A 51812-nucleotide genomic window follows, 5' to 3' on the forward strand; every position below is an offset into this window, starting at 1 on the left:
ATGCAAAGCCAATAAGCATAGTAAGAGTTTAATCTTCTGAGTGACTGGAGAAATATAAAGCACACCCAAAGTAGTATCATTTATATACCTGATAGAATGGCAAAATTAAGAATATACTAAACAATGGGAACTCACTCTGTTGGTGGGGACTAAATTGGAAACCAGTTCACTTACTTATTATCATCCAGTTTATGACCTAGCAATTTCACACCTAGATTCTCCGCAAAAGCTTTAGCACATATGCATGAGATCAGAATTTCATAGTGGCATTGTTTATATAGGCTATGCTCTGAAAGCAACCCACATGTGCACGGCCAGGAAAATCAATGAATAAATTGTGGAAAGGAGGAACAATAAAATATTATACAGCAGTGAACATGAAAGAACTATGGCTACTCCTGATAATATAGATTTTCTTAGTGATGGGTGAAGTAAAAAGTGAGTGGAAGAATATTACAAAGAATATGGTACTTTTTGGGTGGCGGGGACGGGTACCCTCCACACACAAAAACCAAGCAAGGTTAAGGATACTTGTATGTGGAAACAAAAGTTAGAAAATGTGAGAGATGATGATTTACACAGAATTCAGGATAAGTGAGAAAATATCTCTGACCAGGGAATTGGGGGTGGGAAGGGAATGGGATGGAAGGGATTTCCTGACAAAATGCCAAGGGTTCTTCTGGTAAAATTCTGCTTCACAAATTAGGTCGTGTGTTCCTCGTGTTTCATAACTTTATATTCTGCACTTTTCAAGTACTATACAAGTTTAAAAAAAACAAACAGTCAGGAACATACCTCAAGAGCCCTAACACCCGCAGGCCACAGCCCGCAAGGCACTCTGGGTCAGCAGTCTCGTGGTCAGTTGTCCGTGGGGGCGGAGACTGTGGGTATTCTACACGCACGCGCACAGCCACCAGCCAATCAGCGACGCCTTCGGGCGAGGCGGCGCTGGCTTTTTTCCCGCGGGAATTCTGAGTTGCCTCAGAGGAGCGTCGCGCTGGCCTAGCGGACAGGCACTTCAGGTGAGGGGCTGGGGCCGCGGAGGCTGGAGTGGCAGCGACACTGTCCAGAGACCTGTACCTGTGGTCTTTGGCCATTGGGGTTTTTTTCATGCGTGAAGAGGAAAGGATTTTTTCTAGCACCGGCCTCCGAGCCAGAGGCTTCTCTGGATCTGTGAGGTAAATCTTTGCGACTGGCTCTACTAGGGGCCTCTGACAGAAAAATGAAGTCAGTGAACCTCACTGAGCGCAGGGCCTGGATCAGGCGAGGGGCAGGTGGAAAGCCGCGGGATGAAAGGGGGTCTCACTGGTCGCGATGCCCTGGGCAAGTTTATATCCGGGGAGCAGGGTGGGCCTTTGTCTGTCTGCAAGTCTCTCCCTCGCGCCCGCCCTAAACCCGTCAGAAACTGGGTGAACTAAGGGCTTCTCTTCCATTGTCCTCGATGTCTGTGTTGTGAACGTCTTAGGCGGAATTGTTATTTCTCAAGGCACACATTGCAGAACGTTTTTATTTTATTTTTATTTTGCTGTAAACTTATTTTGGGGCATGATCACAGGATCGAACCTGTCAACAACTGCAGTTTCACTTTGTGACGGAAATGCACAAACTAGATTCTAGCCCGAATTTAGCCGGAATCTGACAAGGGCGGGACTGAAATTCAGATCGCATAGCCCTCAGATGCCAACTCTCCGTCACCTCACACCTGGAATCAGGGTCGATGCTGTCATTATCTTCTTTGTTAATTTGGGCCAACAAAATAAGTGAGGAGATTCCTCTTTATTTGATACAGCTAATTTTGAAATTTACCAGTTTACTTAAATGGTGTCTTTGGATTCAGAAGATTTGAGAGATTTATTTTTTTTTAAATCAGAAAACATTTAAATATGGTGCCCTCTGGAAGAAAATATAAAGGGAAATCTGGGAAGACATCAATGGAGGATCAGGTTGTAAGAGCCTATGACTTTGAGAAGGAAGATAAAAAAGATCTGAGTGGTTCAGAGGAGGATGTTACCGAAGGTACAGTATATCTAATGTTGTTGGGCAGTGACCCTGTCCTGTAGTTCATTCCTTCCGGATGCACTGCATTTTAGACTATAATAAAAATTTATTTGTAAAGCATTTTCATGTACTTCATGTTTCTCATTTGGAGTTTGAAAAGTTTACACAGCATCTCGTACCTTTACAGTCATTATTCTCCAGATGTCTGCTTCGTAAATAAATAAATGAGTTTTATATAGCATAAATATCTGTATTATATAAAAATAAATAAAAACCTGGCTTACTATGACATTAGCACAGGAAGGCTTGCAAAATTCCTGTAAAATGGTCCTAGATCCTGATTTAATTCTATCTAAACTGCAGAGCAAGTACTGTATTTATATGTCTGCTTTAAAAAGTTACGTTGGCTTCGGCTCAGGTCATGATCCTGGACTTCCAGGATCGAGTCCCGCATCGGGCTCCCAGCTCTTTGCGGAGTCTGCTTCTCCCTCTGACCTTCTCCTCTCTCATGCTCTCTCTCACTCATTCTCCCTCAAATAAATAAATAAAATCTTAAAAAAAAAAAAAAGTTACATTGGCAAAAAAACCTAAAAGCCTCCAAATTAAGATAGTACATCATTAAAAATTACCAAAATGGAATAGTTTGAAAAATATTTTTCTTTTTTATTGTCAATGTAGGGAAGACTCCAGTAATTGAGAAGCATGGGAAGAAAAGGACTTCTGCAGCAGTATTTGAAGATATGGGGTGATGTGCTCAAAATAATTTTTGTGTGTTACATAAGCTACTTTAAGAAAAGTCTGCTTTGGTTGTCCAATGAATATTGTATGTAAAACACATTGTGTGATATTTCAATCCTTAATTTAAAAATTTCTAATGTAATTTCACAGGGGTGAAGTACAAAACATGCTGGAAAGATTTGGAGGTATGTTTTAAGAGATATTTTTCTTTTAAGATAATTATTTTAAACCATATAACATATAACCTCTGTAATAGGAAATGTTAATCAATGGACTATAAGACTGTTAATCTAATGCTTGTCCTCATATATAAGATTTTCCCTAAGTATGTGTGATTCAACTATATAGATTTCCTTACCTAATCTCCAGTTGTCAATGCGAAGAGTAAGAATGGTATTAACAATGGTGAGGTAAGATGGTGTTTTTATTTAATATATGTGTGAATTTAATGGACTGTGCAATTTTAGGACAAAAATGGAAGGGGAAAGTCTCTACTCCTGTTTATATCAACTTCCACAAACTCACAAAGCAAGTGTTAAAAACACACATATCTGTATATATGTCAGCTTTTCATTTTCTCAATTTAGTTATTTTCTATGACATTGCTGTGTTCTTTTCTTAGGGGCAGTATAAACTGAACCCTTTAAAATACCTCTTTATTTTATTTTTTACTTTATTAAACTATGTCATTTAGAAAGGTAACCCTGCTAGGTAGTGAGAAATATATAATCAGATAAAAAGTTTATAAACCTTAAATGGTATATTTAATATTAGTTACATTAACTGTGTTAGGGGATAGTGTTCTTTTTTTTTAAAGATTTTATTTATTTGAGAGAGAGAGAGAGCATGCATGAGCCAGGGGAGGGGCCACAGGGTGAGGGAGAGAAAAGCAGACTCCCTGACGAGCAGGAAGCCCAACACAGTGTGGGCTAGATCCCAGGTCCTGGAGATTGACCTGAGCCAAAGGGGGACATTTAACCAACTGAGCATCCAGGTGCCCCAGGGAATAGTATTCTTAAAAAAGAGCCAATATTTGGTTCCTCTATATGGATTATGTACTCAGTCAAGTCATTTTTGAAAGCTTTGCTCTATTTGTGGTAGAAAAATGTTTGTTTTATAATCTGTCTTCTAAATTTATCATAGGTGTATACTGGAAATATGGAATATTTGTATAATAATACAGATCCATCATGATTACTGAAAAAAATAATTATTGGTGGTAGATTCATATGCAGGTATTTAGCAAAGCAGTTTTATAGGACAAAAATGTCTTATAAAAAGCTCCAGAAATCATTGTCATAAACCTGAAACTAATCTATAACATTGTGTGTCAACTATACTTCAGTAAGAAAAAAATTTTCTTTTAGTAAGTGCAGGGAAAAAAAAGGTTCCATAGAAGTATTTAAAAGGGTACTTGAAGCTTTGCGCAGTGGCAGTATCGTAGCCAATGAGGTTTATCCGAGGCGCGATTATTGCTAATTAAAAGGGTACTTGAGTGAATTTATCAAGATACTTACTTAAATTAAGGTTTTTCTATGCTTGGTTTTTATCTCTTTTGATAAAAATTGTATTTGAAAGTATCACAGATTGTATTTTAAAAAAAATGGTTTTCTTAACTGTTTTTATCCTTTTTGGATTCTTTTTAGATTTTTAAATTTATTTATTTGTATGAGAGAGAGAACAAAAGGGGAAGGGAAGATGGCAGAGAGAGAAACAGACTCCCCACTCAGTAGGGAGCTGTGATGCAGGACTCCATCCCAGGACCCTGTGATCATGACCTGAGCCCAAGGCAGACACTTACTTGACTGAGCCACCGCCCCTTTTTGGATTCTTTTAAAATAATTTTGTGTGTTTCATATGATGAGTTCTAGCAATAACTCATATAAATGAGTTCTTTTAGTTGGAGAATATTTTACCAATTTGGAAAAATTTAGCCTTTATTAGTGTTTTCTCCTAAGGAAGTTAAAGGTCTGTCTTTGAGACTCCCCTTTCTTTTTTCATGTTTAGTTTTTTTCAATCATCTCTAAATTAAAAAATTAGCTCTAGGAAAATCAAAATAGGGATACTAATTGCCGAAAGCTTTCTTAGGAAAAAAAAAAAACAAATAATTTTGGCTTTTTAATATTATACCTACTTTAAGATTTAATTTATTTTTTTTAAAGATTTTATTTATTTATTTATTTGTCAGAGAAAGAGAGAGATTGAGAGAGAGAGAGAGAGAGAGAGAGCACAAGCTGGGAGAGCAGCAGGCAGAGGGAGAAGCAGACTTCCTGATTAGCAAGGAGCCTCAATATAGGACTCAATCCCAGGATCATGACCTGAGCTGAAGGCAGAGGTTTAACCTACTGAGCCACCCAGGCGTCCCTAAGATTTATTTTTAAATGTCTTTCCAAAACTGTTGAACCACCTATATATCCCTATTTAATTTAAATATGTGGGAACAAAATAATTTTCAACATTAAGTTTTAATGAATGTTTATTTTCAATAAAGCTGACATTAACAAGGCTCTTCTTGCCAAGAGAAAAAGACTAGAATTGTATACCAAAGCTTCTCTCAAAACTAGTAACCAGAAAATTGAACATGTTTGGAAAACCCAGCAAGAGCAAAGGTAAGGTTGTTGGTTTTTTCACAGCCATGACATTGTATCATTTCTTAGTATTCGTTGCTGCAAATTATGAAAAATACTGTCATCTTCTATTTGCCAGGGTCTCTAGTAAAATATATACTTGGCTTGATTTTCCTTTAAGTCCTTTAGTTCTATAACCTTCTTCATAGACTTGAGATATATTTCTTAGAAATCAATGCAGGTTATCTTTTTCTCCATTTAAATAACAACTGAGTTTTTTAAAGGTTATTCGTATTCATTATAGAAATAAACCCACTGAATAAAAATTGTCATATAAATTATTAGCCTTATGAGAGTTACCTATTTAACAATGTAGAAAAAGATCCGTCTTATTGTAAATACTACATCTGCGTGTTTTAGCTGAATTGACTTCATTGTTCTTTTTTACAAAATCTTTCTTGTACCAAAATGGGGAAGAAATTAAGTGGAATATTTTTATTTGGAAATCTTACATGATAAACATAATAACTTCACTGAATCTATTTATCATATCAGAACCTATATTTGGTTGGCAAAAATAAAAAACTTCTTGGAAATGAAATGGACCTTTCTGGAAAAATTATGCATATAATAAAACTTCCATAGTTTTTAAGAACTGAATCATGTTGAGAGGGCTTTTCTCTTAGCTGGTTAGAAAGAGAAATACTTCCAAAATCATAATTTTACTTTTTGGTTTCATATTTGAAAATTTAGGATGCCATTATTTCCTTCTTTAGTATTTATAAAGTATGTCAAATTTTGTTTTGAATGTTTTGGTTTAAAATATGAAAAATTCACTATTATGTTTTACAGGCAGAAGCTTAACCAAGAATATTCTCAGCAATTTCTGACTTTGTTTCAGCAGTGGGATATAGATGTGCAGAAAGTTGAGGAACAAGAAGAAAAACTAGCTGTTAGTATCACACTTAATTTTATAATCAATTACAACCAGTGTCAAGTAGAAATGGAGAGCCTAGCTATGTGGTAGATCTATGATAGTCAGCTTGGTTCCATTACCCATGCTGGCTATGTGTTTTGTTCCTGCTAAATGGTAAGCCAGAGAATTACAGGCACATACCCTACTTACAAAAGCTGTTGGCCTTTGCTTCCAATATTGGTTGTGATCCTTACAGTTCCAAGTGACAGAAATTGTGAAAGTACAAAGGAAGGATTATTAGTTTATATAAAAGAAGTCCAGGGGTAGTTTAGCTAGTTTAGTTTCAGGCATAGCTGAATGGGTATAAGGAAGGACTGCCCTATATAGTGTCATTTGGGCTCTGTGTCCAGTCCTTAATAGGCGCTTTCAATATGGTAAGCAAGATAGCTTCTTGCAACTTAAACTTGCTATAAGCTTAGTAACTGGGATTTTATCAAAAACTGGCAGAAAGAAAAATCCTGTGGAGGAATATCACTGATCTAGTTTGGATCATTTGCCCATTCCTGAACCAGTCATTATGGTCAAACCATAGTTTACTCTTACTGGCCGGACTTGAATTTCATGCCCATCTCTATGGGAGGTGGAAGTGAGCCCCACCCATATATATGTAACTACATTAACTATCCTTTTATTTCATTCTTTAATTTATAAAATTATCACACATTTCTTATTTAAGAGCTCAGGTACTATTCATATTAAATGATTTTAGGGGTTGTTTGGTCAGCTCAGTTTTGGAAATGTTAATATGAAACATCCAAGGGGATGTGTTGAGTAGGCCATTGGTATAGGTGTCTGGAGTTCTGGAAAGAGATATGAATTGAACACACAAAGTTGGGAATTCTCAACATAAAGACAGCATTTAAGCCATGAGTTTGCACAAGATCACCAAGGGAGTAATTGTAAATGTAAAAGGAGGTCTAAGGACTGAGCTCTGGAGTAAGTACTTCAATGTTTAGAGTTCAAGAAGATGAGAGAGAACCAGTAAAAGAGACTGAGAATGAGTGGCCTGTAATAGGTGGGGGGTAAAATGACTCCAAGTGAAGTCAAGAAAGCCTTTTAAGAGGGAGAGAGGATTAGCTTTGTCATATGTTCCTTATGGGTGAAATAGGAGGGGATTTGGCAATGTGAAGGTTGTTGGTGTTCTTGAGCAGAATTATTTTGGTAGAAAAGGGAGTGCAAAAACTTGACTAGAATGCATGTAAGAGGGGCGCCTGGGTGGCTCAGTGGGTTAAACTTCTGCCTTCAGCTCAGGTCATGATCTCAGGGTCCTGCGATCAAGCCCTGTAGCAGGCTCTCTGCTTAGCAGGGAGCCTGCTCCCCCCACCTCCCCCTCTGCCTGCCTCTCTGCCTACTTGTGATCTATCAAATAAGCAAAAATCTTAAAAAAAAAAAAAAAAAGAATGCATGTAAGAGAGAATAGGAAAGAAAGAAACAGGGTTGTTGGCCTGAGTAGAAAAGGAATAGTGTGTGGTTTTAAGAATGGAGAAAGAGCAACATGTTTATGTGCAACAAGAATATTCTTGAGGGAAAAATAAAAAGTAATGGAAAGAGGAGGACAGTTGTTGAATTCTTAAGAATGGTTGGAACATGTGAAGAAATTGGTGGTAGCAGAGAACAGGGATAGTTCATCCTTAAAAACAAGGAAGAAGGTGGAGTAGATGAGCACAGGTGTAGGTGCATAGGTAGAAATACTGATGGATACTCAAAGTTCTCTTTGGATTATTCTATTTCTTTAGTGAAATAATTAAGGTCCTTGGATGATAGAAAACATGTTTCTTTTTGAGGTCAAATGAGAAGGTATAAAATATTTTCCTGAGTGGATCAGCAAATGGACTAGGGAAATATAATTTCCAAGCAGCACTAAGGATCAAATTTCGGCTTGTGATCACAGTGATCATAATTTAAAGTGAGGCGTGTCACCATAATTGTGGGGTTTTCTCCAGTCATGACCAGCGGCAGGGATGTAGGCAGAATAGCTGGAGCATTGAATTTTCGGGAATGGGGTTTACCCAAACAAGCATGACAATAAAAATTGGGCAGGATATATATACTCCTTTCATATGAAGGGAGTAATTATGATTGACCATATAATTTAAACTGGGAAGGAAGAAAGTGAGGACATAGGAATATGGATAGGGGACAGTGAAAACTAGGCATAGGATGAGTGGATTTTACGTATTGATAGAAATTATTGAGTTGTAGTACTAAGAGTGTACCAAGTACTAAGTACAAAGAGTACTTGGTAAGCAAGTAGTGGTTGGATAGTGGGCTATAGGAGAAACAGCATGAATAATGATTAGATCTGGATTCTGGAAACATACTCTGGAATTATCCTGGTATGACCAAACACTGGCTGTGAAACTGGAAAAATAATCTATGTGCCTCACTTTCCTTATCTATGAAAGGGGAGTAATAATACCCATCTCATGGAATTGTTTCAAGGATGAAATGAGTTCATACATAATATGTTAATTTAAAGAGTTCAGAGTGTTATCTAACAGAGTTAATATGACATTTTCTACTATTAGTACTATGTAGAAGTTGTAGTTATTGGCAGTGACAAAATCTAGGATATAAGCATGTACATGAATGGCTGAAGTAGGGTGGGGGACAAAAGCCATTGGTGGAACGTAGGAAGGAACTGAAACATCAGCATTATTGGAAGGTTCATTATGTGTTGATATGGAAAGCACCAAGAATTAAAACATATTTTGAGTATTGTTGGGTTGCCTGGGTGGCTCAATCAGGTAAGCGTCTGACTCTTCTTTTTGGGGGGAGGGGTTAGGATTTTATTTATTCTTCAGAGTGAGCAAGAAAGCACAAGCAGGGGCAGATGAAGGTGGAGATGCAGGCAGAGGGAGAAGTAGACTCCCTGCTGAGCAAGGAGCCCAATGCAGGACTCCATCCAAGGACCCTGGGATCATGACCCAGGCTGAAGGCTATCACTTAACCAACTGAGCCACTCAGGTGTGTCCCTAAGCATCTAACTCTTGATTTCAGGGTTGTGAGTTCACATGGAGCCTAAAACAAAACAACGTATCTTGAGTATTGTTAAGTGTTCCTACTCAGTGACTGGTAGGATTATTACTGTTGTGTATTAGTGGTGAACTTGGTCATAATAGTTAAAACTGTTGACTTATAAACCATTCCTTTTAAGTTTAATGTAGAATCATTTTTTTACTAAATTTTAAATTATACCGAAATTGTTATAATTTTTTTCTTTTACATTTGTAGAACATGTTTCGACAGCAACAAAAGGTTTTTCAACAATCTAGAATTGTTCAGAGCCAGAGACTGAAAACAATCAGACAGTTATATGAGCAGTTCATAAAGGTCTGTTGTATTTGGTTATGTAATACCTTCTTATATAACATTATATTTGGAAGTAGAAGATAATTTTTTCCTTTTAAGGGGAAAAACATTTTGCTCATACATTTTAAATTCTTAACTACTTTCCATTTTGATTTAAGTGTTGAATATATTTTTACCATTCTAATGTTTTTATGGGGAGTCTTCAAAACAGGAAATGGTAAATTGGGAATTTTACCTAAATGTACATAATGTGCATAAAATTCATACTTTAATAGTTCTGTCTTAACTGAAAATAGGAAGTCTGTAAGTCATTTCTAGGTAGTCTTTTACTTGTCTTTTTATCTCCAGTGTTTGCTAAATAGAAAGTACCCAATTGAAAATGAAGAATTTTTTATTTTCTAATGTAATATATACATATTTTATGGCATATTTCCTTTTAGGATTATTACAGTGACAAAACATGGCTTTATTTGCCATCTTATAATCATAAAGCCATATGATTAAAAACTTGTAGATTAAGAATTATCTGACATATTTTAGCAAATATTAACACATTAGCAAATAATGGTTTGTGGCATTGACCTCTTCTTACCCATGCAGATATATTATTTTTTAGTAACTGTTCATAGTAGTTCATTGTAATCCTACACATACTTTTTTCTTTCTTTTTTTTTTTTTTGATGTGGGGATTCTTTTAGATAATCTTGTTCAAATGTTAAAATGTCACCCTTTTAAAGGAATCAGGATGCTCTGAGTAAACTAGTAGTTTTAGACCAATTATTTTTAAAGAACTTTAATATGTATGTAAACCAAAGTTACTTTTAAAAGTGTTTCCAGTCAGCTTGCTCTAAGGCTGCCTAAAAACCATTTAATTGGTGTTAAGATGAATGAAGTACTAAAGATTTCTTCTAAATCTTATCACTATATGTTACCACTCAGGCTAGGAATTTTAGTATTGTATTTGACTTCTCCATCTCCCTTATTCTTCATACCGTTATTAGTAGGTCCAGTAATTTTTACTTCTGCTGTGGTTCCTTTTTTTAATTCCCAGAGCTAATTTCCTAGTTTACAACCACATCATTCTTTGCTTATCCTGTTAAACCTCAGCTGATTTTTTTTCTGTTCTCCAAACTACCCTTCATAGGTCTGTCATATTACTTTCCTAAAACGTCTCTTCTGAAAAAGTCAGTTTCTCATTTTCAGTTCTTATTTATTCAAGTTCCCTCCCATAATATGATTTTCTTTCTGCTTCAGTTATTACATTTGTCCGGTAATCCTCACACGTCCAGATAACTGCTTTCTCTAAACTCACTGTGTACTTCCATGCTTTTACTTATGCTCTTGCTCTAAAATACTTTTAATTACTTTTTCTTTATTAAATCTTGCTCTTTTGCCAAATAAATTGGAGTTAATCCCTATTTTCTACTACATAGCTACAAGTTGCATTTCCATTCCTACTATAAAATTTGGCGTTATTTTTGTTTCTTCTTACAGGAATAAGGGAGTGATCATGTATTAATATTTTTTATTTTCTCCACAACACTTAATAATATAATACTTTTTATATAGTAGGAGTTAGGATCACTATTTGTTAGATGAAAAAGTTTTATAATGTAATTTGTTTTTCATAAATTGAAAAGAGGTATATTACAGATCATTTTATTTCTTATGAATTCCCATCACACTATTAGTCATAATAACATAACTACCTGATATTTAGAAAGCTTACTAGAAATTTTAAAAATTAAGGTATTCCTTTTTTGTTCTATTTTGACCTTAGCAGCTAATTAACCCAGTATTTCGAGCAAAATACATTACTGTTATACCTCCTATAATAATATTTGATCTATGTCTGATGCTTTTATTCCTTTAATGGGTATTTTGGTTTCCAGTATTACTTAGAATATTTTCATTTGGAATAAATAATGCACATTATTTGAATACTAAAAAGTTCCTACTTTTGAAAATTAATTCTACAAGTTTAGAATCTGAGATGGAAAGTGGTAGTTTGTAACTGAACTAGCCTTTTGTGTTTTAGAGTATGGAGGAGTTGGAGAAGAATCACGATAGTCTACTTACTGGTGCACAAAATGAACTTAGAAAAGAAATGGCTATGTTGCAAAAAAAAATTATGATGGAAACTGTAAGTCATTACATTTTGAATTGAAAAAAAGGAGTAATGCAAGCATTGAAATATTTTATTTGCTGAAATATGTATAACACTTATCTAAAAATTAAACAAATGTTTAATATTTCCTTTCCTGTAACAGCAGCAGCAAGAGATGGCAAGTGTTCGAAAGTCTCTTCAGTCCATGTTACTCTGATGACTCTTTGAAGGAAGAACTTGAACCTAAGTAATATGATACAATTACAACATTAGCTAAGAGGCATGTAATTCTTTTAGAGTGGTTTAAAAATTCTAGTTTAAAATAATACATTGTGTTAATTGTTAGCTTAAGTGCAAGACCCTTTCTTCTGTTAACCTTCAGATAAAGCTGAACAGTTATGTGAGTCCAGATCTTTAATAGTGAATTTTTCTCTTTAACACTTGTTAATTAACATTTAGCAATAAAGATGATTTAATTTCAGCTTTTGGCTTCTGTGTATTTGTATTAGTCCCAAAAGTTAGAAAGCACAAGTATAAAAGGTGACATTGTTTTTCTTTAAGGAAAAATATACAAAACTATGTTCTATGTACATTCCACTGTATATACTGAAGTTACACAGCCAATTCCAATGAAAATGCGGTTTTAAAAAAAAATCTATTCTATTGACTTACATAATTTATTAAAAGCAACCCAAGTTTGTGTTCTGAAATAAATAAAACTGCTAAAAACCATTAAGAAAACCACACAAGATATATAGCTATCAGTTTTAAGACATGGATTTGTGAATATGTCATTTCCATAAAGACATCAAAAAGCCATTTAACTGGGCTTGGTCCATAATTAAATGACACATGCCCTTAGTAATTATTAAGATCATATCATTAACATACCTAATTACTTATGGTTTAAATATTTCACATCTGTCTTTAATACCTAGTAAATATTTTGTTTGAAAATAGTTTGTTTTAATATTCAGTAAATATATGAAGTTTGATTATATTCCTTTCCAAACCTGAACAGTTGACTTCATACCTTGTCACTAAAAATTTGCATTTTTTAAACAGAATAACATATGAAACACTGGGATTTAGTAAATATTAAACTTTCAGCATTTGTTTGAAATATATCAGCTAAACTTACTATCTTTTGCTGAAATTGCTTTCATTAAATCATTCAAAATGAAAAATATCCCCACTAGGAGGAGAAGATTGATTTTCTCCTGTTTTTTCATGTTTTAAACTTTAATTTTTGCCCCATGACCCACCTTTACCTTAGTTTTAAGGTGTTCCAAGTTTTAAAAAGCAAGTGCATACTGATTCTCTTTTTTTAAACTATGATAACTTATATAGGAAGAAATTAATGATTATCTAATATCAAGGAGCCAGTTTCTAAATTTTGTAAAGGACTTCTTTTAAGCCAAAATTTATGCTGGAGTCTAAATCTTTTTTTTTTTTTTTAAAGATTTTATTTATTTATTTGACAGAGACACAGAGAAAGAGCGTACACAAGCAGGGGGAGCGGGAGAGGGAGAAGCAGGCTTTCTGCCAAGCAGGGAGCCCAATATGGGCCTAAATCCCTGGACCCTGGGATCATGACCTGAACCAAAGGCAGCCACTTAACAACTGAGCCACCCAGGCGCCTTTGGTATCTAAATCTTAAGTACCATTCAAACACCTAAAAAAGTCCTATTTGAGTTTGAGTAAAAGTTAGAAGCAAAATAAACACTCCAGAGTGGTCTCTGTGTACTTAATTCACATATTTTTTCCTTTCAAGGAATATCAACTTTCACTATTTTTTCAATATACCTTTTTATTGCTTAATATATAGTATGTGTTCATTACTCCTTTATTTTTTGATTATTTCATCATATGCTTTATGGTCTACAGAACTGTTGGGTAGAATTAAAAATAAGGTAAGATGGGGAGTCTGAGTCACAATGAGCAACATAAACTTTTAAGTGAGAGTGGAAAGATAAGATCAGTACATAACCTATTTAGTGATGGGATGACTGATAATTATATTATCCCCCTTTCCTCATGAGTCATCTATTTGAGGTAACTTTTGCTGATACTCTAAAGGGAAGATATTTTTGCCATGTTGTCATAAATTACTAATATTCTTTTTTCTTTTTAGAGATTTGTTGAGAGAGAGCATGAGGTGGTGGGAGTGGAGGGAGAAAGAGTATAGGGAGAAGGAGAAGCAGGCTTCCAGCTGAGCAGGGAACCTGGTGACTAGGGGCTGATTCCAGGACTCTGGGATCATGACCTGAGCAGAAGGCAGAGGCTTAACTGACTGAGCCACCCAGGAGCCCCATAAATCACTAATTTGCTTATATCAACTTTGCTTTAGCTACTTTATGTTTCATAAAAGGGGTTCTTTAACGTCCACTTTTTTTATGACAATGAAATTTTAACAGAATATCAAGGAATGATGTATAAAAATTCATTTGCTTTTCTGAACTGGTAAGACAAATTCCTTTTACTAAAAAAAGTATAGAAAATTCTGGTAGCCCCTTTAAATTCTAGTTGCAAGCAAGTATTTCCTTTTATACAATAGTAATTAACATAACTTGAAAAACTGCTAATTAAAAAATACGGTTTCTTATAACATCATTTGTTTCAGTAACTACAGTATTACAATTCATGCACTTATGCAGTATTATGAACTCACTTGTCAAATTTTTGCAACTGAAGTAAGCATCACCCTTAAGATGGCTAAAATCCTTTAAGCCCTGAATTTTTATGTAATCCTTTAGCAATGAAAACCCCGAGTATCTGACAAAGACTTTTGAGACAGAGACTGATCTTTAGAACGACAGTGGTTTACTTTCTTGTCCTTAGAAAATTGAAATATCTTTCTTTGATTTTGTTTCTAAGTTATAGATTGTAATACTCTGATAATACCTGTGATCAAAATGTTGATACACAATGAGGACTTCACAACTGAAATAAACAATGGAATCTACAGGACTTAGTGTTTTATATTCAAATATAACCTTATTTATTGTATACTAGCCTCCTGCAAAGGGGAATTTCCTTCACTCATAGGTTCCCCTAACTGCTTCTCCTCTTTTCCTTGGGCTATTAGTCAATATGCTTGTGAACCTGTTCAGGTGCTTCATGATATGAAGTCTTGAAGATATTTAGATGAAGGTGTCTTGAAATTTGCAGGCACAAAGCACTAAAGTACATCATCATATCAAATGAAGAAATGACCTTTGGAAGCAAAAAAAAAAAAAAAAAAAAAAGAAACGTATTATGGTCTATTTTTCCTGAAGCAGCACATATTTTTCTGTTCCCCCTTCCTATCCCCCTGGATCTCACACCTTAATCTAAAATTCCTCAATGAAAATACTACATTTTAGAGTACTTTCATATATTTCATATTTGGACCTCACTATAATCCTCTAGAACATGCAATGTATTTCACAGTTATAAGAACTGAGGCTCAGAGTGGTAAAACTCCTAGACAAAAATACAAAAGTTGGAAGATAACAAAATTGGTCTTCTGATTCCACATTCTTTAAATTTTCTGCTGTGCAACAAAGCCTAAATTTTCTATTAGAAGGATTACCAGTCACTATTAATAAAATCATTCCATCATATACATTTCTTTTTCCTTTGAGATGGTTGTAAGAAAATAAAGGCCTGGAAAAGACACCTTACTTGAGGGGAAGCATATACAAAATTCTGCTGAATACAAAATTAAAGAGGAAGGCACACTCTAAAAATTCTACCAAAGACAAGGAGGAAATGCTTCCTTTCAGAGAGGGAGGCTCACAGCTCTACCAGTGGAGAGGGAATTCTCACCTATGAGGGGAAAATCTCCCATATCATTTACTTGAAAAGCTCTATCTGATCCTTTTCTCTCTGAAGTAAGAAGCTTTTGTGTAAGGATGCTAAAGGGCACATATGTTTTGTTTGGTCCACATAAGTGTTTTCTGTTCTTGATTTAAATTGTGGTCCACATAGTGTTTTAGAGAAAAATTCAATTTGCCTTCCTCACCATAATCTCTATCACTGGCATAAACCAGGCCAACTCACTCACTATAAGATAGATGCTTGAATTTTTAATACCTGGTGTTTTAATTATGTTAAACATAATTAAATTGGTAATATATATGCAAGCTTAGTAAAAGAAACCCTACATTGAATTTTTGGATATTTTGAATAATCACCCCTATTTCTTAGATGTTTTGGAGCCCTAAAAATACATATACTGGATAGAAAATAAAAGGAAATTATTCTGATTTTCAAACACTTTTTAGACTATTTTCTGAAAAACTTCCAAGGATTAAGATTTATATCTCACCACCATTTGAAGAATGAAAGACTTCTGAATTGCCATGAATGGATATTAAGCTATTTACTCCAGAAAAAAGAATAATAATAGAACCTAGTATAAAGAATCATCAGATGTACTTCTGTGGTTTGTGCGCAGAACAGATATATTTCAATGCCTAAGTCTAACAAATAGGGTACGTTATTCAAATTATCAAGAGATTCACTGAAGGATTTCTTTTAGCACACTTTAATATGTATTTATCTATCACTAACAATTAGGTGAAAGTCATCAAGGTCCAAAGGTAGGGGAAAACAGAGCAAAGTTGTTCAGAACCATCATTAATTGAAGACCATAAAGATAATGTCTCAATTAAAAAAATTGAATAATGCTCCCTTTATCCATGTTTGTGATTAAGGTGTTGCCAATAGTGATTTTCTTTTCCTCAGAGCTAGAGCTCTCTTAAGTGCATAATTTTGTGTTTTATAATCAATTTGAGTAGAAACTAATATATATATTATCTGTACCACTTTCTTAAGCTGGACATATTCAATGAGAATTTAACCTTTGCTTGATGAGTCATCATTATTGATATAAGTTACGCACTGTCCTCAAGAGCCAAACAGATATGTCAGGTTGCTTACTTCTAGAACAAAATGGTCCCAGAACCCTATAATTGGTAGTACTGTTTTTTTCTGTTTTGTTTCTTCAATATTAGCTGACAGTTCTTGATGTAATAAGGGCCCACATATTCTAACACTAATTCCATCTAATTCACCTGTTACCTGCTATAAACTCAGAAAAATTCTAATAAGCTTAAGTAAAAGTCAGACACCTAAAAAAGTATTTGCTGTTCTCTGGGCAGAGTGAAGTGATTTTTGACATCTTTGTATTGTTTTTGGTAGGGGAGAAAGATCTATTTTTAAGGTACACAATTGGGTTTTTAAGGATTTAAGTTGTTGAAAGCCTAATCTCCAGATAATCTGGGCCATTTCTATACACACACATACACACACACAAAACACAACTCACAGCTTAAAAGGAGTTAATTTTAAATATTCAGAAACATTTACAATATAGACTAGATAGTAAGACTATCTGCTATCTCACTGAAATGACTCTTAAGCATAGGGTTATCTGACATCTATTAAAAATAAATAAAAATCTTAGCAGGAAAGAACTTACCATTGCTATCCAAAGAACAACATACTCGTCTACAAAATTATTAAAGTACTGGTCTAAAAATAAAAGACCTGGGCCAAAAAAGACAGTGTCTTGAAGATACAGTTCACTTTTGGTCATGTGAGCTATCTATAAAAAAGTAAACAAAATAATTTCACTATTAAATTTTAAATATTTTAGCTTTTATTTTTCAGGAAAGAATTATAACTTTAATTCACTGTTAAGACAAAAATAGAGACCATTTTTCTCACATTTAATATGGAAATGCTAATTCTAAAATTTCTCAAATTCATAACGGGTAGCTCATTAAAGTTCCCAATATTTAAATTCCTTGATATCAGAAAGCTATAGTTGACAATATAGCTAAACAGATAATTAAAAGAACTTAGCATACAGAAAAGAAACTATCTCCCTGAATATAACATTAACCCATTCATAGTTTCACTTGGAGCATAAATAGCTAACTATTTATTATAATGATAATGCCACTGAAAACCTACCCATTTTATGAAATAGTTTCCAGCCTTGTATTTGAGGACCAAGTACATTATTTATACCATGAAATATAAATAAAAGAATTTCTTACCACCAATTTTTGTGAAATTTTAGCAAAGACACATCCAAACATAAGGGTATAAAGACAAGGATGCTTTTCAAACACATTAGTTGCTGACTTTTTATAGATCATTATTGCCAATATAATAATTATTCCTATGTGGAGTCCAGGTGATAAGACACTAGTGCCCTACGGGATAAATCAGAAAATCAGCATCATATTTTAACATTGCATTCATCACAGTGCAAACATTTTCTGAACATCTATTTTGTGTTAGGAATTAAACACCTAAAGAAGAATATAATGGAGTATACGGACTAAAGGAGTATGTAGACCTTAACTGTGCCTTCAAACTTCCATTAAACCCTAGGGTTACACAGAGGTAACATAGTGCCACAGATGTGGATTTCAATTTTATATGTACACACATTTTAAACTACCACTAAAAAATATGACTTATTCTATACCAAATTTTACTATGCTGAAAGCCATTAATATTTGATTGTCACGTTAACATATTTTTGTGCAGATATCAAAATAAAGCTTTAACCTGTCAATTTTTTTACTTATTTTTTTAAAATTTTATTTTTAACTAATCTTTACACCCAAAGTGGGGCTTGAACGTATAACCCTGAGGTCAAGAGTCACAAGCTCTATCAACTAAGCCAGCCAGGCACCCCAACCTCCCAATTTTATAAAATAAATTAACATTACACTGATAGGAAAAGTTTAATTCTGCCCTAGTCTCTCTATATATCAACACCCCTCACCCTTGCCATTTTTTTTTTTTAAGATTTTATTTATTTATTTGAGAGAGAGGCAATGAGAGGAGAAGGTCAGAGCGAGAAGCAGACTCCCCGTGGAGCCGGGAGCCCGATGCGGGACTTGATCCCAGGACTCCAGGATCATGACCTGAGCTGAAGGCAGTCGTCCAAACAACTGAGCCACCCAGGCGTCCCACCTTTGCCATTTTTGTGTTTAGACTGCAAATGCTCTCTTGTGTAACACTGTAAATCCAACCCATTACATTTTTATCCATGTGAATCAGATTCTCTCAGTACTGCTTATCCCAAACAAAATACTGAAATAAATTTGGTATTAAGGTTTACTAAATCTAGAACTACCAATTTAAATATATTCATTAAAACAGCATTATTCTTGTTTATTGTTTATATGTTATATTAGAATTTACTAGTAAATTTACTAGTAAATTCTAGAATTTAGAATTTACTAGAATAATTACTAGAATTACTACTAGAATTACAGTAGTAAGATTATAAACACAATAAATACTATTATACAAACTGTGCATAATAAAATATGTATACTACATATATAGCATACATATGTATATAATACATATAATAAAATATACATATTATATATAATAAAATATGTATATGTTAATAAGTTATAAAAATTTAGACTAATAGTGCTTTTATCTGTATTATGGTTTTGTAGATTTTATTCAAGAAAATCTGCTGCTGGGGATCCTGGGTGGTTCAGTTGGTTAAGTGTCTGCCTTTGGCTCAGGTCATGGTCCGGAGGTCCTGGGATTGAGCCCTGCATAGAGCTCCTTGCTCAGCAGGGAGTCTGCTTCTCCCACTCCCTCTCTCCCCTGCTCATGCTCTCTCTCTGCTTGCTCTTTCTCTCTCAAGTAAATAATATCTTTTTTTAAAAATGCTAAAAAAAAATATGCTGCTAAAAAATATGGAAAATCACCTGTATAAGAGTTAGAAATCAACCACTTCTTAGTCATAGTGTTTGATTTTTATGTCTTCCTTCAAACATTTATCACTTACTTCTTAATAAAATATTCTCTGAAGTGGACACTGATCCTCACTAAATCTTATTTTCTTTAGTAAATTTCATGTTGCACGTAGTACTCTAGTTTATCATCCATGGTCAAGAAACAAGTATTCCTAAGTACCTCACACATAATACTGTACTGAGGTCAACTGACTACACACCTCAGAAAATGACTAATTTTTCCAAATGCATCAGGGGCTTCCGTATCTAAATACGTTTTACACTTTGCTTCAGGATTATATATATGAAATGTATTCAGAAAGACTGATTATTTATGAATTATGTGGATTCCTTTGAAACTGTCTCAAGAGCCAAATTATGTCATTTCAGAGTACAAGGCTTATTTTTTTTTTCTTACTAAAAATGCCATTTTTCATGTTTATTACTTTTATTCAACCTGGCTCCATGACTTTGGCTTTTTCTCAAAATCAAATCTACTGTTAAAGGACAGAAATTCTGAACCACAGCACCAAAGAAATCAAGAGAGTAAGCTATAGCCCAAATGATTCTAAAATGACATTCCAACAATGTTTGTTTGTTTGTTTTAAAGATTTTATTTATTTATTTATTTGTCAGAGAGAGAGAGAGAGAGAGTGAGTAAGTGAGCACAGGCAGCCAGAGTGGCAGAGGGAGAAGCAGGCTCCCTGTGGAGCAAGGAGCCCGATGTGGGACTCGATCCCAGGATGCTGGGATCATGACCTGAGCCGAAGGCAGCTGCTTAACCAACTGAGCCACCCAGGCGTCCCTCCAACAATGTTTTAAAAAACTTTTTTTTCTTTTTCAGTAGGCTCTGGGGCATGGAGCCCAATATAGGGCTTGAATTCACCACCCTAAGATCAAGACCTGAGGGGGGATGGATGCTCAACCAACTGAGCCACCCAGGTACCCCCAACAGTGTTTTGATAAAAAATGACATCACTGGACTGAGTACTTATCTTCTTATGTTTGTCTTAAAGATGACAGGATGGTTTTTAAAAACATAGATATTATGTTTGTTTAGAAGTTGGCAGGGATTCTGACTCTTTCCCACATAAAAGTATTGAAGAAGTTTAAAAAAAAAATAAATATATATATGAATAAATACAAAAGTATTATAGCATGAGCAAAGTGTAAAAAAAACCCCAGAAACACAAGGTGTACCTATTCAACATAAGAATTAAGGTTTAAAATTTCACCTTTTAAAATATAAGAATAATTTTTAAAATATATTCCAGTGAAACATCTGTAACATTTATTTCATGAGTAATAAATTGCCCTGTATGTGAAGCCATGACCTTTGGCAACTTTCTTGCTATTAAATAAGGAACTCATTTCCTTCTTCTCCTCTCCCCTATTAGAGTAAGGCACAAGAAAGCAAATGGCCACTCAATTTTGTACAGTAATGAGACAGTGGATGATTAAACAGGATGTCAGAAAAGTCTACTAAGAAAAAGGCTGTAGAAAGGAAAAATGCTTTATCGGTCAAAACTTTTTTTTTAAAGACTTTATTTGAGAGAGAGCATGCAAAGGAGAGAGCACAAGCAGAGGGAGCAGCAGCGGGAAGAGGGAGAGGGAGAAGCAGACTCCCTACTTAGCAGGGAGTCCAATGTGAGTCTCCATCCCAGGACCCTGGGATCATGTCCTGAGCAGAAGGAAGCTGCTTAAACACTGAGCCACCCCAAGCACACCCAGTAAAAACTTTTAAAAATACTTCTTGTATTACGTGTGGTTCCCTTCCCCATTCTTGGAACACTGGAATGTTTTTAGTATCTCTGTATCTGATAACAATAAAACTTGTAATAAAATTAATACTAAATGATGATGAAATGAGTATCTTACTGCTATAGTGGATCCATTCTTCCCAACACCACCATGGAGGATAACATGGAAATAATTTGAACAGGAAAATATTGCTCCACCTACTACTCCAAGAACTGGAAAGATCTTCAATTTTATTTCTAGAATGGGTATCTTTAGGGGTAGAGGAAAGAAATAAATCATTAAGAAAATAAGAATTTCTTTTCCTATTAAGTAGTAAAGAAACATTATAATATGGCCCTATATGATAAGCTATCCTTTTTCTTATAATCAAATCTTAACTCCTGGATGTAGCCTACAGTGGTAACTTTTCTTTTAATGGTTTTATTCATTAAGTGAAAAATGAATCCACCAAATTCAGGGAAGTCTACATAACTGTGATGAAATATTTAATCTCATAAACCTTCATCTGACTTAAACATGAAAAAGGATAGTTCCCTTGAATTTAGTACCTCTAAAAGGCTGCATCACAGGAAAAGTCAGACACCATGATCTGCATCATGAATGTGACAAATATCACAATGTGTGTGCATGCAAGAATTTTGTGTAGTTAATATCCAGGATTAAATCTCTAGCAATATATTTACCTGTTGGTCAATTTGCTCTTCAAGAAAACTTCCCGAGGCAGCAAAGGATTTAAAACACAGTAATAATAAGTTGCCAAAAGCTATAGGCTAATGCACTTTGAAAACAGGCTATGAAATATTTTACCGACATTTGTGGAAACCACAGATTAACAAATTTAGAAAATCTACATCTAAAATGATATTCTTGTTGGTAAGAATAAGCAGGTGTGCTTTCCTCTTATGGTATTACCAAAACATTGAATGAAATGATTTTAAGATTAAATTCTTTCCCATTATAAATAAATCAATTAAATTTAAGACAACAACATCTGACTTAATAACCTAACTGCCTCTAGGTCAACATTCACCTTTTATGGGAACCAGCTGAGCAGCTAACATAAAAGACACATCATATCCCTCTAGTGTACTTTAGAGGCCTACAGTAGCATATCTTTGATTCTATTATTCTTCTAGGATGAGAAGGAATATGAATGGCTCAGGAAATGTACCACTACTTAAAAATATGCTTCAAGTCTGAGCCAGTGACATGAACTGTAATTGGTAATTCTGAAACTATACCACAGAGAAATTTTACTATTTTTTAATAGACTTAATGTTTAGAGCAATTTTGGATTCATGAAAAAATTGTATGGAAAATACATAAAACTCCCTATATATACTCCCTGCCTCCTCCCCCCAATGCCTTCCCCCGCCATCAACATGTCCCACCAGAATGTTACATTTGTTGTAATACATGAACCTACACCAATATATCATTATTAATATCACCCAAAAGCTATAGTTCACATTACAGCTTACTCTTGGTGATACATACTTTCTATGAGTTTAGACAAATGCATAATGACAAGTAGCCACCATTACAGTATATCATACAGAATAGTTTCACTGCCCTAAAAATACCCTGGGCTTTGTCTATTATTCCTCCTTTCCCCATAACCTTTGGTAACTGCTGATCTTTTTACTGTCTCCATTATTTTGCCTTTTCCAGAATGTCATGTAGTTGGAATCATATAATGTATGTAGTCGCCTTTTCAAATTGGTTTCTTTCACTAAGTAATATGCATTTAAGGTCCTTCCATGTCTTTTCATGTCTTGATAGTGCTTTCTTTTCAACATTGAATAATATTACATTGCCTGCATGTAACATAATTTATCCATTCACCTACTGAAGGACATCTTGGTTGCTTCCAAGTTTTGGCAATTATGAATAAAGCCGCTGTAAACATCCGAGTTCAGGTTTTTGTGTGGACATAAGTTTTCCGCTTATATGGGTAAATATCAAGGAGCACGGTCGCTGGATCCTATGGTAAGAGTATGTTTAGTTTTGTATCTCTTACTATTTTTACTGGAGGTATATATCTGAGTGATTAAAAACACAGAGTCTGGAATCTGTCTTCTTAATTCCAGTACTTACTAGCTATGTGTCCTTGGACAAATTACTTTATTATTCTAAGACTTACTTATAAAACACAATAATGATAGTATCTATTTCATAGTATTGTTCTGAGGGTCAGATAAAACAGTGAAGGTAAACTGTGGGAACATAAGGTGTTCGTTCAATAAATGTTAGTTGTTGGCTGTTGATATTATCCTTATTATTCTTATACCTATGGGCAGGAGGTTGTGAGTCAGGAAGTGTTATGGACTTGGGTCACAGAGACAGAATAATTTATTTCTTCATAAATTCTCTTTCTATGCAAAGCATGGATTTGTAACAGTGGTCTCCCAAGAATTAACTTTTATCAGAATGCTGAGGCCAATGAGGCAGAAAATAAAAACACTCCTTAATATGGGCAACTTTACCTCATAGTAGATTATAGAAAAATGCAAATTATTAACTTTTCTTTCCTAATATTGAGGGACAAGTTTCAAAAATAAAATATTTTACTGAATTTACTTTTTTATATATCTATTTTATGAGATAAATTTTGGCCTGGAAAAGGTAGTTCAACTAGTGTGTCAAAATTTTGTATTAGGGTAATGGGGTCATTTTCTTCTATGTGGTAATATAATCATGCATAGGGGAAAGTGCCAAAATAAGGTATATAAGATAGTAAAATTATCAAATGAAGAAAAAAGGTTAAGAAGTGGTATGATCATTAAAAACAATGCCAAGAATTTCTGAAGAAAATTAACAATGCATTTTTTCCTAAATATTTGTTAAGTACTTAAATGTAAATTTAAATATTCAGATTTACCGTATAGTCCCACATTGCTGCTCCTCCAAATGTAGACAACACGAAGACCATCACTAAAGCTAACTGAATTTCAGTTACATCCACTCTAAATTAAAGAAAGGACAAAGAATAGCAAAGGTATTTGTAAATAAAATTCATGAATGTGAAAGTCAGTTAACCATAGGTTAAATATCAAAGATAGAAGAATCTCTTTAGGCTTAGCTTATTTTACCTTTTGTTCCATCACTGAATTATCAATTTACACGATTAAGTGAAAAGCCCACTGAACAACATGTGCTCACATAGAGGTAAACATTAGGATATGCATAGGTTGGGGTGGGGAGTAAGCTTGTACAGCATGTATAAAATTGCTGAGAGCAGTTATCATTGAGATTACAGAAGGATTTTACTTTCTACTTTATGTACTTCTGTAAAGTTTGAATTTTTAAATAACAATCATGTATTACTCTTGTAGTGAGGAAAAATTATAATAATATAAAAACAACCAGATGACTTAAGACAAATTGAAAACATTCCCAAGTGAATTTCACTTGAAGAGTAGGAAAAGTTAAAACAGCTTTCTTTATTAGGTTCCTAACAGTCACTACAGGTTTTTGGTTTCCAAAGACATTTTTCCCCTAATATATGAACATACTCAAGTTCATTTTTTAAAAAACCCACTAAAACAACATCAGTCTCCAGTCTGCATTGCCTGAAGCTATCCACTGACGAGTCTATCTCCTCTGCTCCATACACAGGCTAACTGAAAAGTAGTCCATATTTGTAATTTTCTCTTCTTATTATTTGCTGCTTAATCCACTGTAGTCTGGTCTTTGGCCCCATTCTACTAAAATTGCTTAAGGTAAACAATGACTTTCAATCTATCAAATCTATGGGATATATTTCAGTTAATACTTTGGTTAACTTCTCTGCAATACTTAAAATGCTGATCATTCCCTCTTTCTTAAAATGTTTTGCTACGTTCTTATTTATTCCATGCTCTCTCCTGATTCACGTACCTTACTGGAAGCTCTTCTCAGGCTCCCTCCTAGGCTGCTGCTTCTTCCACATCTTAAATGCTACTACTTCCAGAATTCCATCGTTTCTCCTTTTAGATTTTCTGAACAATTCTATCTAAGACTACCATCTGTAGGCTAAGGACATCAAAATCCCTATCTCCAAATCCACATCTTTTTTTCCTGCTGAGCTCTAGATTTTTTATGTCTATCTACTTTACATCTCTGCGTGGATACCCTGGAGTCTTTGGATGCTAGAGGAATACTTACTGCTCTGCAAATACAAGATATGCAGCAATTATATGACAAAATAAAACCAGACAGGGAATAAAAGACTTCTAGACTAAATTACTTTGGGGGCAGTTAGTAGGAGGTGAACTGAACATTAACCCACAAATAAAAAGAAAATATAAAAAATGATACCCAATATTTGTAAGACCAGTGACAAGCAAACCAAGGCCTCCAGCAGGAAGTTAGTTGAAAAAAGTAAACATAATAATATAACAAGTAGTACTTTGTAGAGAAAAAGGAAGAAAGGTGTAACATTTACTGAACATCTATTATGAGTCTAATCAGCTATAAATTATTCCAGTAAATTTTTTGGAGAGGGAAACTTAAATGATGTTCCATGCCTACACTGGAACAGCTGAATATTGCCACAGGAAAATGCCTCAGAGCCAGCATTCTTCCTACCACACTTATGAGTCATTATCAGAGTTTTGTGCTCTTTTTCCAGTAGCAAAAGTAGAATTATATTTAATTACCCATAATTTTTCTAGGTTATGACTAGTGACCAGTAGCAACTAGGAAAGCTGGTAGGAAACAGAACAAGCTTTCTCTCAATGAACTAAGTGACCCAAAAGAGGATTGAGGTAGGAACCTTGGTTTCACATATGCATCGTTCATACCATAGATTTTATATTATTTTATTTTTTTTAAGATTTTATTTATTTATTTGACAGACAGCGATCACAAGTAGGCAGAGAAGCAGGCAGAGAGAGAGGAGGAAGCAGGCTCCCGTGAGCAGAGAGCCCCATGCGGGGCTTGATCCCAGGACCCTGAGATCACGCCCCAAGCCAAAGGGAGAGGCTTTAACCTACTGAGCCACCCTGGCGCCCCCATACCATAGATTTTAAATTAAACTCAAATATTCATTCTGCCTCTCTGCCTTTTAAGGATAAACTAAATAAATGATGATTCTTGAGTCTGAAAAAAAAAAAAGCTGAAAGGATATCATATAAAAGAATAGAATCACTCACCAAGTACTCAAACATTTGAGCTATGAAGAAACAGTTGAAGCTTGAAAAATATAGTAGACAAAAGAATATTCTGTATAACAACTTACAGACTTAGAGAACTCAATAACAGGTCCAAGTTTTTAAAGTTTGGATCCAAAAAAGACTTTAAAGTATACTGGGGATATTGTTCAAATAAATCCTTAATCCCCAAACTGTTTTCATGGAGGACAATCTACAACAGTGTTATTCAAAGTGTGGTACAGGGTTTGTAACCAGTTTGCAATGAGATAGGTACAGATATTGAGAGTAAGCATTTCAAAACTTTTATGATAATTTGACAGAGTAATTTTGTATTTGCTGAATTAAATGAAATATTGAGGACTGTGTTTTGTAAGTTGATTTTTGTTTTTAAACCACACGTTATTAGTCCACCATGGATTAAGGGTAGGGGCAGAAACTCATCCTTGACCATAAGGTTTTTTGAGAAATGAACTTAATATCATATGGAAATTCTCATACTTTTGAAATAAAAGAAAATTAACACCAAGTCTAAATGTTCACATGTAACAAAACAGCACAGAATACAAGTAAACACTGGATTTGGTTTAGGTTTTAAAATTAAGCTTTAAGCGGGTTGCTTGGCTGGCTCAGTTGTTAAGCGTCTGTCTCCAGCTCAGGGCATGGTCTCAGGGTCCTGAGATCGAGCCCCACATCGAGCCCCATATTGGGCTCCCTGCTCAGAAGCCTGCTTCTCTCTCTCTCACTCCCCCTGCTTGTGTTCCCTCTCTCACTGTGTCTCTCTGTCAAATAAATAAAATCTTAAAAAAAAAAATTAAGCTTTAAGCATTGCTCTATAAAATTGCACAAGGTACTTGCTACAGGACAGCAAACATGCTATAAATAAGATATGCCTTATCCCACATGGCAAACATTAACATAGAGACAGATTTTAACTATAATCCTATATTGTGCCTAAAGAAAATACTAATTCATGTGTCACTGATTAGTAAAAAGTTGGAAATTATAGTTAAAAATACTTATTAATATTTTATAGTTTAAATGATCTAATTCAAGGTAACAAATTCATATTTGCGCTGAAATCCACATATTTTCAAAAGATAAACATATAATAATGAAAATATCCACAAATAAAATAGAACAGTATTTCTGCTTCTCTTTTGTACTACTCCAATAATATAAATACTATAAAAATTAAGCCTCTCAATAGATGAACATATAAAGAAGATACATCTCACAAACAGGCGCACACGCATGTGCAAGTGCACGCACACACACACGGCTGTCACTCAGCCATAAAAAAGAACAAAATCTTGCCATTTGTAACAACATGGGTAGAGCTAGAGGGTAAAATGCTAAGAGAAAGAGGTGAGTCAAAGAAAGACACATACCACAGGATTTCACTCATATGTGTAATTTAAGAAATAAAACAAACAAACAAAGTAAAAAAGAGACAAACCAAAAAATGGGCTTTTAATTAAAGAGAACAAACTGATGGTTACCAGAAGGAAGGTGGATTGGGGGATGGGTAAAATAGCTGATGAGATTAAGAGTACAGCTATGATGATGAGCACAGACTAGTGTGAAGAACTGTTGAATCACTATATTGTACACCTGAACTAATATAACACTATATGTTAACGATACAGGAATTAAAAGTCTGAAAAAATTTAGCCCCTCAAAAAGTGATAAATTTTCAGGAAATCCATCCCAGCCAACAGACAATTGATACTGACACAGTCTGTTAAGTTTTGCCAAAGGCATGGTTGATGTCCTATATGTAGATCCTTCTTGTAATGTTAAACTGAACCATCAATCTACCTACTCAATGCTCCATGACATTTTTACTTTGACAAAGTAAAAAAATATACTAGTTAGGATCTCTGCCATTCAGTGTTACTATTTAATTTAATTAATTAATTTGGGGGCAAGAGAATCTTAAGCAGGCTCCACACCCAGCATGGAGCTCATGCAGGGCTCAATCTCACCAACAGGAGACCTTGACCAGAGCCAAAATCAAGAGTTAGACGTGGAAGCTTAACTGACTGAGCCACCCAGGCACCCCACAGTGTTAGTATTTTAAAAGGCTGCCCAGCCCCAGCACTGCAGGATCTCCTCCTGCCCCTATGTGCTGGGGCCCCAATCACAATAGTCATTTTCCTAATGTTCTCAGTACTTTCTTTCCTCATGCTTCTTCTCCCTATGGTGCTTCTACTCCAATTTGTCTGGCATAGTCCATTCACAAGAAACTCATCTTTGTATCTCCAGTTCTAGGCACACATTAGGCTCTCAATCAACAGCAAATGAGTGTAAAATTTACAGCTAGGCCAGGGTGAACGAATTCATTTTAGAAAGATTTTTAATGAAGTTAGAAGCCAAAAAGGTAAAATGTTAGTCATTAAGTAGTGACGACAATAATAACTAACCAGAACACTGCATTATTATATTACTCTAGTTTATCATAGCAAGTTCAGCAAATTAAAAAGCACTAGATTTTGTAAAGCTACTTTTCTATTTTAGCATATCTCAATTTATAAATAGATACAGATTCTAACCTTCACATAGTTGCCTTGAATTTTAAGGCAGGCTTTTTGACACTTGGGCTCTTGATCAGCAGATAAGGAATCAGCTAGACTCACATTTTCCATAAAAGCTTTCTTAAGCTAATTCAGACTACAGAACCCTTCCCCTTACTTAGGATTTCTTCAGTGCTTAAGGAAACCTAGAGCAAGTTATTTTACACTTGGTGATGAACTATATTAACAGTGTCACAGAAGTATTATCTCATCCCTTTAATACAGTATACCAAAAAATCCCTAAAACAGGAATTTTTAAAGACTGCGTTTTTGTATCCTTCTACAGAATCTAATACATTGCTGATCTAATAGAACTGAACAGCAGTCACTAAGAGTATGGGGTTTGGAATCAAACAGACTTGAGTTTTAACCCTGGCTCTACACTTGTTAGCAGTACAAGAAAGTTATAGAATCTCTGCTTCATTTGTACAGAGGAGGTTAATTGAGGAAAAAATGAGATAATGCATGTAAAGTACTTAGTATAGTGCCTGCAACAAGCAAGTGCACTAGATGGTAGCTGCAATTATCCCATAATTTAGAATCAATGTGATGTGTTGCCTAAGGCTTTCCCTCTGTTACATGATCCACAGATTTGAGCTTCTCTCATTTTTATCATCATCAGAGGTTTTGGGTTTGTTTTTTGTTGTTGTTGGGTTTTTTGGGGTTTTTTTCAGAGCTGTTTCTCCTATGTAGCAATAAAAGAGGGGCCAAAAAGAATCAGTAGACATGGGAAGGCAGAGCTGAGAAGGAGCCAATGGCAGATAGTTCCTAAAGGATCAGGCAGAGAAGGAGCTAATGGGAAACAGGCAGAGTACTGGGCTCCTGCTTCATGCACTACTTCCTGGTGTCAGAGGCTTATCATCTAATGTTTAGCTCTAACATTTTCAAGGTATTTTTACATTATCTCATCAATGCTTACCACAACTGAAGAGTCTCACAATTACCTGTTGATGGTGACTGTTGTAACACGTGGCCCCTTTTTGGGCACTGAAGATTTGACCAAAAAGGACCTTTAGATTCTGTATTTCATTATTTTATTATATAAATCAAATGGTGTTTACTTAGTTACTGCATATTCTTTTTCTACATTATCCAGGCCCCTTATTTTTCTCTTTCTCCTGTATAATGTAAGCTTGGGTTAGTAAGTTATTAAAGTGGAAAAAGGGGTAAAAAATAAAATTATCATCAAATATGTAACTATTTATGATGCAGAATACCTAACAAGACTTAATGTGTAGCATTTATGGATGTGCCAATAAATTAAAAGATAATTTAAATTCCTGATTGAAGTTTTGTCCTCCTTATGGATAAGTAAAATTTAAGATTGTGAAAATAAACTGAATTATATTTTAAAATGTACAACTTAAAAAACATACTTACTTTCCAAACCTCAACACGCCTGAAACGTAAGTCTGCCAATGAGCACAATAAAACATGAACATCCCAATAAAAGAGCAGAAAAACAACCAGTCAGGATGAGTTCCTAAGCGCACAGCAATTGAAGCTCCAACTGCCATAAATACTGAAAGAAACAAGGTTTAAGAACCATTAAGAATTAAAAATAATTAATGAAATAATTGCCATGTACTATTTAGAAATACAATTTTTTAAAATGTAACCTTGGCATTACAATAAGGTACACTAAAGAAAATTAATTTTTGAACATACTTGCAAAATACACTGTGCAAATTTGCTCCCAAGTGTACACTTACCACCAAAACTGACCATTCAAACAGCTCAGTCCATTTTTAGTTTTTGAGCCATCAGCAAAAAAAGAAAGAAAAAGAAAAAGAAAACCTTCATTAACTTACCTGTGGAAAGAGAGTCACAACCATGGTCAAAAAGTTCCCCTAAAGGGGAACAAGAATTTGTTCTTCTGGCTTGTTTCCCATCAATAGCATCCAGTGACTGGTAGATAAAGAGTCCCAGTGCACATAAAAGGTATGTCCAGTATGGTGCCTAAAAATAAACGTAAATAATAAATACCTTAAATGACAACAAGCTAGCTTCTCTTTGAAAATAGTTCAAACTAAGCCAATTGACACATTTTCTTGTGTTCTCATCTTACATCACCTCAGAGTGTTATAAAAAACATTCATAACCCTCCTTTTACAGATGAGAACTAAATTGAGAAATCAAATGAACTATTCTAAGTCATGTGGATAGAGGGACAAAGAAGCCCATACTGTGAGAAACACAAAAATTAAATGAGCAAGGATCAGGACACTGATTTTAGTTCCTAATCCACAGCTCTTTCAATATATTACTTACATATGGCACTAGATTTGAAATTATTCAGTAAGATTTTGCTATGAAAAATATCTTAAAGACAAATCACAGAACTCTGCTTCCGTTCACGATGGAGTATCAGGGAACTGGATCTATTCTCCCACCTTATGTAACCAGAAAAGCAGTAAAATAAATGAAGTAAGTTTTCAGACACTGCAGGCAGTGAAGCACTGTGATCCCTGACACAGGGAAACATGAGGTGAGCCCTGTAACTACTCCAGCTTAGGATCTACAGGCAGACCACAGCATAGGAATGGGGAACCTGAACAGAGCCCAGTGATCTTGCTATGATGAGGAGAAGCATAGCAGAATTCAGAAAGGTCAAAGCAGCTAGAATTTGTGGAGCACAGTACCAGAGAAAAGAGGAACACAAGATCTACAGAAGGGTACCTTTGAGTCTTTGGCTGAGAAGTGACCTGTGCCTGAATGAAATAAAACTATCAACCAAGGCCAGGGAAAGAAACATTGAACAGCACAAGGCTGCATAATTCTTGAAGGCCACATAAAGCTGGGAATTTTTCATGTTCCCACCAGGCACAGCAGAAAGACTTTGTAATACCTAGGACATTGGGTAGGGTTAACAGAAACGTATTGCCTTAGCAGTGGCGAGAAATTAGCCCAAGTCAAACGCCTCTTGGTAGAGTCCTAACAGACATAAAGTCCAGCCTCAAAAGAACCCAACTGGTCCTATTTAACTCAACTATAGCCAGTACAAAGTACAATTATCTTAAAGGGATTAAAAAAAATCTAGTACCCAAAGATATAAAATTCAGAATGTCTGGTATCTAATCAAAAATTACTAGTCATGCAAAGAGGCAGGAGGGTATGTTTTACAACTAGAAGTAAAAATGGTCAATACAATCAGACCCAGGAAATGACAGAAAGATGGAATTAGATGGAATTAGATGAGGCCGTTAAAAGTTATTATAAATATGCTTCACATGTCCAAGAAGGTGAAAGAAAACATAAAAGACTCAAGTGAAACCCATTAATATTAAAAACAGTATTTGAAATGTAAAATATACTACATAGAATTGGACAATGCAGAAGAAAAGATCAATGAACTTGGAGACTACTAATGGAAACTATCTAAAATGATGCAAAGAAAGAAAAAAGACTACCAATAATTGATCTGGGTATCACTGACTGGTGGGACAACAGAAGCAGTCTAACATTTTTATTGGAGTCTCGGGGAAGAGAAGAGACAGTTGAACATAAAAAATATAAGAAATAATGGCTGAAAGATTTCCAAATTTGATGAAATTTATAAACTTGCATATCCAAGAAGCTCAAACACCAACCAGAATAAATATTTTTTTAAAACCCACCAAGGCACATCATAATCAGAAACCGGAGAAAAACAGAAACGTTATATAAGGAAGTGTAAATACTGACAGAAGAAATAGTTTGTAAACTTGAAGACAGGTGAACAGAAATGATGCAATTTGAACAAGACAGAGAAAAAGAGATTTTAAAATGACCACTCTTTTCTTCAAGCACTTTATGAATATACTCTTCTTCCTCAGGGACCTATGTGATGGTAGGAATGGTCAACCCAGATTTCTATGTGTTAGAGAGGAAGTACAGCAATATTATTAAGAAGTAGGGTTTTGAAGTTAGATCTTGTTTGAGTCCTTGACTCTGTCATTTAATAGCCAAATAACCTTGGGCAAGTCACTCAACCTCTCTAAACCGTGGTTACGCACCTGTAGGATATGAATACTCGCAGTTCTATCAGATGAAAAAATTCTAAGATAGCTCTTTACACAGAGCCCGGCACATAGTAAGAGCTCAGTAAAGGTTAGCTATTCTCACTAAGATGTTTTGTATACTTTCAGTGGCAAATAATTTTTAAAATACCAATCTATGTATGGTTTATGGAGGAATTCTACAAATATCCCATCAACCTGCTATCTTGTTCCTCAACCTTTCTAAGTAAATAGAAGTTTACTCTGAACTAACTTTAATAAAAACTTCATTTTTAAATATTAGATGCCCAGTATTAATGATGACACTATTAATTGCTTAAAAGGGCTTACTGAGTCTCTTCCACTTAAAAGATAAGCAGCATAAGTTAGAAATAATTGAAGAAGGGAAGCAACCTGAGTTATGAATATGCATATTAAAATACCACAGTCAAAGAAACAATAAGCACTGGTGAGGATTTGGGGAAGAAGGAACACTTGTGCACTGCGGGTAGGAATGCAAACTGGTGCAGCCGCAACGGCAAACAGTCTGGAGGTTCCTCAGAAAATTAAAAATAGAACTACTCTAAGGCCCAGTAATCACACTACTGGGTATTTAACCAAAGAATATGAAAACACTAATTTTAAAGTATATATGCACCCCTATGTTACTGCAGCATTATTTACAATAGCCAAATTATGGAAGCAGCCCAAGTGTCCTTCGGTAGATGAATGAATAAAGAAGATGTGGCACATATGTACAGCCATAAAAAGAATGAAAATCTTGCCTTTAGCAACAACATGTATGGAACCAGAGAGTATAATGCTAAGTGAAATAATCTGAGAAAGACAAATACCATATGATCTCACTCATATGTGGAATTTAAGAAACAAAATAAATGAACAAGGGAAAAAAAAGAGACAACCCCCAAAATGGACTCTAAACTATGGAGAACAAACAGAGGGTTACCAGAGGGGAGGGGGTTGGGGAGATGCGTGAAATAGGTGACGGGGCTGAAGGACGACTCTTGTGATGAGCACTGAATAAGGTATAGAACTGAATCATTTTATCATATACCTGAAACTAATACACAAATGTATGTTAACTATGTTGGAATTAAAATGAAAACTTAGTAAAAAATTAAAAACTTAAACACTACATTCAATTCTGATTAGCACGTTTTTAAAGGCTTATCTGCAAACTATGAAACAATTAGGAAGGGGCTAAAAAAACAGAATTGGTAAATCCTTACAGCAGTACAAAAGTGGAAAAAGCAAAACAAAACAAACCATCTGTGTTTTTCCTAGAATCTTTCTTGAAAGAATACCAAAGTGTTTTGCATAGAACAATCCCGGTGACTCTTTTCAAACTAGTAAATTCTTAACTATTTTTTCCTACTAGGAAAAATTATATTGTTTTAATTTTGATAACCAAAGGAAAGCAAAGTTACATTTCAAATCTATGTAAAATTGGAAACTGAAGTTATTAAAATTTCTAGAAGGACATAAAGTCACTTTTCTGATCTATTTTCCACCAAGTACCTTCCCCCTACATGACAGACTTCTAAAGAACATCATCTACCTGACAGGTATTCCATTTCTCCCTTCTATGCACAGAACCTTCTTATACTGAAACACTGGAGCCAAGGTCCATGTTAAAAGCTTAATTCTGACCTCTGATTTGGTAGACTGGCAGCAGGCAAGTTCAAAGGTCAAAGTGTTAATGGAAATCCATACTGAGATAAATTTGGTCACTCCTGGACACCACAGTTGAAGGTGGACTCTGCCCATCATTTGGAAAAAGGAAAGGAAGACTGGTTCACTAGTTTAAAACTACATCATTGCGCTACTAGAGTTAAGATTTAGCGCTTAAACGGGCAAAGAATGCAGGGGAATTTGAATAAGGAAATGAGAGAGGAGGTCTCAGCCTAAATGAAGGTTGAGGCCTGGAAAACATGAGATTTACTCATGAGTCAGTGACCAGATCCCTGTTGCAGGATCAGAACATCAACAGTAGTCAGATTGGAAAGGCAGTAACATTATCTTAAACAGTACAACAAAGGGCATTTTCCAGCACTGTTTTATTTCATACAGCAATCCACAGAGACAGGGCAGTTATCATGTTCTTTATATTAAAGTCAAAAGTAAAACTTAGAGAGGGCTGATCACATCCCATCCAGTGGCCAGACTGGGCCTGGGAATCAGACCCGGGTCTTCTGCCCTGCCCTAGGATAAGGGCTCCATCAGACCACAGGCTGCAGAGACCTGAATTCTTACTTCACAGCCTACTTATTCCTTCAGACCTGCTGAGAAGCACTCTCCTGCTCACACAATCCAATTTCAAGTGTAATGAGCCCGAGGAAACGGCTGGGAGCCACTGATGCTTGCCTCCTTTTAAACCCAGGAAGGCACACTAGTCCCCAGTACCTGGTTCATTCGTTTCCAGTCTTCCCAATGCCACAAAGGTCAAACCTATCTTTCCTTTCCCCTGATGTCATACCTCCAACCCCACCTGAAGAAAGCTATTAAATAGCCTGCAAATTGTCATCTTCTTTCCTAACCTGTTATCTCTGCAAAACTGACTCCAGGTTGGAGATCCACTGGCCAGGAACCACAGGACCCTTCCTTCCAGAAGTCTTCCCAAAACAGGTTTAATTACAAGAAGAGACTCCGGGTTGAAGGAGGATCTACAAAAGCCACCCCAACTCATTTCATCTTTTCATGTGAACTTACTTTCAAAAATTTTCAACATAAGCATGGAACAGTCAGGCCTGGATTACTCATTATAAAGTCACAAGCAATTTATCAAAATACTACTATAGAAGGAACCTAAAAAAGTAGAACTTTTCCAAGTAATATTAGATTCCTAACATTTAAAGTTTTTAAATTATGTAATTTTCATAGTATCTACTGTATCTTTTAGAATCAGAATTTAAAGAATATGCCATAGGAAGCTTTTCAGGTCAACCATCAAGACGTACATCAATCTTGATGACATGGTATTCAATTATGTGGCTACATCACAATTAAGTGATAACTTCACTAATGATGAATCTTGCATTATTTGATGAAAAATTATTATGTAAGTTTATTCTAGAAAATAAAATTATTACTAAGAATCAATCATAATCCCCAGTCATTTTTTAAGATTTTATTTATTTATTTGACAGAGATCACAAATAGGCAGAGAGGCAGGCAGAGAGAGGAGGAAGCAGGCTCCCCGCAGAGCAGAGAGCCCGATGCGGGGCTCGATCCCAGGACCCTGAGATCATGACCTGAGCCGAAGGCAGAGGCTTTAACCCACTGAGTCACCCAGGTGCCCCTACCCCCAGTCATTTTTTAAAAAACACTAATAAATTTAAATTGCTTTTCAGTTACACCACTAACAAAGAGCTATATAAAAATAAGTCTTAGGGAAATTTTACTTTTTCAGTTACCTGAATTATAGGTTGCTATTATTCATTTTATATTAGAGAAACCAGAGCTCTGAACCAGACCATATGGCAATTGTTCTCATTACAAATAACTGGGTCAGAGAGAACACTCACATACAAACCAATTACTTATCTTCTTTTTTATAAGTGGGTCTGAATGAGCACACATACATCAGGAAAAGGAAGAAAAGACTTAGAAAGTGATCAGTAAGCACATCTCTGCTCACTGGACAAACTTCATTTACAAGCCTGGACCTTAAAATACTCAATTTTCTGGAACACATATTTACGTCTCATGTAAATGAAAATGTTAGACTAGAGAGTCTCCAAGGTCCCATCTTTCATATTAGAATATAATTCTCTCATGGGTATGAGGCATGTTGTCTGTTTTTAAAATCTGCTGTACATACCATAGAAGCTAAATTACTAGATGATCTAATTGTTCCTTATCAGGTAAAACGGCTTCCAAAGGGAAAAATTTATGCCCTGGGTTGTTCCTGCAGAGTGGTTAGAAGTGTGCAATCTGGGATGCCCGGCTGGCTCAGCTGGTTAAGGGTCTGCCTTCGGCTCAGGATCTAGTCCTGCACTCTGGGATCCCTGCTCGACAGGGACTCTGCTTCTCCCTCTGCCTGTTTCTCTCATGAATAAATAAAATCTGGGGAAAAAAAAAAAAGTGCGCAGTCTGGACTCTACCTGCACCCAGATCCTTGCTTTCATCACTACCTGAGTATGGATGACTTAACCTCCCAGTGCCTCAGTCTCCCTTTATCAAACATGCAAATAATCACTGCTCCTGTCTCACTGTGAAAATCAAAGTATTGTATGGAAAGTGTTGAGAAAAGTGCCTGGCATATGGAAGGAATTCACTAAGTTTGTTGTTATTATTGTTATTACTGATATAAGACAATTTTAGGTGATTCATGGGTCAACTTTTTATTTTAATAATTATGTCTTTATTTTAATATGTTTTGGAAATATTCTAACATATTTAAAAGAGAGCTAGCATAAGCTAGCATAGTTATCACATCTATGATTTTATAGATATTAAGGCTGAGAATGAGTCCACATCTTTAAAAAGAAAGAGATTTAAAGTTGATGTAAAGAAAAATTGTAAATAAAAAATAGTATATGTAAGTTATATACAAAAGTAGAAATCTTCCCAAATTAAAATATAGGAAATACTGGAACTATATTAATGCCTATTTATATAAATTTTTATACTTAAAAAAAATTATCTCTTTGCTTTAAATGGCCTTGGGTATGAGTTGACACACATGCAAAAAGTATTATACAACCAGTAACAGTTGGGTCAGCTGCTAACAGGGAGACTTAATTATCCAAACAGCAACTGACTTCTCTCTCCATAAAAACAGAAAGTGCATTTATAAGAGGGAAGAAAGAAAATTAGAAGACGGATAATGCCTATGTGAAAAAACGTAATGCTATGTGGTTTAAAAAGTGGATTTTTAAAAGAAAATTCATGGCATTTCTAACAGACCATGAATCTGATACTGGTCTAGCCCTGTGGTATGATTAAGAGGTTGCTGACTACACGCCTGTCGCTGATGGGGCACTTCCTTGTTTACGGAGGGAGGGCCCCACCGGAGGCCTGAAAGGCTCCAAGAGTAGCGGGTGGTCCGGAAGGGTAAGATCATTCTCTGTCTCCAATCAGGAAAGGGCCTGGGGATAATCTGGTTTCAACTCAGACGTTCAGGTTTCAGGTCTGGTTACCCGCCAGCTTTTGAGAAGAGCATACCCATTTTCGGGAAATGAAGCAGGTTACAAGCAGGCAGCTTCTAGAAACGCAGTCTGACCAGCAATTTAGGCCCAGCAGGGCTCTCTCCGACTTTAGAAATCCGTACTCTGAAAGGTAGCTTGCTTTCTTTTTATATTTTCGGGAATAGTCCTTTTTCCCCCTCTTTTTTTGAAACCTTTAGTACTTACTAGAGTTCTTATTGAAAACGCCAGTCTCTCACTGTGCCCAGGGAAACAGGAAGGCAGAGGAGTATGAAGAGAATCCCTAGGCCAGATGGATGCTTTCACAGCTGTTCTCTTTAATGTTGCAAAACCCAAGTGGTCAGAGCCTAGGCCCAGGTCAAAAGTCTAAGGAGGAATAGCTTATATAATAAAGTATAGGAAAACCATAGGAATCAAAGAGGCAGGCCCCAAAGCAATTACCCGCAGAAGCTCCTTCCAGCCAAGGCTGGGAATATGGTGAGGCCAGTGAGCCACGCGGGGTTTGTACAGAAATTGAGGCTGTATTTACCCTCAGGGTCAGGGTCCTTCAGGTGCCTCCTTAAGGTACCTCCTTAAGTCCCAAGGCCTAAGTGACTGCTTGCCTCATTTTAGTCCCTTCCCTGCCCCGCCTTCTCAAATTTCCACCTCCGGAAAGGAGATGGACCTTATATTTTGTTTTATTAAGACAGACCACTCCCTAACAAGAGTCCCGCCTTAATAAATGATGCCTGATAAGTTACTGATCTGGTTAAAAGAAAAAATAGATGGAGATAGGTAATAAAAAAGGAAATACAGGGGCGCCTGGGTGGCTCGGTGGGTTAAAGCCTCTGCCTTCGGCTCAGGTCATGATCCCGGGGTCCTGGGATCACCCGGAATCAGGCTCTCTGCTCCTCGGGGAGCCTGCTTCCTCCTCTCTCTCTGCCTGCCTCTCTGCCTACTTGTGATCTCTGTCTGTCAAATAAATAAATAAATAAATAAATAAATAAATCTTAAAAAAAAAAAAAAAGGAAATACAATATTTTGAAGAAACCAAACCCAAGGAGAACAATCTGAGTAGTAATCTAAAGATTATTGCCTTTTCTTATTATTCCCCAGCAAATAACCCTTTACTTTATAGTGCAAAGGCAACTATAATCTGAATCATTTTGACAGGGAACAAACCATTTCTTAAGGCCTTTCTGACTTCCTCAGAAAAACGTCCTTTTTGGTACAACTTTCTATCATCATTAACAAAATAAATATATTAATGCCCTCTGACCTGACCCTATACTAGGCATCTATTTGCTCTAACCAATGATACTGATGTGTCATTAGCCTGGAGCCTAAAGAATTAGACTGAATCACTGAGTTTTCTTAAATACAAATTTAGGAATTGCATTAACTAAGCTCTAAAGTCCTTCAAACTGTTTAAGTCTGTGATTCTATTTCAGGATTAGGCAGCAAGGAATTGGGGGGGGGGGTGCAGTCAAGGACTCCATACAGAGTAGCATTCAGATAGAACTGCTTCATCCAGGTGAGGAGTGGGACAATTCAGTTCCACTTTTCTCAAGCAGCCCTAACTCTTGCTTACTCTCCTTAAAATCCTCAGGCCAAACAACTGATACTTATTTTAATCCAAGACCAGCTTAAATTGATAAGGGTGCAAAAACATCATCTTCCAAGATGCCATTTCATTCATGCAGACAATAATTTAGTGAATATTTACTAAGCCTCTGTGTTATGCAAAGTGCTGTGCAGTACAGATTGTACAAATTGGCAATCTTTCTCTGAACTTAAAAGCTGGTAGACTGTCCTGCTCAGTAAGGACACACATAACCAAAATAAAATGGAGAAGTTCCCCAGAAGACCTAAAAAGCCCCAAGGCTGAAGCATAGTGTTCTGGCTTGGAATCCTGGTCTCCAGGTAAAGCTACCTAACCTGAAGAGGTTAATTTCTCTTCAGTTTCCTAATCTATAAAATGGGGATAACAATACTATCACTTCATAAAGTTGTTTAGAGGATGAAATGACACAACAGGCTAAAGCACCTTCAAATAATGCCTGGTACACAGTTAATACCCAGTAAATGTTAATTGATACTGTTATTTTTACTGGAGTTTTAGAGGACAGACTCTGGAGAAGGAAGAAGAATTTTACAAGGAAGTCGTTAGAACTGGGCATTGAGAGATGGAAGCAGGACAGGAGGAAGGAAGGAGAAGGAAAAAAGAGAGGGACGAAAAGACATCCTTGCTATATAGCAAGTAGTTCAGTTTGGCTGGAGTGAAAAGTTCCTTAAAAAAAGCAGCATGACACGCAGTTCAAAACACCATTGTAGAAAAGAAGAAGAAAAAGGAACACCCACTGTAGAACTTAATATAAATCATTTAATTTTTTTCTATTAAGTTCCATTCATCCCCATTTATGTCCTAGAAGTTAAAACAGTAGTTTAAAAAATAGATCGTGTTATTATTAATATAGATATATAATCAGCATTGCATACATGTCATCCTATATGGGTACAGAAGCCTAAACATCTAAATCCAAAAACCTTATGTATTTTTCCTCTTTCTGGAAGCAATCTGTCAAGTTTGAAAAGCACAAGAGTTCTTAAGTCTAAGAATCAGAAAACAGATCCTAATCCGGGTTAAAAATCACTTAACCCTTCAGACCTCAATTTCCTCTTAATAAAAACATATATACTACTATTACTTCAGGATGGATGGATAGAAATAATACTAAAATGGTGGAAAGGCCAATCTAGGAAGGGAAAAAACTTGCCAGCCTCCTTGGGTAGATACAAAACACAAAGGCAACAATGGATGTGAAAGCACTTTACATACCTGATTAAATCTTATATAAAACACAAGGAATTTTTCCTGCATACAACATAGACAAAGGCAGAAACTCTGGACCAGAAGGTGGTGATGTGTTGAAAATATATACATAGGCTTTGGGGTCAGATTGACTTAGATCTGAATCCTGTCATCAGGTCCTGTCATTTACTAGCTCTGTGACTTGAAAGCAAAGCATCTTGAACTATCATTACTTCTTTCCTGCGAGTACTGGGATTTTATCAAACTGGCAACGTGAATCCTGTAATGAAGGGCTTGTCCCCTCAGCTGCAGCCACTTAGAAGCAAGTGCAGGAGGATCTAATATCATACATTTCAGAAACTCTTCTCAGTTTCATCTTATTATTTTAACTCTTTGGGGGCCATTCTGATTTTTTCCACTTTTTTTGTGTGTCTGAGATTCCCAACTCCCCCAACCTTTTTTTTTTTTTTTAAATGAGGCTGAGCCTAAAAACTAATCATAATTTTACCTCTTCCATCAGGCCCCACTTAACACTCCTACACAGCATCTCCTGGACTTGTTCGTATGCCCTGGTTTTTCTAAGTGCTCAGCAAATGGTTCTGAAATAATATCGACACATTCACATGGCAAGTATCAGAAGTGCCCAAATACTGTTAGCCAAATTCAGGCCCAATAAAAACCAAATTTTTTTATACGTTGTCAGGACATTTTTATTATGGTATTTTTAATTTTATTATGGTATTTTTAATTTTATTATGGTATTTTTAATTTTATTATGGTATTTTTAATGTGTTGAGTAATATTTTAAATTTGTTGGGCAAACTGCCACTTGCTACATTTATCTTCAGGTAATATGGTATTTGATCCTTGCTGCATCCTTGTGAAATTGGTTCTGCAGGCATGATTTTCTATTTCACACATGGGAAAACTGACCAGCAGGTCTCTCCATGGTGTGGTGCAGCCCCATGGGAACCCAAGCCTTTCACTTCTAAACCCAGAGCTCCTCCATTCTAGCACAAGCACCTCTAGGCCTTGAGGAAATTCTGCAAACGGGCTGCAAAAAACAAAAACGAAAGAAACTTACTTTTTGCAAACAAGATGGAAATGAATAACAATGCAAACATCTGCAAAGAACTCATATGTAATAAACATAAGGATCTACTGGCAAGATAGGTTTTAGAACATAGGCTCCATTCAATATTCTTTAAAATGGACGCCTAGCATGGAAGGCCTAAAATATTTCCATTGTATTCCTGCTATCCAACCTTAATTTGAATTAGTTCCCCACAGAACCTATACTCAAATATGATTATAAAAGGGATTTCACTATTTGGAGAGCAAAGAAAGCAGTGTCACAGAATGTGCAATGAGTTATTTATCCCATGTACTCCACATTAAAGCTAAAAATGCGAGTGAACCTCCTCTGCCTCCTATCCTGTCCCCACTGAGCCCACGGGGTGCGGTGCTTCTGAGCAACAGTAGTCCGAAGCTGACGTTATTTACTCTCATTTCCGACACAAGTCAAATACGCACAGCTAAAATCCGTCGGCTTTCGGGATCCCTGGGTCGCGACAGTAAGGATTATCCCCTTGCTAATACCTTAGTTTGTTTTGCATGTCAATGAAGCAAAGAGGAAGTTATCTCTTGGAAGTAACTTATCTTTGATCAGTGTTACCAGTAATTTCAGGTCACTAGCACAACCTTGAGAAACGATTATAAAAGCGTCCAAAGGGTAACTCGGGCTTGGCCAACCCGACCGCAGGCCGCGGTGCCCGGCCGGCGGGAGATTGGGGGCGTTCAGTCCCCCCCAGAGTGCAAAGTAACCGGCGGCTTATCCATCCCACAGCTCCGCGCCAGACCGGGGTGGAGGCCGGGCTGACAGGGCCCCGGCTCTCAGTGGCCAAGGGAGGCTGGAGTAGACCGGGGCTGAGGTAGTGACCTTGACAACCCCTCTGCCGCCGGGGAGGCTCGGGGTAGAAGCGGACCTGAGGTAGCGGCGCGACAGCCTCCAGGCGGCCCGGGGGAGTCTCGGGGCGGACGCGGCGCGGGGCAGTGGCTGTGTCTGTCCCCCACCCCGCCCAGGGAGGGTCATCCGCGCGGGGGTCTCCCCGCTCCCCGGGCGCCTCCAGCGGCGGGACAGCTGCGCACTGGGGCGGGGCTGGGATTGGGAACGCGGGGTTCCCGGGACAGCAGTTGGGGGTCCCTCCTCCGCGGCCGAGGCGCCCGGCGCGGGCAGCGAGCGGAAGGCGGGCCCTACCTCCTCGGTGGCCGTGGGGCAGTAGGAGATGAGCAGGAGGGTGGTTAGCAGGTTGATGGCCAGGCCCAGGAGGGTGATGGAGTTGGGGGCCATCCACAGCGGGATCCACTGGAGCAGCCAGGTCCAGTAGATCTGCAGCGGCGGCTCGAGCAGCGAGACGCCCGCCGCGCTGTAGCGGTGCTCCTCCAGCCGCCGCAGCTGCGCCGCGCTCAGCGGCTCGGCCAGCGCCTTCAGCCAGCGCGGCGCCGGCCTGCCCCCAGCGCCCGCCGCCATGGCCGCCTGCGGGCCCCGCCGCTGCGAGGGAGCGCGGCCGGTACCGGGCGCCAGGGCGGGGGAAAGGTGGAGGGAGGGGCCCGCGGGCCCCGGCCTGCGCTGACCGGGTGGAACTAGACGGTCGGGCCGGCTCGGGCAAGGTCGAGGTCGGGCCGGGCTGCCCCAGGTCCCGGGGCCCCTGCGGGCCGCGGGTGCGACCGCCGGGGGTGGGCGGGGCCTCCGAGGAGGGGAACTTAGGGGAGGGGTTGGGGAGAGTACGGCTAGGTGTCAGGGAGGGTTGGGCCGGTACTCGCAAGCCACCAAGTTACCACTAGGGTCCTGCAGACAGTAACTTCCTGGTGGGCGTGCCAGAGCCCTGACTCCCCCAAGGGGCTGGCTGATGCACCTGCCTCCAAAGGTTCCATTCTTCTCCAGGGACGTCTGGCCGCGCTCTCGTGATTAAAGGACCCTCCCAGGCTGGGCAGTTAGAGGCTGCTTCCTCCAACGTGTGGTCTTGTGCACAGCTCTGTTCTAGTGTGGGTATCTCTGGCCTTTGGCTAACCACTGCCGGATGACGCTGCCTATGGAGTCTGGGAGGAGGGGGAGGGGGTTTTGTGAGAACATGATTTTTGCACGTCTTGGGTCACTGGCCTAATGACCCCATCTGTCTGCCCAAAAAGAGGTCCTGCTTGATAAACACACAACAAAAACAATTCTTCCAACCCTGAGGACAGGGTCCCTGCCATTCATTAGCTCTACAGAACACTCCCTGGGGGTTCAAGGTTCAGGGTTCAGAGACCAAGGTGTTGAAAAGAAAAACCAGGACTTTGAAACATTTGCTGAAAAGGGGACTGAATGGCTGAAACCCAAATGCTCCCCACCTTTCCCCCCCCCCCCCCCAGAGCATCCAATACCAGTAACTGGATATTTTTACACGCAGCTTTCTCTGGGAATAGAGGACATGGATCCAGGCAATGTGCTCCCATTGCGGAGTGGACTAAGCACACTTGCCACACAATGGTAGTTCAGCAGCCCCTTACCTCACAATGCACCCATTTAGGCAGGGGACATCTTGTCATAAACATTTCACAGCCTGAGATAAGACTGCCACTTGCCTTTTTTTCACTTCCTGGTCCTGATCTTTATGCAGCTTTCTAAGGCAGAGAACAAGCTCAGAAACTGCTTTGGAGATAGTGTGTTAAGCAACGTCTCTCAGCAGATGCAGTTTGTCCCACAGGATTCATTACAACACTCTGAGAGGAGTCAGCAAACCACTGCCCAGCCCACCACCTGTTTTAGTATAGCCTATGAGCTAAGTGGCTGAAAAATGGCTGAAAAAAAATCAAAAGAATTTTTTTTGATGTGAAATTATATGAAATTCAAACTTCAGTGCCATGGATAAAGCCATGCTTATGCCTCACATATTGTTTACACTACTTTACCACTCCAAAAGCAGAGTTCAGTGGTTGTGACAGACACTGGCTTGCAAACACTGGAATATTTACAGTCTGGGCCGTCACAGGAAAGAGTTTGGCAATCCCTTCCTTAGAGCAATATGAAGGTTCCTACAGACCTAACCATCCATTGAATATACATCTCCTAATCTTTAACGTGAAAAAAAAAAAGGTGCTGAAAAATGCAGGAAAGGAATCAGAATGACAGATCCACTTTTAACTATGCTGGTTTTATGTACAGTAAACTTGGGGACGTCGGTTTTTTAATTTATCAATGCCATGAATAATCCAAGGAGAAATCCTTTTCCACAATAAATTTAACTACATTACAGTTAATTTTTAGTGTATATCAAAGCATCAAAGGAGAATGAAAAGACAACCCACAAGCCAGGAAAAGGCATTTCTCTCAATTTCCTCAATTTTCCTCAATGCCTCAAGGCATCTCCATTGACTAGTACCCAGATTATATAAAGAATTCCTAAAAATCAGTGAGAAACAAAAACACTCAACTGGGCTTACATTCAGATACCTGTAACAAAAATCCCCCAAATTTGGTGACTTAAACAGAATAAATATTTATTTTTTTTCTTGCATAAGTCTAGAATTATGGTGGCTTCATGATCACCAGGAACTCAGGCTCTTTTGTCTTCAGCTCCAATATCCTGTCTCTGACTTACACCTATAAAATAGGTCATCTCTTGGTTCTGAATGGCTGCTGGAGCTCCAGCCATCCTATTTGCACTCCAAGTAGCAGCAAAGAGAAAGAGGGTGAAAAAAAAACTTGGATACCACTCAGCTGAGCCCCAAAGTAAGGTGCTTTTCTAGAATTCCCAAATGACACTTCTACATACATCCCACTGGCCAGAACTTAATCATGTGGCCTACCTGAGTGCAAATGTTAGCAAGGAGGAATAGATGAGACAATCATTTTGAAAAACAATCTGGCATTATCTGGTAAAGTTGAAGATGCACACACTTTAACACCACAATTCTGATCCAGGAGTATATCCTAGAGAAATTGTTGCACATGTGCCCTAGAAGACAGGTGTAAGAATATTCACAGCATCTTTGTACAATAATCAACAAGTATAAATATCCTAAATGTCCAATAATGCTAAATGGATACCCTGAGGTATTTTCGTATAATTTAATATTACACAGAAAGTTTAATATAGCAGTAGAAAATTGATAAACCATAGCTACACTTATTACACGGATGGATTGCATAAGTATAATGTTGACAGAGGGAAAAAAGGTTATAGAAAAAATGCACACAGTATGATTTCACTCATATGAAGGTTGAAAACATGCATGACTTTGCATTTAGGAGTATGTACATATGTGACCATGTGTGACAAAGCTATGAGAAAAGGAAATAAATGACACATACGATTACAGAAATGGGATTGTAGAAGTGCACACAGATTGCTTCCGAAGTATCGATAATTATATTAGGATACAAAACCACACGGCCTAAATATGATGTAAGTGTATTTTTCTCTCACCTAGTGTCAGGCGATTCTGGGCTGCCATGGCAATGCCAAAATGCCAAAGACACAGATTTCTTCCATTTTATTAGTCTGCCTCATTACGATGTTGCCCCTTGCCCTTGTGGTCAAAAGTGGCTAACCACAAGTTCTAATCAGTTGGAACGGGAAAAAAGAGAAGGCAATGCTGCATTCATTTTCCCTACTTGGGCGAGGTCTACGGTGTACACCTTCTGCTCTCATCCTATTGGCCAGAACCTGGTCACGTGACTGTGCAAAGCTGCAAAAAAGGCTGGAAATGTAGTTTTTAGCTGGGCAACCATTTGCCCCACTAAATGATTTCTATTACTACTGTAAAGTGGGAAAATGGATATTGGAGGGCCCTCTTGCTATCTCGGCCACAATATTTAAACTAGGTAGTAAGAACATGGTTTTCATTTTATTATTTATGTTATATATGTATAATCATTTTCTTTTGCAGATATGGAATATTTTATTATTTATTTATTTATTTTTAAGATTTTATTTATTTATTTATTTATTAGAGAGAGAGAGCGAGCGCACACAAGCTGGGGCAGCAGCAATGGGAGAGGGAGAAGCAGGCCCTCTGCTGAGCAGGGTGTCTGTTGGGGGGACTCTATCTCAGGACTCTGGGATCATGACCTGAGCTTAAGGTAGATACTTAACTGACTGAGCCACCCACGCACCCCTGGAATATTTTATAATTAAAAAGTAAAAGTAATTAAAAAATTAAAAAATTAAAAGCACATTTTTTAAAATATATTTTTTTATTTTTTTATAAACATATAATGTATTATTAGCCCCAGGGGTACAGGTCTGTGAATCGCCAGGTTTACATACTTCACAGCACTCACCATTGCACATACCCTCCCCAATGTCCATAACCCAAACACCCTCTCCCTACCCCTCCCCCCAACCCTCAGTTTGTTTTGTGACATTAAGAGTCTCTTATGGTTTGTCTCCCTCCCAATCCCATCTTGTTTCTTTTATTCTTTTCCTACCCCCCAAACCCCCCACGTTGCATCTGCACTTCCTCATATCAGGGAGATCATATGATAGTTATCTTTCTCCGATTGACTTACTTCGCTAAGCATAATACCCTCTAGTCCCATCCACATCATCTAAAAGCACATTTTTAAAACTCGTGCTCCTAAGCTGATTTCCCCGTGGTTTTTTTTTTTTGTTTTTTTGTTTTTTGTTTTTGTTTTGTTTTGTTTTGTTTTTTAACAGATTTTTGGAAATTTCAAATGAATTCAAGACATACTAAGGCCAACCTATCTAGTGTCAAAGGAAAGTAGATTAGAGATTTCCTATTATTTTATCTCCTGCATCATGGCTCCCTTTGATTATCATGGTTTATTACATAGTGATTGACGTACACAAATTTTCCTTTTCTTGAACTAACATGGTAGCTTACATTGATGAGCTCCAATGAGGCACTATTCTAAGAATGAGGAGTAATTTCATTTAATATTCACAGAAATCCTGTGAAGTAGATATAATTATTTCCTCATTTTGCAGATTTTTTTCACTGGAGCCCAGTGAGGTTCAATAACTTGCTAAGACTGCACAACTAGAAAAGCGATAAAGTTGGGACTCAAGACCACATAGCTGATTCCAAACCCTATACTCCTAACCATTGCTAAATGCCACCTAATAAATTATATATATTAAATATTGGACTTACTGTCAGAGAAAGACAAATACCATATGATTTCACATATATGTGGAATCTAAGAAACAAAACATATGAATGAACAAAAAGAGAGAGGGAAGGGAAAACAAAAAAAAGAGAGGGAAGCAAACCATAAGAGACCATTAACTACAGCGAACAAACTGAGGGTTACTGGAGGGGAAGTGGGTGGGGGATGGGCTAAATGGGTGATGGACATTAAGAAAGGCTCTTGTGTTGAGCACTGGGTATTGTCTGTAAGGGATAAATCATTAAATTCTACTCTTGAAACCAATAAATAAATAAACATATACAAAAATAAAAAACCAAATAAATATTGGACTTAGATAGGAATTTTTGTCAATATCGAACAGTCCAGTTTCTGTAGATTTTGCGCCATTCTAAATATTATGTAAAAAATTGTTTTACCTAAATACTAAAGCTGATGATGAATTCCCCTGTTCAGATGCCTTTGGTAAAATCCAACCTCCCTTGCTTGGTATTTGAAGGCTAAATCTATTTTTCCAGTTTTACCTCCCAAATGTCTCTTCTTCCCTCAATCCCCTCTCTGAGTCCCATGCTCCAGCTTCCATTAGCTAGCTGTTCCCAAACACACCCAGTGCTTTCTCACACCCTGATTTGTTCCCTGGGCTAGGGAAGTAGCCTCCATCTCTCATTACCTCTAAAGCATTGCTCATTTGTCCAGGCTCAGCTTAAATTCCACCTTCTCTGAGATGACCTTTCACATTCTTCCAGTTTGACCTCTCCTGCTTCCACACAACCAGAGACTTTGTACCTGTATTCCAATCTGTCTTTGGTCACTCACTTATGTATCAATCTGCCTCTCACCCAGCTTATAGAGTACCAAGACCACAGCCCTGCACTGAGTGCGTTCCTCAATGCCTGGCACTCAGCAGACATCCATCCATACTTCTAAAAAAATTTAATTTTGAAATAATTATAGAGTCAGAAAGTTGCAAAAATAATACAGAGAGATCTCTTGTACTCTTCACCCAACCTCCCCCAATTGTAACATCTTAATATATTCATAGTACAATAGGCCCATAAAGTTTTTTTATTATTATTCTTTTTTTTTAAAGATTTTATTTATTTATTTGACAGACAGAGATCACAAGTAGGCAGAGAGGCAGGCAGAGAGAGAAAGAAGCAGGCTCCCCGCTGATCAGAGAGCCCGATGCGGGGCTCGATCCCAGGACTCTGGGATCACAACCGGAGCCGAAGGCAGAGGCTTTAACCCACTGAGCCACCCAGGCACCCCCTTTATTATTATTCTTATTTAAGATTTTATTTATTTATTTGACAGAGAGAGAGAGAGACCATAAGTAGGCAGAGAGGCAGGCGGAGAGAGAAGGGGAAGCAGGCTCCCTGCGGAGCAGAGGGCTCTATCCCAGGACCCTGAGATCATGACCTGGGCCGAAGGCAGAGGCCCAACCCACTGAGCCACCCAGGTGCCCCAAGGCCCAAACATTTTTATTCCCTTGTTTAGCTGAATTGAATTTCTTTCCCCAAAGAGAAAGGATACCTTGGTTTTACCACTGGTTCTCTTTGTGTATGTCACTTTCACTCACATTGCAAAACTCCTTCAGCATCCTCAACATCTCAGCTACTTCCCATGAAATATAACACAGTAGCCTCACAGATTAGGTGCATCTGTTGTGATATAACCACTTCAAAAGCCACGGACTTTTATTGGTTTGGAAAAAGGCTTGGGTTGAAATCAAGGAATCCACTCGCCAGATTTTTGGTGTAGCAGAATGTTATCATTTAAGGAGTCAAGCTCTCTCTGTGTTTAGAGGTTTAGACTCATAGGCTGGAGTATTTCTAAAGATTAGAATGATTTTCCAGTATGAAGACTCGTCTTTTTTCATTTACTTCCTTTGATCTAATTTATGTTTTTATAGTTTTGTACTTTGAGACTATAAAGTCTACAAATTTATAGAACTATGATACCTTACAAAATGCATGAGTAGACATGCAGTGTTTACTAATAGATTGCCAAAAACATTTGCTCTCCTCTTTTACAAATGCTTGATTTCCTGGACGAGATCAGAAATAAAATTTCACAATACGGTCTCTGAGAAGTTGTAATTGTGCTTTTTATCTGAAATTGCGAAAGCAATTTAGGATTAAGGAAATTGATTTCCCTCAGAGACAGTTCTTAGCACTCTTTTTTGTATCCTTTAACCGTTTTTATTTATTATCCTTTTCTGAGTTCACATCCTTCTGCTTTAAAATTTTTCCACAGTATGATTTGAGGAGCGTGAGAGGGAATGCCCTTCCTCAAAAATTCCTTCTTCAGCAGTCTAGGGGGCCTGAAATCCCAAGAGTTATTCCTTTATTCAGGTTAGGACTTTTAGGAGTAACAGGTCAGGTCACATTTCATTTTTTTTTGTAAAGTGGTCAGATTTTATTTATATGTAATTGTATTTATGATTTAATTTTCTTATAAACAATACCTTTCTCATAATATTATGTGAGGATTAAATGACATAATGCTTAGAAAGCAATTAGCACAGTACTCAGCATGGTAGGCACTCAATAAATGTTAACAATTGTTACTATTTAACTTCTATAACATTTTCCCATTTTAAAAATTTTAATTCAATTAATTGACATATAATGTGTTACTGGTTTCAGAGATGGAGGTCAGTGATTTATCAGGTTTTGTTTTTTTTTTTAAAGATTTTATTTATTTATTTGAGAGAAAGAGAGAGGGCATGCACACTAAGGGGGGTAGGGAGAAGGAGGCCCTCCATCCAGTAAGGAGCCCAATGTGGGACTTGATCTTAGGACCCTGGGATCATGACCTGAGCCAAAGGCAGATGGTTAGCAGACTGAGCCACCCAGGCATCCCAGTGACTCATTGGTCTTATATGATACCCAGTGCTCATTACATCACGTACCCTCCTTAATATTTATCACCCAGTTACCCATCCCTACACTCCCCTCCCCTCCATCAACCCTGTTTGTTTCCTATGATTAAGAGTCTCTTATTGGTTTGTCTCTTTCTCTGATTTTGTCTTATTTTTTTCCTCTCTTCCCTTATGATCCTCTGTTTTGTTTCTTAAATTCCACATATTAGTGAGGTCATATGATAATTGTCTTTCTCTGATTGACTTATTTCACTAGGCATAATGCCCTCTGGTTTCATCCGTGTCATTGCAAATGGGAAGATTTCATTTTTTGATGGCTACATAGTATTCCATTGTGTATTACACCACGTCTTCCTTATCCATTCATCTGTCCATGGACAACTGGGCTCTTTCCATAGTTTGGCTGTTGTGGACATTGCTGCTGTAAAGAGATCACTACATTTGTATCTTTGGGGTATATGCCCAGTAAATTGCTTGGTCATACAGTAGCTCTATTTTCAACTTTTTTTTTTTTTTAAGATTTTATTGATTCATTTGACAAACAGAGATCACAAGTAGACAGAGAAGCAGGCAGAGAGAGAGGAGGAAGCAGGCTCCCCGCTGAGCAGAAAGCCCGATGCGGGGGTCGATCCCAGGATCCTGGGATCATGACCTGAGCCGAAAGCAGAGGTTTTAACCCACTGAGCCACCCAGGCGCCCCTATTTTCAACTTTCTGAGGAACTTCCATACTGTTTTCCAGTGTCTGCACCAGCTTGCATTTCCACCAGCAATGTAGGAGGGTTCCCCTTTCTCCACATCCTTGCCAACATCTGTTGTTTCCTGGCTTGTTAGTTTTAGCCATACTGACTGGTGTGAGGTGGTATCTCATTGTTCTTTTGATTTGTATTTCCCTGATGCCAAGT

General features: G+C 37.1%; 2 protein-coding genes across 3 annotated transcripts; one reads left to right on the forward strand and one right to left on the reverse strand.

The window, feature by feature from the left end:
- Positions 1-1868: 1868 nt before the first annotated feature.
- Positions 1869-11758, forward strand: SYCP3 (synaptonemal complex protein 3; the record flags this gene model as incomplete). Its single annotated transcript, XM_080811277.1, has 7 exons — positions 1869-2016; positions 2677-2743; positions 2887-2921; positions 5228-5345; positions 6156-6255; positions 9514-9612; positions 11630-11758. The coding sequence occupies exons 1-7, from the start codon at positions 1884-1886 to the stop codon at positions 11756-11758; spliced, it is 681 nt and encodes a 226-aa protein (XP_080667403.1). The 5' UTR covers positions 1869-1883.
- A 13-nt stretch (positions 11759-11771) lies between these two features.
- Positions 11772-43605, reverse strand: CHPT1 (choline phosphotransferase 1). Of its 2 annotated transcripts, none has more exons than XR_013967267.1 (9): positions 43130-43604; positions 30748-30895; positions 30317-30458; positions 24110-24194; positions 21346-21477; positions 17749-17907; positions 17166-17291; positions 14715-14914; positions 11772-11941 (listed from the first exon to the last, which is right to left on the reverse strand). XR_013967267.1 is itself a non-coding variant. In XM_080811276.1 (9 exons), exons 1-9 carry the CDS (start codon positions 43400-43402, stop codon positions 11897-11899), a joined length of 1221 nt encoding a protein of 406 aa, XP_080667402.1. In that variant the 5' UTR covers positions 43403-43605; the 3' UTR covers positions 11772-11896. The 2 variants fall into 2 exon arrangements, 1 of the variants encoding a protein (XP_080667402.1); XM_080811276.1 differs by having other exon boundaries at positions 14804-14914; positions 43130-43605.
- Positions 43606-51812: the final 8207 nt, after the last annotated feature.

Source organism: Martes martes (assembly GCF_963455335.1).
Source record: "Martes martes genome assembly, chromosome: 8".
In the NCBI taxonomy this organism is placed as follows: domain Eukaryota; kingdom Metazoa; phylum Chordata; class Mammalia; order Carnivora; family Mustelidae; genus Martes; species Martes martes.

Excerpts from the sequence above, each read along its gene's own strand:
- CHPT1 (XM_080811276.1), bottom strand. The coding sequence starts at position 43,402 with ATGGCGGCGGGCGCTGGGGGCAGGCCGGCGCCGCGCTGGCTGAAGGCG. Across the intron at positions 24,195-30,316 it reads GGCGTGTTGAGGTTTGGAAA|AGTGGATGTAACTGAAATTC; the intron begins GTAAGTATGTTT and ends TCTTTAATTTAG. Across the intron at positions 17,908-21,345 it reads AGAATGGATCCACTATAGCA|GGCACTAGTGTCTTATCACC; the intron begins GTAAGATACTCA and ends TTTATCCCGTAG.